This window comes from Mus caroli, unplaced genomic scaffold (genome assembly GCF_978045245.1).
Source record: "Mus caroli unplaced genomic scaffold, Mus_caroli_1 scaffold_14, whole genome shotgun sequence".
NCBI classification, from domain to species: Eukaryota; Metazoa; Chordata; class Mammalia; order Rodentia; family Muridae; genus Mus; species Mus caroli.
In genome coordinates, this window is record NW_028227269.1 from 28346046 (window position 1) to 28418134 (window position 72089).

General features: G+C 41.3%; 1 long non-coding RNA gene across 1 annotated transcript; it reads left to right on the plus strand.

The window, feature by feature from the left end:
• The first annotated feature begins 20087 nt into the window (after positions 1-20087).
• On the plus strand, positions 20088-47714 carry LOC115032769 (uncharacterized). The gene is made up of 3 exons (XR_003838391.2): positions 20088-20149; positions 30147-30288; positions 46217-47714. It is a non-coding gene; the product is annotated as an uncharacterized LOC115032769 (long non-coding RNA).
• The last annotated feature ends 24375 nt before the right edge of the window (positions 47715-72089 follow it).

The window sequence follows — 72089 nt, forward strand, 5'->3', positions numbered from 1 at the left end:
TCATAGTCTCAGGTGAAAAATCTGGTGTAATTCTGATAGGCTTGTCTTTATATGTTACTTGACCCTTTCCCTTACTGATTTTAATATTCTTTCTTTATTTAGTGCATTTGTTGTTCTGATTATTATGTGTCGGGAGGAATTTCTTTTCTGGTCCAGTCTATTTGGAGTTCTGTAGGCTTCTTGTATGTTCATGGGCTTCTCTTTCTTTAGATTTGGGAAGTTTTCTTCTATTATTTTGTTGAAGATATTTGCCCGCCCTTTGAGTTGAAAATCTTCATTCTCATCTACTCCTATTATCCATAGGTTTGCTCTTCTCATTGTGTCCTGGATTTCCTGGATGTTTTGAGTTAGGGTGTTTTTGCATTTTGAATTTTCTTTGATTGTTGTGCCGATGTTCTCTATGGAATCTTCTGCACCTGAGATTCTCTCTTCCACCTTTTGTATTCTGTTGCTGATGCTTGCATCTATGGTTCCAGATTTCTTTTCTAGGATTTCTATCTCCAGCATTGCCTCACTTTGAGTTTTCCTTATTGTGTCTACTTCCCTTTTTAGGTCTTGGATGGTTTTATTCAATTCCATCACCAGTTTGGTCATGTTTTCCTGTAATTCTTTAAGGGATTTTTGTGCTTCCTCTTTAAGATCTTCTACCAGTCTAGCAGTGTTCTCCTGTATTTCTTTGAGTGAGTTATTAAGGTCCTTCTTAATGTCCTCTACCATCATCATGAGATATTCTTTTAGATCCAGATCTAGCTTTTCGGGTGTGTTGGGGTGCCCTGGACTGGGCGAGATGGGAGTGCTGGGTTCTGTTGATGGTGAGTGGTCTTGGTTTCTGTTAGTAAGATTCTTATGTTTACCTTTCGCCGTCTGGTAATCTCTGGAGTTAGTTGATTTAGTTGTCTCTGGTTAGAGCTTGTTCCTCAGGTGATTCTGTTAGCCTCTATCAGCAGATCTGGGAGACTAACTCTCTCCTCTGAGTTCAGTGGTCAGAGCACTCTCTGCAGGCAAGCTCTCCTTTTACAGGGAAGGTGCACAAAAATCTGGTGTTAGGACCTCCCTCCTGGCCGAAGACGAAGGCCCAAAACAGGACCTGTCCCGTGGCTGAGTTGCTTTGGCCTGTCCCAGACGCTGTTAGCTTCTGTATTCTACACTCTCACCTGTGCAGAATATTCTCGGAGGAGTCCTGGAACCAAGATGTCTGCAACTGATGCTCAGACCAAACGCTCCTGGGCCGGGCGGACCCCTATTCTCTGGCCAGGAAAGTGGCCAGATGTCTGGGGCCTGTGCAGAATACTCTCGGCAGGGTCCCGGAACCAAGATGTCTGCTGCAGATGCTCAGGCAATTGACACTTGATTTTTGACAAAGACAATGGAGAAAAGAAAGCATCTTCAACAAATAGAGCTGGTCAAACTGGATGTCTGCATGTAGAAGAATATAAGTAGATCCATATCTATCACTCTGCACAAAATTCAAGTCCGCATAGGTCAAAGACATCAACATAAACCTGGATACACTAAATCTAATAGAACAGAAAGTGGTGAATAGCTTTAAATACATTGGTACAGGAGACAGCTTTCTGAACAGAACACCAATGGCTCAGGTTCTAGGACCAAAAAAATGTGACCTCATGAAAATGAAAATCTTCTGTAGGGCAAAGGACACTGTCAGTAGGACAAAATAGCACCCTGCTGATTGAGAAAGGGTCTTCACCAACCTTACATCTGACAGAAGGCTAATATGCAAAATTTATAAACAACACAAGAAGTTAGATTCCAACAACCCAAATAATCCAGTTGAAAAATAAGGTGCCATCTTTTGATACATATGCAGCTATAGTCAAGAGCTCCGGGGTACTGGTTAGTTCATAATGTTGCACCTACAGGGTTGCAGATCTCTTTAGCTCCTTGGATACTTTCTCTAGCTCCTCCATTTGGACATGCAAACTTTATATGCCCCAGTACAGGGGAACGCCAGGGCCAAAAAATGGGAATGGGTGGGTAGGCAAGTGAGGGGGAGAGTATGGGGGACTTTTGGGATAGCATTGGAAATGTAATTGAGGAAAATACGTAATAAAAAATATATTAAAAAAAAGAAAAAAAATAAGGTGCAGTGATAAACAGAGAATTCTCAACAGAGGAATACCAAATGGCTGAGAAGCACTTAAAGAAATGTTCAAAGTCCTTAGTCATCAGGAAAATGCAAATCAAAACAACTCTGAGATTCCACCTTACACCTACCAGAAAGGCTTAGATATAAAACTCAAGTAACAGTACATGCTGGCAAGGATGTGGATCAAAGGAAACACTCCTCCACTGCTGGTGGGAGTGCAAACTTGTACAATCACTTTGGAAATCAATTTAGCAGTTTCTCAGAAAACTGGGAATATGTCTACCTCAAGACCCAGCTAAACCACTCCTGTGCTCCACCATCACACAAAGACACTTGCTCAACTATGTTCATAGCAGCTTTATTCATAATAGCCAGGAACTAGAAACAACCTAGATGTCCCTCAGCTGAAGAATAGAGAAAATATATACATCTACACAATGGAATACTACTTGACCATTATAAGTGCATCATTAACTTTGCAGACAAATGGATGGAACTTGAGAATATCATCCTAAGTGAGGTAGTCCAGACCCAAAAGGACATGCATGGCATGTCCTCACTTAAAAGTGGATATTAGCCACTTTTAAAATACAGTATGCCCATCCTGCACTCCACATACCCAAAGAAGCTAAACAAGAAGGAAGGGCCAAACAAGGACACTTGAATCTCAGTTAGAAGAGGAATAAAATAGTCATAGGAGGCAGATGAAGGGAGGAAACTGGGTGGGGTGGGAGAGGGTATATGGAGTGGAATTATGGGGGGAGGGTTCAGAATCAGGTATGCAGAGGGACAGGAAAATGAATGGAAATCTGCAACTGAAAGGAGTGGGGAGGTGGGGGAGCATTTTGATAATGTGACAGAGACCTGTAACAGAGGAGGTGCCCAAGAATCAATGGGAACAACCTTAGCTGTAACTCACAGCATTGGGGATATGGAACATGAAGAGGCCACCTCCTGCAGCCAGACAAGAAGCCCAGTGCAGGGATACAGGCACTAACCCACACACAAAACTTTTGACCAAAAATTCATTCTGTCTACAAGAAATGCAGGGACTGATGATCAGAGGATGGAACAGAGACTGAGGGAATGTACAACCAATGACCAGCCCAACTTGAGACCCACCCCATGGGCAAGCACCAATCCCTGACACTATCAATGATACTCTGTTATGCTTGCAGACAGCAGTCTAGCATGGCTGTTCTTTGAGAGGTTCCAGCCAGCAGCTGACTCAGACACGTGCAGAGACTCACAGCCAAACATTGGATAGAGCTTGGGGACTCTTACAGAAGAGCTGGGAGAAGGATTGTGGACCCTAAAGGGGATGGCATCTCCACAGGATGACCAATAGTGTCAACTAACCTAGATGCTTGGGGCTTTCAGAAACTAAGCTATCAAACAAAGTGCATACACAGGCTGGACCTAGGCCTCCCCATGCCTATGTAAGAGATGTGCAGCTTGGTCTTCATGTGGGTCCCAAACGACTGGAGCAAGGAGAGGGCAGCTATCCCCAAAGCTGTTTCCTGTATGTGATATATGCTCTAGCTGGCCTGCCTTGTCTGGCCACAGTGGGAAAGGATGTGCCTAGCCCCACAGAGACTTATGTGCCAGCATGAGGGCATATCCAGTGGGTCCTCTACACTCTCAGAGAAGAAGAGAATAGATGGAAGGATTGTAGGAAGGGGTGACCAGGACAATGGGCTTTGATGATCAACAATTTGGTTGATGGCTTATAAAGTGAATAAAAAAAATTAAAGCCCATTTCGACTTTTTGGTCAAAGTTGTCCAAGGGACTCCCAGACATTGTAGGCTATTGCTGCAGTCCTTGATTGCTGCCCATGGGTGGATAGTGAGTCCCTATTGCAGAAGACACTGTGGACATTGGACACATGACTTTTGGACAAAGGACTTGATCTGGTACTGATGGAGATTTCTCCTCCTTGAGAACTAGCTGTCATGGAGCCAGAAAGCACCATGCAAGCTCCAATGGGAGAAAGCAACAATAGTCCAACCCAGCTAGGAAACTGTGAACTGAAACAACGATCAACATGACATTATAACCCTAAGAGTGGAGTAATGGCATGCATTCCTTGGCAGCAACCACAACTCTCAAATTAGTCTTAAGGTTCATTCAACAGAAGAGAAAGATGCCTAGTACTGGAAATTTAGTCAACTACCCAGGGCTAGTGAAGTCATGGATCTTGGAGAAGAACCTACAACTACCGTTTACTAAAACAGCATAATTCTTAACTACGTTTTAAATATTTATCCTTATACCCACAGATGAGTGGAGTTCACACCCCTCATCAAAGATAATTTCCTTTGCAACAGATGGGAACCATTACAGAAAACCACAACTGATTAAAATGCAGAGAACAAGATACTCTGATCCCCAGTTCCAATTGATAAATCTATAACACAGTTCCTGCACATAAGGCTCAAGGATTATTGAAAAAAAAAAGGTTGGAGTAAATATTGTAAGAAGCAGAGGAATAGGGAGTGTCCTGAGAGATGATGCCACCTAGAAATGTCCAGAGGCTACAGCCATGAAATCTCATTAGCATGGCTGCCTAAACAAGACAAAAACAAGGGTCATGCTAACACAAACCAGGGATGTTCAGTGGCCTCAACTGCTGATAATGAAATACAGGTGATGGGGCAATGCTAAGGGCATGAAAGTGTACTTCCCCAAAGAGCCTTTAGTATACTTACAGAACTTAACAAGAAAGGGAGGGAGAAAGGAAGGGAAGAAGGAAGGAAGGAAGGAAGGAAGGAAGGAAGGAAGGAAGGAAGGAAGGAAGGAAGGAAGAAGACAAACATCTTTAAAAACACTAACTTAACCCTAGGGTTCACACAGCAAACCCTACACATGGGGAGTGTGCTTAGGGACATGGGTTGACCACAGGGTCTGTCAAGCAGCTGCAGGGTATTTCCTCCTCAGTGTTGGAGGCTTGTCCACAGCAGTCTCCTTTATTCATTCATCCATTGCTATGCACTTATTTTCAGCCTGTGTGACACTCTGTGATTCTAAAGTCTTTCTTGACATTTTATATGTTGCCACATATGTAGGTTTTAATCGATCATTTCACTACTTCTTTTCTTGCTGTCTAATGTCTCTCTTGAACCTTGTCTTCTTTTCACCCAATCGCATTTTACATATGTGATTTTTAATTGCGTTATTTATACAAGACTTCTTGCTTTCCTTCTCCAGTGTTTCTCCCGAAGCTCATCTTCATAAAATAGCTTTATCTTGTTCCTCTGTCACTACCCAGATGCAATGAGGACCTTTGAGACTTCAAACAAGATCCAAACAAGATCATTCTCCTGCATACACAGACTTCTTTGGACTTACATTTTAACTTCAACAGTGACAGAGCAATAGAGTGCCTCTTTTACAGAATTTGTTGCCCTTCATCTGCTGTGTTTCTGTGTTTCACTTCTCCTCTGTTTCTGTCTCTGTGTCTGTCTCCCTCTCTTGCTTGACCTCATTCCTTCTCTGACTTCCATCAAACTCACCATTCATTCTCCAAGTGCTGCCTTATTATGTGGTTAGAATTCTTGGGAAGACCATGGGAAGGAAGATCAGAAGAGTAATACTTTAAATGTGCAGAATTAAACACAAAGCAATCACAAGAAAACAAGTCAAACACTTTAAACTGTAATTTATTGTAAGTGTGTGACTTTTCTTGAAACCTCCTGATGACAGTGCTATGGAAATGCTTGAGGCACGGTGGTTTGCAGCTCCCACTTGTAGTAAAAGAAAATGCTGGATTTTAGTTAGAGATAAACAACCACGTTTCCAAAAGGTGCTCTCCATGTTTTCTCCGTAAGTTTAGATTCTCCAGGTGCTCAACTGGACTTTAAAACTGTTAATTGGCTTGTTTTTACTTTGAAGATTCCCTACAATAGCACACACACATTTGCACTGTTTTCACACACACCCCATTCCTGACTCCATGCTTCCACGCTTCATGACCACTTCTTCTGTATGTATAATTTATCCTTCTGAGTCCAATTACTGGCAGTCTGTTACTTGCATTTAGTGATCTGTCATTTGCATTTATTTGGGGTTGATCAGTTAGAAAAAAAGAGGAACCAATCAAGCCCAAATCCATTAGATGAAAAATTAACAAAATAATAGTAATAACAAAGCAATGCAAAGAAACAATGAATCTAAGAACTTCTTTTAAAGCAACAGAAAGATTTACAAAAACTTAGTTGAATTAACTGGAAGAGGAGACCCATTTTAATAAAAATATATATAAACAGGGAAACAATACAAAATACAACAAGAAATTCAGGGAAAAAAACACATACAGACTCCTTTAAAAGTCTATATGCAATTAAACTTGAAAATCTAAAAGGAATTAACTTCTAGACACTCTCAGTCCCAATTCACCACATTAAACCAAGAAGAGATCAATGACTTCAACAGACTGATGACAGATAACAAAGTCCCCTGACTAAAAACCAACCCAGGTCCAGATGGATTCACAGCTAAATTCTGTAAGAAAGGAAAAGAACCACACCAATACTTCTCAAAATATCTCCCCAAATTAGACTGGAAAGATCACCAAAAATGCACACTGGAAAAACAACAGCACCTTCAACAAATACTGTGGGGGAAACTAGATGTCCATATGTTAAAGAGAGAAATTAGACCCCTTGCACAAAATTCAGCTTTCAGTGGATCAAAGTCCTCAGTGTGAAACATAAACTATGAAATGGCTTAAAAAAAAAGCTAGAGAGTTCTCTGTAAGATTTGAGGACAGGATTTGAGGACTTTCTGAATGGAACTTTTTTGGCCCAGGAATTAGTCCCAACAGCCAATCATTCTCAGGTCTCAGATGTGCTCATAGACAGGGACAGCCAGAGCTCTTGGTGACAACAAACCCATAGATGTGATAAAAGTAATTACAAGGTTGCTGTCTAATCTGCTACTGTCTTGTCTCAATAAGTAGAGTTAGAAGCTCTAACTCATAGTGGGTGGGTGTCAGTAGATAGAGGTTCTGATTTGTTTTTTCTTCTAGGAACATTTAATTCAGAGATGACAGTTGGAAAAAGAAATACTTTCATGGAACACAGCCAAGAAAGTGGGAGTTCTTTTGCTATATTACTTAATAGGGGGCACACATCTGTCTCATTCCCTTCCTACTCAATAGTGTACGGTGTGTCAGGCACTATATGCCTCAATCTGTCAATCCTAAGAATCACATTGTCAGTTCTCCAAGGTCTTTGCCATCCATGTTTCAGGTATCCTCTTTTCCTCCAGTTCCTGCCTGCCAGTGATCATCTTCCCAGAGCCAACAGGCCAGCGATGCTGTGTTGTCCAACATTCCCAGGCATATTCAGAGGCATCGGAGTTAAAGAAGTGCAGCTAAAGTATGGGTCACTGCAGATTTCAAACAATCATGTAGAGAAGAAATAAAGACCATAGAAAGCAAAGGTAGTGAAAATAATCATAGCATCAAATAAGCCAAGATATACCAACATTGATGATTTAAGTGCAGTTTATCAGTCATTTTACTAGAATAGAATTGATAGAACCAGTGAAAACCAGTCTTCGAGGGTGGGCAAAAGCAGCATAGGTGAATACTATTTGCCAAAAACACTCAGGCCTCAAGGCTGTAGGTTGAAATAGAAAATAACAAGGTCAGAATTTTAAGATGCACCTGAGTGAATCCTTATCTGTCTCCGTCAGTACTAGGCAAAGTAGACTTTCAGATGAGAGGATATCAAAGGGCCACTTCATAATGACAGCAGTGCTTTATCACAAACTGTAGTTTGCGATATCACAAGCATAGCTTACACCTCATAATAACATCCATGAGATTCATTAGCTGCATAGCTGGAGAAAAGCTAGGTGGTAAAAAACAAACTTACTGTCAATATGAAAAAGTCTAATATGTTCTTAATATGTAAAGTAACCACTTAAAATTGAAAGATTGAATTGTGTCTTAAAATCAACCTGTCTACTAACTACGTTGTACCCCACAACTGGAGAGGCATTTTTATTTGTGTTCATATTGAACACTTACATACATACTGTATGCTAGACCAAAACTGTCTTTCAAATGAGTTTGTAACATGAGTTTGTTCTATGACTACAACAGAACTAAGTTCAAAAGAAAATCTCAAATAGTAACTACTTAACTTCGTGTATTTGGATATTAAAGATCAATTACTATGTAACCCATGGACAATTGGACAATTACAGCACAAATAAGTTAGATGATTTGAACTCAATATGAACATTCATCGCCGTTATATGAAAATTCACCAGTTGCCATTAAATTGTGCCTTGAAGAAAATTTACAGTCTTCAAGTCCTAATTACAAAAAGAAAAGGTTAAAAAATTCATGAGGCAAACATCTGTCTCTGACAGTTAGAAAAGGAAGAATAAATTAAGCCAATAACCAGATGAAAGGATGGAATAGAGAAAAGAACACAAATTAGTTAAGTAGCAAATCAAACACAGTAAGGGGATCAAAGGGAAGGCACACAGCCTGTGGAGTGCACATAGCAAATGTGAGAAAAGCAGAGGGCCCTTGCCCTGCCAGGGAGGGGGCAGACATTAAGCCAATGAAGGGTGGCTACCTAATAGACATTTTCTTAGAGACCGACCCCCGCAGAATCTATTTTAGAGATTTGCAAGTTACCTGTTATTTTCATTTATTTTAAAATTTCATTTGTATGAGTGTGGTATATATACACACAAGTGTTTGTGTAGCTGTGTGTGTGTGTGTGTGTGTGTGTGAAGGAGATCCAAGTGCTTGTGTTTGTAGAGGCCAGAGTTCAACACCAGGTACACCAAGTATCTTTTTCAATCACTCCCCACCTTTTATTTATTTATTTATTTATTTATTTATTTATTTATTTATTTATTTGAGAAAAGACCCTGGGCTTACACAGTTCCTATAGCCTGGCTACCCTGTGAGCACCAGCAATCCACCAGTCTCTGACTTTCCACTGCTGAGATTACAAGGTGAGTGTTGCCACTCTAGGCTTTTTATGTGAGGTCTTCATCATCTTTAACACCCAGCATTTAGTAACGGGGTCATCCCCCTAAACATACAAGCTGCTACCGTTTAAGGAACGTAAAAGCTGCTGTGCCTGTACTCTGAGTCTTGGTTAAAACTCAGGTTACCTGATGGCTTTATTTTATTTTATTTCCTTTTTTTTTTTGAGACAACATCTCACTATTTTTTTTAAGCACAATCTGGCCTTGAACTCATAACAACCCTCCTGCCTCAGACTTCCAAGTGCTGATATTGCACATGTGTTCCAGCACGTCTGGCAGAGTTAACTGAGTTGGAAGAGTTATCTTTGAAACGATCCATAGAGGCTACTGTATCAGGGACAGTAATGTGTTTCATCACAGCACTGGGTAGCTGGAGTCAGAACTGAATATCGGCTATGAAACTGGACATCCTGAGCTCCTGGATATTTCCTTCTGTCTCAGGTGGCCTCTGGGATGCTGGGTGCATTGTCCTAAGTTACACCTTCATGGCTACACGATGCTCTTTGCTCTGCATTCTCACAGGATTCTCTACAAAAGGACACTAGGATGACCTCATCTTAATGAATTGCTCTTGTATGTGATTCAGACTATTCTCCTTGCTGTTGGGGGCTTGTCAGTAAGAAGAATGCACTCCATGGGCTTATGTATTTAAATGCTTAGTTATCAGAGAATGGCCCTATTTAAGGAGGGTTGGTAAGTATAGGTTTGCTTGAGGAAGTGTGTCACTTGGGGTGGGCGTGGAGGTTTCAAAAGCCTACACCTTACTCAGCCCCCACCCCCTCTCTCTCCCTGTGGATCAGGTACTCAGCTACTGCTCCAGCATCATGAGTGATACTATGTCTCTCCATGATAATGGACGAAGCCTCTGAAACTGTAAGCAACTCCCCAATTAAATGTTTTCTTTTCTAAGAGTTGGCTTGGTCATGGTCTCTTCACAGCAATAGAACAGTGACTAATACTGGGCTCTAGTCAAAATTCACTCTTGCTTAGTGGTTCTGGCGTAAGCGTCATTTACTTTTGTAAGAAGGGAAGGAGATGGTTTCTGGCAGTCTGAGATGGTAGAGTAGGCACTAGAACTTGCTGGACCTAGGAACAGCTTTATCGATTAGAACACACAATAGCTTCAATTTTCCAAGCCACTGGGATAGATTTTCCATTTCAGTGGCTACAATTTTCCAAATGGCTGAATTTACTCACAACTGACAATTTCAAGTCTTCTTGATAACTAGTGATTCCTAGTTTGAGAACGTATTTTATTTTGAAGGGATTATTAAGTGACAATTTTAGTCTCTTTTATTTAATTAAATGATGGAGTTCAAATTCTGTGTTTATCTACCTATCACTTCAAAGATCGTCATTCATATGAAACAGGCTTTTGTTGTCAGTATTTGTTTGAGAGCTCTCTATGTTCCCATCATCTAGAACCAATATAGGAGTGTGTGTGTGTATGTTTGTGTGTGTGTGTGTGTGTGTGTGTGTGTGAGAGAGAGAGAGAGAGAGAGAGAGAGAGAGAGAGAGAGAGAGAGAGAGAGAGAGAGAGGGAGGGAGGGAGGGAGGGAGGGAGAGGGAGAGAGGTCAGCACTGAGAATTTCCCTCCTACCTTTGGAAATAGGGTCTCTCATTGCACCTAGAGGTCACTGATATCACAGTCCAACATTAAGGGAAGTCAAGGAAGGGGATCAAATCAGGACTCTAGGGTCAAGAACTAAAGCAGAGACCATGAAGGAATGCTTCTTGCTGGCTTGCTCCCAAGGCTTTTTCAAGCTGCTTTATTATACAACCCAGGACCACTTCCTGCTCAGGGGTAGAACTGCACATAGTGGCCTGAGCTCTTCCACATCAGTCATTCATCAAGAAATTGCCCCCACAGACAAGTCCATAGGTCAATATGACACAGGCAATTCCTCAACTGAAGTTAACACTCTCAGATGACCCTAGTTTGGTGTCAACTTGACAGAACACGAATCCACACAGTATTATGAACATATGCCTCAGGCTGAGAGGTTAAGGGCTCCCTAATTCCAACTATTAGCATCCATTGCCATTTAAAATTCCCTCTTAGGAGAGGCCCTTGATCCTATGAAGGCTCTATGCCCCGGTATAGGGGAATGCCATGGTCAAGAAGTGGGAGTGGGTGGGTGATGAGCAGGGGGAGGGGGTGGGAATAGGGGATTTTTGGAGGGGAAACTAAGAAAGGGGATAACATTTGAAATGTAAATAAAGAAAATATCTAATAAAAAGAAAGAAAAAATTTTGAAAAGAAACAAAAAGAAAGAAGAAAGATATATTGTGTTTCATTGTTACCTCAATATTTTTGTAATGAATCTGAAAATGGATGTGAAAGATTTTGATACTTAATTTGATATTTAATATATTGAAGAAATAAATTAAAGCAAATTCTATAGGACAAAATAAAAATAAAATAAAACTCCCTCTAAAACCACCAGATTCTTTTCTCTTCTAAAGGATTCCTCAAAGCCAATAACTAGACCTGTGTTGGAGATATAGCCATACTGGATGTGGCCATTGAGAGAGCCAATCTCTTTCCCTGGGCTGTGTAATGTGATTATCACATGGTCTTGCATTCAAGATTGGACATCTACTACTGCCAGGGTCTCACACTCCTGAGACACACCTTGGTGTTTTCTTCCAGCCCCCCTGAGTGTATGCAGTGAACAATTTTTGATCAGTGTGCCCACAATTTACTGAGGACTGAGTCACAAGTCATGTTTGTACTGTGGGTATTCTTAGGTGCCAATTTCTGTAGGAATCTATAAATCTATAATGCTATCAACCCAAGCATATATCTTCATAGGTATATTAACTAGCATAGTCTGTGCACTTGGAAAATTCCCAGTGAGTATCTGTTAAATATGAATGAAGGGGACTTCTTCCTCTCCTACACTTTGCTAAGACAGTTTCTTAAATCCTGTTAAAATAAGAGAATGGAAGTAAGTATGCTCAAAAGTTTAGAAAAATCCAGAATTTAAATGATTTACAGTCTTGTCACATGTCTTTGAAGTGTTGGTTATATCAGGGAACTGTGAGACCAGAGACAAAGTCCTATACAGAGCGATGGAGTGATATGACCTTAGCAGGCAGAGGTCAGACCTTCACCAGAGGGAAGAACAGTACAGTAGAGTATAGGGGGCATGGGCCCTGCAAAGCTTGCCTAGATCATCCCTCTAAGTAAACACTTATACTTTCTCCAGAAAAATAACCTGGAGAAGAAGCTAAAATTTCCATTTTTTTTGTGTGAGGAAGACTAGTCAAGGCTGCCTGAGACAGTGATCATCTTTTCTCTGCACATAACCCACAGTGTGCTGTGCACTCACTCATTCCAGGTCTCCTCAGAAGCCACTCTTGGCTGTGTGCACTTTCACCACAAGGGTCTCAGGCATCTCTTCCCATCCATGGAGATTTTATTACCTTTTGCATTTCAATATCCATGGAATATGCTGGTTGAACCTGACCTGATTAGTGCCCTGAGAAGAGCACTGAGAAGAGTGGAGCAGACAGCCAGTTCTCTCCACCATGCAAGAACAGGGAGTCAGCAACCTACATCTCAGGAAGAGAGCCTGTTACCAGATCTTACCATAACAGACCTTGTTTCTGGCTTCAAGATTACAGAGCTGGGGAAAGAGAAGCTTTGTTGTTACGTTACCAGTCCATGGTGATGTGATGTGAAACACAGGGATACTGTTCGTTGTCTTTGGGTGACACTTTAATTTGTTATACTAAGTTTTGCAGGAATGTAATTGAATTCTTCTTAACTCATTTGTCTTTATAAAACTCCTCCTATTATTGATGATAATAGATTCGTTATCTATCTTCCCACTTTAGATAATCCAAGATATTTGGAAAACATTGGAAATTAAGATTTTTAAAATCTAGAGAAAGACTGGGGAGATACTTTGGTTGGTAAAGTGCACCATGAGGACATGAGTTTAGTCCCACATAAAATTTCTGAATTTGATGGTGCATACTTGTCATCACAGTCCTCTGGAGGATCTCCGGAGCCTTTCTGGCCAAGCAGTCTAAGCTTAATTAGTGAGATCCAGGTCAACAAGAAGTCTTATTTCAAAAGAGGTGGACAGCATCCTGAGAATACAACCGTACTCCCCAAACATGTGCATAACCGCACACATATGCTCACCTGTACAAACATGCATGCACATATATGTGCACAAACACTTGCATAAAACTAGAACAACATTTCACAAGGTTTCCCTGTATAAATAGCCTGCTGGTGTTAAACAGGCTCTCTTACCTTCTTCCTGCGTGTGAGCATGTTACTGCCATAGACATAACCCATATGTAACAGAAGTGGCAGAATATATTGCGATTTACTCTCTGCTATGCTTTCTCAGTAGCAATATATTAAAAATGTATCTATATAATTGTATTATTCCATAAATCTCTCTTTGGGGTGTAGCATGAGATATTTAACTCCCTAAATATCATTGGTACCCGTTGTAATCAACTTGGGTGAGCCATTAGTTGTTAGTATATTTGACCGAATGTTATTCCAGTTTCAGTAGTTACATACCTTTGGATTTCTATGATAAAACACCATGAACCAAGCTATTTATAGTAGAAAAACTTTATTTGGTTTATGGTTCAAGAAGGATAAGCATACACTATAGCACAGAATTGTGGTGACAGGTAGCAGGCAGCAGGCGTGGTGGCACAAACACCCAAAGGCTCACATCTTAAACTGCAGGCAAGAAACAGAGAAATCACATTGGGGATGGTGAGACTCTAAGAGGGTTGTTTAGCATTCGAATCATACCAGGGTTTCTGGGAGGTTGGCTGTATGTGACATCAATCCCTGAGTCTGTCACCCCAATATTTTCCTCTAATGCAATTAAGTTCAAGGACTTTATAGAGAGAAACAACTTGACCTCCACCCATAGGAGGGCACTCTGCTGCCTCAGACAAGCTATAGCATCCACCTCCTGGCCCTGAGGTTGTGTCTTATGCCAAAAGTCTTGGGACTTGTGGAGTTGTCTCAGTGATGGGAGCCAAAATCTTACAGAAGGTTTCTACAAATAGACACACACACATAGTATTTATACAACTCTCTCAGTCTCTAGTTGCATACTTACAACACTTATATAATTTTCTTTCTAACTATGTATAGACAGATACTAATCTCTATATAGATGTGTACAGATAGATGTTCATCACATCATTGTTTCTGTTTGTGATCTTTGACTAAAATGTTAAAACATTTCCAGTCATTTTTGGAATTAAAAAAAAAAAAAGCACAAAAGAGAGACTATTGGCTTGTGTGGGATTCCCAGTAGTGCGACTGCTGGTGCATGCTGAGTAGGTTTGGATGTTGGAAACCCAGGGTCATACTCTGAGTAGAGATGGCATCAACTTCTTCCCCAGCTCCTTTAGGTCTCAGCTCCTCTCATTGCCTCTGGATCTCTGGAGTATCCTTACTGTCTCAAAAATGTAGCGAAACACTGGGTTTTATCTTTAGTTTAATTTACTTATTTCAACCTTGAGGTTAAAATTATTCTCACTTATTAGTTGGACATTATTTTTCTCTATGTTAGGTTATGTCCTGTGTACAGCCTGCATTTCTAGTGTTTCGTGTATAACATGCATTTCTAGTGTCCTGTGTACAGCATGCATCTCTAGTGTCCTATGTACAGCATGCATTTCTAGTATACTGTGTATAGCATGCATTTCTAGTGTCCTGTGTATAACATGCATTTCTAATGTCCTATGTACAGCATGCATCTCTAGTGTCCTATGTACAGCATGCATTTCTAGTGTCCTATATAAAGCATGCATCTCTAGTGTCCTGTGTATAACATGCATCTCTAGTGTCCTGTGTATAACATGCATTTCTAGTGTACTGTGTATAATATGCATTTCTAGTGTACTGTGTAGAGCATGCATCTCTAGTGTCCTGTGTATAACATGCATTTCTAGTGTCTAGTGTATAACACGCATCTCTAGTGTCCTATGTATAACATGCATCTCTAGGGTCCTGTGTACAGCATGCATCTCTAGGGTCCTGTGTACAGCATGCATTTCTAATGTCTTGTGTACAGCATAGAGTTCTAATGTGCATGCTACTCATGTGATTCTCAGTTCATGTGTCTCAGTGAGAACGTTCTGCCACAACCTCAGAATGGCTTGCAAAAGCTCTCACTGGATTCCCTCTTAGCATGCTCTATCTAGAAAAGCATTCTCTCTTCTGTCCTCTTCTGAGTGGAAGTTGCTCTGATCTCCTTTTACCCTTTTCTGTCTATTTTAATAATTACTTATAGACATGAATTTCTACATTATGAAACCTGACGGAAGAACCTTGTATATTTCTTATCCATCAAACCAGATAAAGTGATCTGCATGGTAACGGCTCAGACGCATTTATTGAAGGGACAAAAAAAAAAAAACCCTTATTCTAAAATGTAAGAAGGAAACATATAGAACTAAAGATAAATGAAAAGGATATTAATTTTTGAAGAGATATCTCTAGAGATAGGACTACTTTAAAATTGAGTTGTTATTTCACTTTGAATAAATTTATCCTTGACAGAAGAGCATCTTATTTGTTACCACATTTTAAGTAATGTGTGAGCCAAAAATACAACTCCCAGGAGGTTTGTCTAAAAAATATCAAAGGCAGGCACAGGGTAAGTTTCAAATGTCTCTTTTGGTGTGACTTCTACACTTCTGGTGACAGCTAAAATAGTCAAGTTTTGGTTATATGGAAATATTTGGTTTTTGTTTGTTTCTTGCTATGTTTTTCTCTCATAGCAGTCAGTGGTGAGGATGCATGAACATCTGCTTGCCAGCTGTGCAGGCTCTGTACTGATGTTCCCCATTAATGTTACTCCAGTTGTTAAATCTTCCAGTCTGAGATCTCTGACACATGGCCAGATGAATTACCAAAATAACTAGGCTGGTACTCAGCATCAGGGGGAACCCAGCAGATACCCCATATCTAGGTCTTACTTCATGATAAATCTATGAACATTATTTTTCCAAGGGACTCCACGGGCTGCACGTCTCAACAAAGACTTACTCAATTGGTGGGTGTTTTGTTTTGTTTTGTTATGTTCCTTATTTTTCCTTATACTTTACTTTTTCTGAATCACTTTTAATTCTGACTTTGAATATTTCTATCTAAGCCTAGGCCTACACACAGACACATACACACACAAAGATACACAGACACACACACATACACAAAAGCTACTGTCCTTTATTTTGTTTATGGCATTGATAAGTACAGTTGAGTTCTGTTGCAACAATAAAAGTAATGAAATAGTGATGTAAAACTTAAGTTAGTATTAACTTAAGAAAGAAAAAAGAAATCATATATATATATATATATATATATATATATATATATAAAATCAGGCAAATGCTCTGCTACTGAGCCTTGGCCCTGAGCCTGAGAATACATTTTAATTAGCAAGGCACCATGAGATCGAGCGAGCTCCAGATTATAAACACACTAGAACTCCAGGAGATGCCAATGTCCAAGATAAGTAGATACTAACTGAAAAATAGCAGCACAGAGCATGTTCAGCTCTTCCCTCACTCCACAGCCTTTGGAAATAGTACTACCAGCAGCCTCTGGAGGGGGTTGCACTGGTCTGAACTGCATCAGTCAGCCATTGTACACTATGGTGGTGTGCTTGGAGAGGATTCCTTATAGAACATGGAGGAAACTTTCTTCCTACTCTGAGCTCTCCTCTAGGTGTCTCACAATGCCCAGCAGGTGAGGTGTCTAGATGACCAGCTTTCAGCTTGTGTCCCTGGTAGGACCCTGTCTAATCCTGTGACCCTGCCCTCTTTCCCCACATTCCAAATCCCTAAGGTCTCCTGTTGATGCTACTGTGCATTGGAACAGAGCTTGTGCTTTTTAAATTGAAGTTTTACTTTCTTCGTTCCCCATGATTCTTGTAGGCATATGGCAGCACAGAAATGAGAAAGCCAAGAGTCAGAGATTACATGCACCTTGATCCCAATAGCTTACCTCCTCAATGCATGGCCCTAGCTATTAATACACAATACCCATCTGTCTGATCAATGCTACTCTCATATCTCACTTGAGATGGTAGATTATGTTTGCCCTGTAGGGCCTGGCTTACTTCACCCCCCCCCCTCCAGGGATGACTTCCATCTTGAAGAACGTAGACTAGCAATTCATATGCAAAGGATCTGGGCCATCATCTTTATTTTCCTATCCTTAGTCAAGATTGCCCACAAGGTGGACTAACAAAGCATCAGACCCTATAGTTCTTAACATAGACTCAAATTAAAATGTGGAAGTCCTAACAGTGGGAGCTGGGGCTGTCTCTGACTTTTTTGCCTGCTTTTGGGACCCTTTCCCTCCTACTGGTTTCTTTATCCAGCCTTAATATGAGGGGAAGTGCCTAGTCTCATTGCAACTTGGTTTGCTGTATTTGGTTGATATGGTATCCCTGAGAAGCCTGCCCCTTTCTGGTGGGCCTAGAGGCAGGCCAGAAGATTATATATTCCAGGCCTTCTCATGGGCTTTTCACCATATCTAGAGGTTCCTATAAAGGGTTTTGGCAAAGAGAAGGATGGACACCTTATTTTGTTGTCCTCCCTCATGGTGAGGGTTCTCATGGGGACTTGGAGCCTCAGTGTGTACACTTCTGTGATGTCCTCTCTTACCAGACTGAGGTGAAAGGAGATATTAAGATAGCACAAATACAACATGATACAGTGAGCAACCATAGCTTGGTGTTAGAGTAGCAGGAACGTATTGAGCTGTAGAATGGGTGACCACACCAGGAGTGTATAGAGCTGTAGAATGGGTGTCCTCACCAGCTCACAGGTGAGAGATCTCATGTGGAGAACTTGAGTCCCTGCTAACATGCAACTTTTCATGCTGCCATTTCTGTTTTTGTGGCACTCCTGAGCAACCCTGAGCTGGAGAGAAGCACAGTTTAACTAAGGACTTTAACTTTCAACATGCGCTCATCTGTACAGAGGTCAACAAGCAGCCCAACAGCACTAGCCTTTGTGTCAGCTGAACAGAAACACTTGCACAGAAGATGCCAGTATCCCTGGAAACAGAATCTATGCCTCACATAAAAATATAACAATTGCTACATGAAGGTCTGTGCCTGTTTCCAGGACCTATTTATACAAAGGTAAGAATGTGAGAGGACTTGGCAGCATTAAGCTTTAGCCCATAGGCCTGGCAAGAAGCTTCCCAACTGGCCTGCAGCTCTTCATTCATGTGCCAGCTCCCTGCCTGAGGGCCTTCATTTCAACTGAGACAACTTGGCTTCCATCTGTCATTTGCCCTATGACTCTAACGTGTTCTTAAGTGTGAATTCAACCGTGTTAGAGGAGATTCCCAAGAATCCATTAGGAAACAAATTTCTGGAATCCACTAGGAAGCAGATCCCTGGAATCCAGTAGAAAATAGATTGCTAGATGTGAATTTTACAAGAAAGAAAATGGAAGATGTTACAACAAACAGAAAAAATAGCACAGAGCTCTAGCCTTGGCAAGCCCTCCGAACAGGCAGCTAGTCTTTCTCAGGAGCTCAGAGTTTCTTCTGTTCTAATTTAAACTCATAAGTGCAATGCCAACTATAATGCCAGGCTTCCAATGTTGTTAGGAAAGACATACAGAGGAAATAGATTTTCTTGGTGTCAAAGTCAGAAGCATCAACTAGGGTGCCTTCCACAGCTTTGCAAGCCAAGAGGAATTGCTGTTCACCTCCCCTCTGTGAGCTTCCACCTTAGATCCATTCAGCTGGGGAGGCAGCTGCAGGAGGTCTGGAGGCTGAGTATACTTTCTGCTGATAAAAGGAGCTTGATGTACAGTTTTACCAAGTAACATCCCAAGAACTGGTGTAGTGTATAATTTCCCTAGGTACAATCACTTGCTAGTGTCCCAAGAAGTGGTTGTAACCAGTTTGCACACTGTGTGGGGATTGTAGCTCTCACGTGGTTTCTGGAGGCACTTGGATTTGCCAAGCCTGATAGAACTGCCTCACATGATGTAAATATTCCTCCTAGGCAATTGGGTGTGGTAGCATCTCTTGCTTCCCATGGGTATCACTTGCATCCCGGATTGTCTTGGCCTGCCATTGCTAGAGCTCTGTGCTGTCTTCTCTGGTTTTTGTAACTTCTTCCATTTCCTTTCTTTTGAAATTCATGACTAGCCATTCTATTTTCTAATGGATTCCAGGGATCTACTTCCTAATGGATTCCAGATATTTGTTCCCTAATGGATTCTTGGGAATCTCCTCTAACACAGTTGAATTCACACTTAAGAACATGTCAGGATCATCTGAAATCTTTTTGCTCAGCAATCTTATCTCACCTACCTAGGCTCTTGTTTGGGAGGTAGGGAATCAGCTGATCAGAGCAACTGAATTCTGTAATCTCTGCTTGTATGAGCAAGAGTGAAAGGAGACCCAAGTGACATCCTCCATGGGTTTCTGGATATCCATTCACACTCAGCAACGTTTCTTCTCCAGTCACCATTGCTGAACCTTACATAAAAAATACTTTTATTTTGGAACTCCTGTCCAGACTTTCACAATACATACGCTTAGAAAAATCTGTCTTTTAAATAGTTACAAACTTTCTATCTTTTGTTGGTCTACATGTAAATCATTGAAGCCAGCTGTTAGTATAGCCATACATATTTTATAGAGTGACAGTCTACTTAGTTCAGGTAGAGAGTACAAAATTAATCTCCATACTGAACAGAGCAGAAACAGAATGCATAGTGAAGAAGTCACCTGTCCCTTGTGGTGCCTCCCACATCTAGTCTCATTTCTACAGGGGGACCAGCTCTTGTCAGGCTGGCTGGGAGCTTACTCTTGTTTCTGGCTCTTCTGGACTGGCCATCCCTAGGATGATGAGTCTATCTTTAGCTGACCTTGGGGTTTGACATTGGCTTGTGCTGAATATCTTTGGCAAGCTCTCTGCCTGCTGTGCTACTGAGAAGACCAGACAGAGCAGATGCAGGAAGACAGGGGTAATGTCTCCAGAGCAGAGGTAGGAAGACTTTACATCACTGATCATTCATGTTTCTATTTGAAGGCTGAGGGGTGAGACCGTGGAGGCTTGGTTGTATATGTTAGTGCTGTGATGAGCTCCATCAGAGGCCAGAAGGACAGAGGCACTTATGGTCCCAAGGATCATTAAGAGTTAACTCTGCTATCTTGCTGAGAGACCCTAACGCATTGCCATAGGTATTTAACATCAAAGGACAGAATTATATTTTCAGTGGCCTTTAGGACAAAGGCACAACATGGAAAAGTTATTAGAGTCACACCCTACCTCAAGGGTCAAAACGTGGCCTCCCCTCCCAGACTGGTTATATATTAGGCTGTTTTCTGTGTGTGTGTGTGTGTGTGTGTGTGTGTGTGTGCATGTGTGTGCGTGGGCGTGTGTACAGGATGATTACATACATAGACACACACATATGATGGAAGAAAGTCAGTGTAAAACCTATAAGTTGCATGAACTCTGCAGGGATTTTGGAGAGAGAGTTTAATTCAGTGGACTAGAAGACAGTGTCAACACACTTAATACAAACATATGCCGAGCAGACAACTCCATAAGCCAAAAATATGGGATTCAAACTCTAGAATGATAAATACATTTGTTTGGTTGGCAGCAAAACTACCATAAAACAGATTTATGACAATTTTTGGAAGAGGAGAGATAAAGGATGAATAGAATCATGCTTTTTTTTTTCTTGTTTTGTTTTTTTGTTGTTTTTTTTGTTTTTTTTAGAAAGTAGCATTATTGGGCTTCTTGGTTGGGCATTGGAGGTAGGAGCAGAAGACAAGTTTCAGACTGAAAGAGAAATCAGCACAGTTTGGCAAAGCCAAATTAACCCCACTGGACTGATTACCTAAATGCTTGCCCATCCTCCCCATCTAAGCCTTTCTGTGTTTGCCAGGTACCTCGGGTGGGGCCTTTTTTAAAAAAGGGCTCCTAGTCTGACCACTCTTCCTGTGCTCGCAGATGAAGGCTGACAATGTGTTAACTATCCATCTGCCTGTTGTCTTTGGGACACTGCATAAAGCTGTCACCGTGTTTTCAGTGGGATCACTGCAGAAACTAAAAAGCAGCCTTGCAACATCCTCTGGGGAACTTCAGAAAGCATCTCAGTCCAGTTACCCCTTAGATACCTTGTCAAAGCACATAAGCTGACCAAACTGCTTCATCGTGAGCGCAAATGGAAAAAGTACAGGTTCTGACACTTAAGATACATCAAAAAAAATTAAGCAGTTCTCACAGATCTTCAACACAGAACGCCTGGAAATGACAGCTTAGCCTGAGAGAAGTCAAACAGGATGATGACACAGCACAGGGAAGCAGAGAGTCTTCCCTAGAGTGGCATGTGTCACTCAGTGACCACTGTGTCCATTCCTAAACTGTCACCACCAACACTGTAGCTCCTCAAGGAAGAGCAGGATTAAAGTCATTCATGGAAAAGACTGGCTGCCAGGCAAGTGTGAGAACTGGGATTTCCAGCAGGAACAATGTTTCTGATGTGAGCAAAAGCAGTGTTGGTGGTAGATGTTGGAACAATGACCCTTCCAGAGGCAGACAGAGTCTCTTCTCAGGATTCATGTCACATCACCAAGGAAACCAAGTCACAAGGGTCAGTATGCCTCTTTATTCCTCAGAGTTTCCAGTATGCAGAAGATGGACCAGTGTCAGTGTCCTATATCTTACCTGGCAGTGTGCTTATGGTACAGGCATGGCATTGTGGCCACGGGGCTGGAATCCAGAGCTGCCTAATGCTGCCTAATACTAAGGTGGTATGGTCCCTGGAGCCCTGGAGCTGGAATTTCATATTGTGACAAATACTCAACAAGAAGCAACTCAAGAAAGGGTTTATTTGGCTATCTTAGAGTTGTACTGCTGTGAACAGGCACCATGACCAAGACAACTCTTATAAATAACAGCATTTGATTGGGGCTGGCTTACAGGTTCAGAGGTTCAGTCCATTATCATCAGGGCAGAAACATGGCAGCATCCAGGCAGGCATGATGCAGGAGGAGCTGAGAGTTCTACATCTTCATCTGAAGGCTGCTAGTAGAATATTGCTTCCAGGAAAAAAGAAGTAGGGTCTTAAAGCCCACACCCACATTGACACACCTAATCCAACAAGGCCACACCTACTCCTACAAGGCCATACCTCTGAGCACTGCCACTCCCTGGGCCAAGCATATACAAACCATCACATGGGCCTATAGTACAGCAGTATTCAGCCTATCATGGAGGGAGTGTCAAGGTCACGTTGGACCTGCAGTGAGAAATCAGAGACAACTAAACGTTGGTGTTCTGTTCTCTTTCTCCTTGTTTTTCATCCCATTTAGGATCACCAAACCATGGAGTAACACTACCCACCATTTGGGGTGCATCTTCCCACTTCAATTAACTTAACCTAGACAATCTATCCCAGACATCCCTAGAGGCTTGTTTTGTTTTAGTGGGTCTAGATCCTGTTGAACTGATACTATTTTATTGAACTGACATTTCAGGATATGACATATATAACACATCCAGAGTGAGGAAAGGGGAGAGAAATCACTAAAAATCAAACAACCGTGTGAAGGCAAAGCTGGACTTCTGATTCAGGCATGGATCTGGAAATAGTGTGGGCTCCACGCAGTGTGTTACCCGCACATGAAAGGGAGGACTGCATTGGCAATAGAAGCCAACCACTATACGTTCCCAGGGTATGGCCTCTCCTCCACAGAGCACAAAGTAGAAAACCTCAGCTTCCTTCATGTGATAGGCATCATAATGCTCAGAGCCTGGGCAATAAGTCCATAGCAAGGACACCTAGCTTTGACCATGAAACTACAACCTTGGCGAGTTTAAAGACCAGTGGGCACTCTCTGCTCTGACCTACATTGTTTTCCCACCTTGGCAAGTAAATGGTAACATCTGTCACCTGTGGTGTCCTTAGTGAAAGGTCATTAAGGGGCTTCTGTTCAAAGTTAACAAGACACACAGACTACAGCTCAATGAGCTTCTACACGGTTAGAGAAGCCATTCATGAAAAAGAGACTATGGAACTTTACACTGGCTTTACGTTTTCACTGTAGGCTAGATTTTTATGTCCTGGCCACTGCCAAAAATGATGGACATCTAGTGACAGCTAGATAGTTAGCTTAATGTCCTCTTTTGTAACTCATGTTCATTGTCTGCATTTAGTCCTTCCTCATTCCCTAATATTTAGCTTTTCATATTCTCTTTTCTACATATTATGCTGTAACCACATGTACATTTATTTAATGTATAAATATATCACTGACTAGATTCACCATATAAGGGAGAACATATTTTGGTTTTCGTTCTGAGATGCTGTGACTTGATTTAATATTATTCTAATTGGCAGCTTTATTTTCTTGGCAGCCCATTGTCTGAAGTGTAGCTGGTAAAGATTTATCCCATTGTGTCGTGTTTTCTCTGTTTACACTTAGGGTTAGGATCTGTGTTGTCCTTGTGCAATACAGAGAGTTCTTTCCTATCCCAATATCTAGAAGAGTATCCCCTATGTCTCCCTCTAGAAATTACAATGTTTCCAGTTTGAAATTAAGCTCTCTCATCCAGCATTAATTGATTTTGTATGAAGTTAAAGATAAGAGACTAATTTCTTTTTTTGGCAGGGAGGAATACAGATTTATCAGGATTGTGTTGAATAGGCCCTTTTCCAACATATGTTTTTTTTCCCCTCTTTTGTAAAAAATTAAGTGGACACAGTTTTGTCATTTTACTTCAGGATCCTCTATACTACTCTGTTGGTCTTCATGCCTGTTTTTACAGCAGCCCTGAGCTGTCTTATTGTTGCAGCTGTATGGTATAATGTACTCTGGGGTATTGTGATGCCTCCGGTGGTTCTGTACTCCTTAGGAGCGCTTTGGATCTCTGTGTTCTTTTGTGGGTTCATATGAATCCATGTATATTTTGTAAACCTGTAAAATATGACCTCAGAGTTTTGATAGTGGCTGCATTAAAACTGTAATTTAATTTTGTAGCATGGATATTTCCACAGTATTAAATTTTCCAGTCCAGGGGAACAGAGTGCCTTTTAATTGTCTAGTGTCTTCCATGATTTCCCCTTTTAGTCTTCAAGTGTCTATTGTAACTATTTTCCCCTTCTTTAGTTAGATATATTCCTACAAACTTAATTTTTAGAGTAATTTGATTAGAGTATTTTTTCTGGTTTCTTTTTCTGAGAGCACATTGTTGGGATAAGTTAAAGCTATTTTTTAATTAATCTTTTATTAGGTATTTTTCTCATTTACATTTCCAATGCTATCCAAAAAGTCCCCAATACAGTCCCCCCCCCACTCCCCTACCCACCCACTCCCACACCTTGGCCCTGGCATTCCCCTGTACTGGGGCATATAAAGTTTGCAAGTCCTATGGGCCTCTCTTTCCAGTGATGACATACTAGGCCATCTTTTGATACATATGCAGCTAGAGACAAGAGCTCCGGGGTACTGGTTAGTTCATAATGTTGTTCCACCTATAGGGTTGCAGTTCCCTTTAGCTCCTTGGGTACTTTCTCTAGCTCCTCCATTGGGGGCCCTGTGATCCATTCAATAGCTGACTGTGAACATCTACTTCTGTGTTTGCTAGTCCCCGGCATTGTCTCACAAGAGACAGCTATATCTGAGTCCTTTCAGCAAAATCTTGCTAGTGTATGCAATGGTGTCAGCGTTTGGAAGCTGATTATGGGATGGATCCCTGGATATGGCAGTCTTTAAATGGCTATTTTTTTATACCATCAATAGAACCTTTTAAGTAAAGAATTGTGTCATCTGCAAATAGAGATGGTTTGACTTCTTCCTTTCCTATTTTTGTTCTTTTTATGTCTTTATCTTGTCTAATTACTATAACTAAGACTTCAAGTATTATATTAAATAAGAGAGCAGGTAGTGGACACCCTTGACCCAGTTTTGAATTAATGCTGGCTATAGGTTTGTTGTATTATAGCCTTTATTATTTTGAGACACATTCCATCTAATCCTAAAGTCTCCAGAAATTTCATCATGAAGGCATGTTGGATGTTGTTCAATGCCTTTTTGTCACCAATTGAAACAAATATGTTATTTCTGCCCTTAAGTTTCTTTATGTGATCATATTGTATAATTGTAATGTGTTTCCAAATTTAATTTGAGCATATCTTGGGGAGAGTTTTTTATTCACTTGTCTTAGTTAGGGTTTTATTGCTGTGAAGTGACACCATGACCAAAGCAACTCCTATAAAAGAAAATATTTAATTAGAGCTGGCTTACAGTATCAGGAGTTCAGTCCATTATCATTATGGCAGAAAGCATGACAGTGTGCAAGCAGACCTAGTTCTGGAGAAAGAGCTGAGATTTCTACAAGTGGATCAGAGGCAGACAGAAGGAGACTGTCTCACATTGACCAGACTTGAGACCTCAAAGCCCCACCTCATAGTGACATACTTCTACTAACAAGGCCACATTTCCTCCAATAAGTCCACACCTTATAATAGTACAACGTCCCATGGGCCAAGCATATTCAAACCACTACACCATGTTCATCAAAGAAATTTATAGCTTCCTTTTGTAAAGCATTCTTTGTAGTGTACCTGGTTTTGGTATTAGGATAACACTAGCTTCACAAAATAAAGGTGTTAGTGTTCCATCACTTTAAGCTTGAGAGAATTCAGCAGAGAATACATTTGGTCCTGAGATTTTCTTTGAGGGAAGGCATTTAATAACACTTTCAATTTCATTGCTTGTAATAGGTCTGTCTATCTATCTATCTATCTATCTATCTATAGATAGATAGATAGATAGATAGATAGATAGATAGATAGATAGATAGAGATAGAGATAATATAGATATAGATGATATACATATGTTAGACATGTATACACATATATGAACATATATTCCTAAGTACAGCCTACTCAGTCTGTATAATGTTACTTTTAGGTATGTTTTAGGTATGTTTAGGCTGACCATTTGGTATTGGACAACCAATTAGTGTCTTCCCTGGGGAAGACAATTTCTCCTTCTCTTAGCATTCCTTAGTTACCTGTGGTTCTTTCTACAGATTTTCCCTGGGAAAAGAATGAAGTTCAGTCTCCTCTTATTGACTGTGCTGATTCAGTTACTATTGCTGAAGTCCTGGCTAATGACATTTTCCCAGGATGTGGCTGCAATCCTTCCTGGGGGACATGTTGCCAGCTGATTCACTTTCTTAATATATAAAGATAAATGTCATGCCTTGCTAATGGAGGAGATCATTCATATTTATGAATTTCTTGCCAGAGAGGAAGAACCTTTAAAAATCTTTCAAGAACTATACTGAACTCACAATATTTTACCGAGGCTATATTCATGGCCAAAAATTGACAATCAAAAGATTGCCTTGGATATTTTCCATGAAATACTGTGTGCTTCATATAATCAAAGGATTGCCTTGGATATATTCCATAAAGTATTGTGTGCTTCATACAACATGAGTCCAAGGGCCTGTTCACAAACATGTACCTTCCATAGTCAGAAATCCACCAAGTTCCTGTGAATGTTCTATGCCCCAGTATAGGGGAATGCCAGGGCCAGGAAGTGGGAGTGGGTGTGTTGGTGAACAGGGGAGGGGATAAGGGGTTTTCAGAGGGGAAACTAGGAAAGGGGATAACATTTGAAATGTAAATAAAGAAAAGATCTCATAAAAAAGAAATCTACCAAGTTATTCATATTTTTAATGAATAATTGATAGAATAAAGTAATCTTTTTGGAAAATTTCAGAGAAAATTAATTCCACAGTTGTTGAAATCTATGTGTTTCAGCACTGCGTCAGAGTTGTTTAAAATAATGTAACACAAACTTTGATATGAAGCCTTATAAGGATATGAATTCAGCCCTAAGCTCCTAGAATTCTGCTCACATTTTGCAGTCAGATATCATTCAAAAATATCTAACCTTTGGTGAAGACACTAATAGAAAAGCCATTAAAGATAGTCACTTGCAATTCCATTATCAAACTGCAAAAGAGATTTGTACTAAATCATATTTCTTCCAACATTAATCTCATTACAAGTTGGGTTGGAGGAAAAAGCCACTTAACTGTGCCCCTGAACCAGCTGGAACCCTTGACTATTTTCCTTTGCATGAATATACTATATACTGTTCTGGGGTATCATGACCTGTGTCTTATGATGGCAGAATATTTAGGGATTTTCTTGGGAGCAGAGCAATGTTAATTAAATAATCCCTTAGAAATGCATATAATCCCATTGGAATTTCCCTTTGGATGTAGGATACATCACAAATAAAGTATTATAGAATTCATGGGAAAAACCTAAAAATATCATGACCCTTATAATTTATAATTTTGCTCTATGCTAGACACTATTCATGTATCCTCCCATGTCTGCCACCTCAGTAACAGTCCTTCATGTCAGTGTCAGGTTGTACTTGTGAGAGAGAAGGAAATGAAAGTGAACAGCTCAGGAGCTTAAGTATTTGGGTGATTGGCTATGCGATAGATCATATATAAAATCTGGGGTGAGATGGGTCAGGATTACAGAGTTTCATTCTATTTGTGGATGAATGCAACTGTTTAGGGGTGGCGGGTATATCAAATGATAGATTCAGAAGACATGAATTCTACTGCTCACAAGACACAGCTAAAAGCCTGTAACCTTACATATCTTCCTGGATTAGAATATTAGGCTTGTGAACAAGAATTCCTGAAAAGAGGCTGTGTTTATAATGACTGATTATCTGATTAGAACTGCCGTGATATAGAGAGTTGGAATGTTACAGGTCCAGACTCAAATCACCATATCTTAGGCTAGCTTTGGCTCCTTGAATTCCTTGACTCTCTCTGTATTGGAACTAATATCCTGTGACGAATAGATAACATTATTATGGGATCTATTCATTTAGCATACTGCTAGCATCCACCAATCCCAAAGCTAAAAATGTCATTAGAGGGCAGCATCTGAGCCCTAAAGTTAAGCTTTCCCCCATCTCGCACTACCTTCATCTGTGATGTAACCAACAAAGTAATTTAAGTTTGCCTTGATTTATGGCTTTCTTCATTTTGTAAAACTGTAAAATTTCACAAGACTGCTTCCACATTAAAAATGGAATTTTGAGAAACCTAAAGTTGTGTTTCTGGTCCATAGTCACTCAAACCGTCCCAAGAGTAAACTATCCCTTATTTCCGGGAAACAGTGAGAGCTCTGGTGATTCTTTCCTTGTTTTGTGATGATAGGCACCTTGGGTTTTCCAATCCACAGGATGTTCACTTGCTGGTAGTCCTTGAGTGTTGGCAAGCTTCAACAAAACAAATGAGTCTGGGTCAGTGAATTCCCACCAACTCAACATCAACGACAAATGAAGACAGAGCTCAAGGAGGCTCCCTTTCCTTGCTTTCAGGTCTACTATGTGTTGGTAAGGGCTCTGTAGTATTGCCAACATGATTAAAAATCAGGTGAACTCTGCCAGAATAGAATCACACAATTCTGTCCCCAAAGGGAAGAAATGTTTGCTCATAGTACCGTTTATTTGTTAGCCACTAAATCAATTATGCAAATAAAATGGTGAAAATACTACTGTGTTTATCCTGTGGGTGAAATGCTTATGGAAGAGAAGTCATTGAATATTAAAATGCTTATCACTTTGTAAATGTATGTTATAAAGATAAAAAAAAAAAAACCCAAGGAAATCTATTCCTTTAAAGTGTGCTAATAGATGGATAACCAGTTAAAGTAAGTACAGTATTACTTTGTGCCAACTGCAGACAATTCTTTGGTCTAAGACTCTAGAGAACATGTGGCACTGACAGGGCCCAGACATGGTTCTGAAGGCAGTGACCTCAAAATAGAGGAGAAAATCCTCCAGAAGCATTTGGCAATGTGCACCATATTATCACTGGGTTTTAGTGCAATAGGGGCGGGGGAGAGTTTTAGGAGAAAAACTGGATGTGACCCAGGTAAAATCACAGGAAGAGCCTGTCACTTCACCTGCAAGGAGAAGCAGGATATGTTTCTAGGGTAGACATACCTGGTATATCCTTGTGTAAGGGAATTACATGGCAGATGTCAAGAACAAGCTGGGTGGGCATGACAAGATGTCAGTAGTCTGTTCTGGATGCAGATGGGCTTAGAAACTGTGTTTCATTGGGTTTCTCCTCTTTTCCTTCTTTATCTTTCCCACAATACAACAAGTACATACAGACACGATCCCTGTACTGGAAAACAGACAGAGGAGAATGTCTGGGAGAAGAAGGCAGACACTTTAGAAGACAGAGAGTAGGGGTTGCATTGCATCTGTAAGGGGCAGAGGATAGAGTCTACTTAGAAAATACTTGAAAACAGAACATAGGAATGGAGATTTGTAAGACATTCCAGGTATAATGGACTGCAGCTAGTGAACTATTACAGTGAGCTCTTACCATACTTTGACCCTATGAGACCTATGTGTCCTTGTCTATATCTGTCTTGGTAGTGGCTCTGCAAGAACTTCTGGCACAGAATTCAATCAAGCATTTGTGGTGGTCAGCTGGAGCCTCCTGCCTATTGGAAAGTGCTGCCCCATGACTGCCTGAAGAGTCTGCTCTCCTCTGGTAGCTGAGATTCTCTGGTTGTCTTGTCAGGCACAGGTGACCAGCTCAGGGACAGAAGGATCCAAGCATCCTCAAATCAAGTTCCTGGAAATTCTCAGTTGATAGTGATGATAGACAGCTCTGTTCCTCAGTCCAGAAGTAGAGTAGTGCATGAGACATAGCCTTGTAGATCCCAGCCGGTGAGTCTCTGCTATTCTACTTCCTGAGATGTCTCAAGTACTGCATGCTGCAACCTCTGTGTACTTCATTCCCGAGGAAGAAAATGTGGGCTCCAAGGTGAGATGCCCTTTGTTAGTGAACAAAATACTTCTGAAACTGAAGGAAGGAAAATATAAGCATAAGAGGCAAACTAGAACACCCACATGTCCCAAGGAACAGTGGGAAATGGCACTTTTCTCCTCACAGGAAAGCACGAGTGATCTGACCTCTCCTGTGAGCTGCCGTCAATACGGAAGACACAAGTACACTGAGCATCTTAAAGCTTAGAAAGAAGACAAAAGCAAGTTAGAATAAAAAAAAAATCTCATCTGAAGAAGCTCTGCTGCCGGTGAGTAGGGGTGATGGTTGGGCGTCCCCCCCACTCCCACCCAAGGCCAGAGAATGCTTTCTACAGTACACTGTAGAGAAAACTAACTTCAGTAAATACTACAAAGGCAATCAATAGGGAGAATGGCCAGTATGGATGACCGAATGAAATAGGAGCTAGATGAGACAACCTAGCAAAATTAAAGTTAATGACAGTCTAGTCAAGGGTCTCCTGAGACATGTATGTCATCTCAGTTCCTGGGAAGTCCCAGGCCTGCAGGTGGCTGAGAGTGGAGTTGAAGATCCTAAGGTTTGTCATCCACCTTTGAATCCTTTCCTCTCAGGTTGGTCTTGGCTTCATCCAGACCTTCAGCTGAGAGCAACTCCCATGACCCTAAACCCAACAGCATAAATGTTAATAAATAGAACATCTACCCAAAAATCTGCAGGCTTTGTAGATAAGCTAAGCTGTAAAAGTGAAATTAGCCATTAAATGAATAAAAGAAAAAGAAAAAAAAAATCAGTGAAACTGTGAATTGCTAATATATGCCAATACATTGCTAGAACTCCAAAGCACCCGGTGGCAAGGTCCAAGGAAGCTATAATAACAACTTTTTCCATAAGTAAAAATGAGTTGGAGCTATATATTAGAAGGGCCTACTTCTACGTGTGTGTGTGTGTGTGTTTTTGTGTGTGTGTGTGTTTGTGTGTGTGTGTGTTTGTGTGTGTGTGTGTGTTTGTGTGTGTGTGTGTGTGTGTCTGTGTGTGTGTGTGTTTACTGCTGAAACCCAGATGTATTAGTCAGGATTCTCTAGAGTCACAGAACTTATGGAACAGACCAGGAATTTATTGGAATGACTTACAGGCTACAGCCCAAGTAATCTAACAATTGCTAGCTGTGAATGGAAACTCCAAGAATCTAGTAGTTTCTCAGCCCCACAAGGTTGGTTTTTCGTATGCACTGGAATCCCTAAAAGTAAGCTTCAATGTGAAAGAGGAATTAATGTGCTAGCAAGGCAAGGGCAAGCACAGAGCAACAGCTTCCTTCTCCCACTTCCTTAAACAGGCTTCCAGCAGAAGGTGTGCCCCAGATACAAGGTGTGTCTTCTCACCTCAAGATCTAGATCAGAGGTGTGTCTTCCTACTTCAAAGATCCAGATTAGAAGTGGATTCACCCACGTAAACCAAGCAGATTATCTTTCACAGGTGTGCTCTCTATTTCTAGATAGCACTGCACTTCAGATGCAGTCAAGTTCACAACCAAGAATAGCCATCACACACCCCAGAACAAATAATATAATTTAGAGAAAAGAAAACGAATCTTAAGAACCAAGGGTGAAATGTCACATCTCTGACTAGAGATGGAAGTTAACTCCATGATTCTCATGAGCATCTCTGCAGCCTGGACCCAGTAAAGCAGCCATGCAGAAGCCAGATGGTAGCTGGCCATCTGCGATTCTGAATGAAGACTTACCAGTTCTTTGGACATCAGAGTGATAATCAAAATAATGGGCATGTAGACCACTCATGATATTTCCATGAACTCCCCCCCGGGGGGGGGGCGCTGACTCCCATAGAGGCATTCTGGGGCAAGTGCAGGAGTCACCCAGTTTGCTGCTCTCTTCAGCAGGGCTCTGGTCCCCGGGAATAGGTATCTCCAGTGTCTGAAGACACGATCTACACGTTACCCATATTTTCAGCCTTTTATTTCAGAAGGTTAAGATTTGTCACATTACCTCCCAGCTAGTGACATAAGCCAACATTTATTACTTTGCTAAACTGAAAATAACAATTTTTAATTTCTTGTGGATTTTAAAACTGCTTTTGCCATTTGTCTCTGTACACCTATGAATGCTTAGAGATGAAGTGCACAGAAAGCCTGAAGTTGATGCTACATAGTCTTTTGGAATAAGCATAGTAGATTTATGTCTTTGGCATGGGGAGGGATGATACCAGTAATTCTTTCCTAAGTTTCAAGTAAACTAAAATACAGCCTCTCTCCGTGTACATGTGGATGTATGGCTTTTCTACAGTTTATTTCACCTTTTTCCTCACTACATTGTCAACGAATATCATTGAAAGATATTACCTGATTCCAGCTTTACAATTTCATCTAGGTGTCTTAGTAGAAATGAAATTTCTTAAAATGGCTTGTGTGTTAAGTATTCTTGGTTGTTAACTTGACATGCCTGGGAAAGAGGGAACCCTAAATGAAGAGCTGCCTCTATCAGATTGGTTTTGGGGAATGCCTGTCAGTCTTTTTTTTTTTTTTTTTCACTGTAAATGAATGGAGGAAGACCTAGCCCATTGGTGCCATCTCTAAACAGGCAGTCCTAGGTTGTATACTTTGAATATACAAAGTAAGGAGTAAGCAGCAACCTCCTAAGACTTCTCTCCTTTGTCTGCTTTCAGGCTCCTTCCTTGGGTTCCTGCTTTGGTTTTGCATCATAGAAAATCTGTAACCTGTAAGCCAACTAAACACGTTACTTCCCAAGTTATTTTTGGTCAGTGTTTTATCATCTAAATGAAAAGCAAACCATGACAGCTTAGAATTTGTCACTGGGTAGATATCCCAAAAAGCTCTTTCATTTTCTTTATCCTCCTCAAACACGAGGTCCTGTGAAGCCTATAAAATGTCCTGTAACCAGAGAGGTAAGTGGAGCCATTGAAAGTCAGAGTCAGCATCACAGAGGAGTTACTGAGACATGAGTGTCCTCTACAGGAAGTCAGCTTCGCTGAGATATACAGGGGTCAGAGTGACAAGGGATGAGTGAGCTCTTCAAGTTCTTTTGTGGGATTTTCATCAGGTCTTGTCATAACAACAGAAGTCCAACAGGATTTTGCGCTCCTCACCTGTCTGCCTGGTGACATTTCGCAGGAGTTGATTTCTTGGATTATTAACATGCAAACTTATGTATCAAAGAACAATAAATCTTGACTATTAACCATCATATAACACACATTTTAGATTCTAAATGGAGCATCTTCATTTTGTGTAAGAATAGATGCTTTACAAAGATAAATACTCTCCCATTTAGATGTCCATATTTCTTAAAAATTATGAATCGCAAAATAATTTCTACTGTGAATCAAACAAATAATTATTGCATTATAAATGACAGCTATGTCTCTAAATATAGGTTCTTTAGAAAAAAGATACTACAATATCCCAGACATCAATTTTCATTTTAGATTTGAATAAGAAGCATTCATTATGATTCTTTTAAATTTTTATCTGAAGATGCTATTAGGGACAGCTTTCACAGAAAGGTATTTTTAGACAAATGCACACGGTTCAAATAAAAAATTAATATTAAAACAATTAAAGCTATTATATTAATTTAATTGCCTTTCAAAAACATTTTATTGTATCAAAGATTTTAAAGTGTGCTTTTGGAATTCATTAGAAATTTTGTGCTAAATCCTCAGAATCTTTTGAATGATTCCTTTCAAACACTGAAATTATTTCTACTGCTATTTTGTCGCACCCCACAGCCAGGTCATCAGCATTAAGAATAGGTCACTGATGACCGACTAGGGCATCCTCTGCTGCATATACAGCTAGAGCCATGAGTCCCTCCATGTGTTTTTTTTTTGATTGTTGGTTTAGTCCCAGGGAGCTCTGGGGTTACTGGTTGGTTCATATTGTTGTTCCTCCTATGGGCAATAGGAGGAGAGGTCCTTGGTCCTGTGAAGGTTCCATGCCCCAGTATAGGGGAATGCCAGGGCCAGGAAGTGGTATGGGTGGAGTGGGGAGCAGGTGGAGGGGGAAGGGGATAGGGAATTTTCAGAGGGAAAACTAGGAAAGGGGATAACATTTGAAATGTAAATAAAGAAATATTAAAAAAAAAAAAAAGAATAGGTCTTTACTCTCCTGGTTGGCATCTCATCAAAATCCATGGTCACTATAGCTTGGTCCTCTGGTGCTGACGATGAGCATGTCCCTTCAACCCTTCATTGTACTCAGGACACAGAACACCAGGAGGAGCTGGCATGACTCCAATGCCAGTGACCATCTCTTAGCTCACCCTGGATTTATTATTACACTGCTCTGTGCCTAAGAACTCAGCTCAGTGCGAAGCAGAGCATAAGGAAGATGTGGCCATCGAGCTGGATGGCTGAGCTCCACCCTGCTGACTATGTTACAAGCTTATCCCCCTCTTCAGCAGCCAGAAAGAGCAGCGCACCAAATTTCTGAATTCTTAGCTCTACTAGAGGTTGAGCTACCCGGGGAAGATGTCCTTTCTCATTGGCTGCTCTACCCAGGCCTTTGTCGGCTGCAAATGAGCCTGACAAATGGCTCTATAAGATTGGTTCATCTTTGTTTTTCTGTTGGTGGCATTCGTGTAGATTCTACTATTTATTTCTACAAATGATACTGCAAGGAGCAGTTGCATTTACACGCCACAGAGTGTGTGTATGCCCGGCTGTCTCTGGGGCTCACACCCCACAGAGCACGTGTATACACGGCTGTCTCTGGAGCTCACACTCCATAGAGCGTATGTATACTCAGCTGTCTCTGGGGTTCACACCCCACAGAGCGCCTGTATACCCGGCTGTCTCTGGGGCTCCCAGGCTCAGTGCTTGTTCATACTCTCCACCCACATGGATCCCCAGTGCGTTACTGCCCATTTGGCTGCTTTTGAACAGAAATGCTGACCTTTGCCATCACATTGCCCATGGGGCACGCCATACTGCTTGACATGTAACTGAGAACAAGTAGCACTCTGTTTTCAGGTTAGCCTTCCATTTCCAGGTTGTAAATTAACCTGTTCTCATGAAAGACCCCACTGTTCCGTTGACTTTAACCTTACAGCTCTCGGGTCTGTTAATGCTCTGTGTCAAATTGCAGAATTCCTCCAGGCTGTCGTGAATAATTCAGTGGAAGGATCCTTCTGGTTGAGGGATGTGACTTTAATGTGAGGCCTCTACATCTGTCTGTGGGGGGATTATCTTGAATACATTAATTGCGATTGGAAGACCCATCTTCATTTTGAGTGGCACCATTTCCGGAGTGGGGAACCCTAGAGTAAATAAATCAGAGAAAGGGAGCCGAGCTACATGCATCCATTCATCGCTCCCTGCTTCTTGACTGCGGATGTAATGTACTTCCCTCCTGCCGTTGATGACTTCCCTACCATGATGTGCCATGAGGCACAATACAAGTTGCATTAGTCAGAGTACTTGATCACATCAAGAGGAAAAGAAAGCAAAAGCCGCTGTTTTTAGGGCTATTTCCATTGTAGACATTGGTCATTGGCTCACCAGTATCAATCTATAGAAGATAAATAATGAGGAAATGAGAGAGGGTTCCTTTGCTACCTACTGACTTCTCATTAGCAGGACCAGGACATTCTGGATACCCAAGATCTGAGTTTACAGCAGGCTCTTGCTTGTTTCAAGCCATAAAGTTTCTGCATGCAAATCCTCTCAAATATTCTTCCCCTTTAGACAGCTGAGTTATTCTTTGAACAGCATAATTAGCATATAAAGGGTGAGTTTTCCATCTAAAGGCACCTGAGGCATTTCAGATTCAGAGTCTCTGGAAATGACCTTGCTTTTAAGGCGCCTTCAAATCAAGACTCTTTCACTCCTGCCATGAGCGCTTTGCTCTGCAGATGAAGGGGACGCATTGTTTCAAGCACAAAGCGGGGACTCACACCAGCCAGTCCTGAAAGGCTCAGGAGTGCTTTTATAAGATCCTGTAGCAAAGAGGAGGTGTTGGAACACAGGATGCTGAGTCTCAGCCCAGCACTGTTTCCTATGCTGTCTGCTCCTCCAAGCTAGTACCTGAAAGTAACCATCTGAAACTGCTGTCCAGAGTGCTTGGGACTACTGGCTGTACTTCCCTGGGTCTCTGGGGGAGGAAGTCATTAACATCTTCCAATTGTGAATTGTTTAGGAGCCAATAGTGGCTGGATTGTGGTGCTTTGCGTGCTGATGCTCCGGGTGGAGAAGTGGTTGGGCACTCTGTCTATGGAGATTCTTAAGGTTTAAGGTCTTTTCATTACTAAACATTGAAACCATGGACTCTGTGCTTGCAGTGGGCCTAGTGTTTATTTTCTTCTTTGTTTTTCCAGTCCAGGTATTTCCCTAGTTGTTCTGGGTAATGGGGTAGACCACCTTTAAGTGTCTTGTGTAAGTAGACAATAAACTGGCAAGGCTTTGAAATCTGGCAGGAATGGTCAAGATTTGGACTAACACTTCTCTTTTTGCTGTGTTTTGAGAGCCAATGAGGTTAACAGTGGTGGGGTCAGAGGATGTGGTAGTGGTCACGTGGCTTCTACGTGTTCTTCATGGGCTATGCCTGTGTTCTCCTTTGTTTGGACCCTGGCAGCTCTGTTTGAAGGAGGAATACCAAGTTATAGCAGGAAAGCGGCAGTCGAGGGTTTTGTAGTTGTGGTGAGGTTGTAGTCGTGAGGTCTGCTACTGTTGACCCATCACTCTGCTGGCTAAATGTCATGCACTCCACTGTTGGTCTGCTCAAGATTCAGACACTGGCTTGGCCAATACACAGTGAGGATTAATACTTTGAGAGAGGAGCTTGTTCTAGATGCCAGGTGCAGTATAGAATCTTTGCGATGAACAGAAAAGAGCAGGAATGTTGAGAGCAGTCTCTGTCCTATTCTAAGTTAATCTGTATTATATCAAATGATGATTTTCAGGCTTGGCTTTACACTGGAAGTCCCCATTTTACAAGCATCCTTTGCTTCATTTGGGGTGAGAAGGCAACTAAAGCCCTGGGTTGAGTCCAGGAACATCTATAAGACATCACCTATCTAGCACAGATTAATAGATGACTTATTCCTAGAAGGAGAGCTACCCTAAGTTTCTTGGGGTGAACTGAGACTATCATAGCACATAGTACATTAAATAACATCAGCGAAACCAGGTCCAATAACTTATCAGATATAGTAGAGCAAGGCAAAGTTGTAACTTTCCCATCTGGACTCCACGAAGTGATGAACTCTGAACACTCTGCGGGCCCCAATTAGCCACGTGTGTGCTTCAAGGACTGCTAAACAGAAGATTTCTTGACTGTCCCTGGAGTTTTGGCTGCCCACCGTTGACACAGTCCACTTGGCCACCTGTCAGTCCACTTTTCACTCATCATTATAGACCTGGATGGAAATTCTCAAGTTCCTTCTCTCAGACCCAAGTTTGACCTTTAACTGCACAGTTGTCACAGCTTTGACCTTAAAACCTGATTCCAACACATTTTTTCTAGCATAGGTTTGGTTCATTATTTTATCAATTCAGACTATTTCTCAACCAAGTTCTGAAAATTCCTGAATTTTCCTGTGTTCTTTTAAACTTGTATTCTCTCTCTCTCTCTCTCTCTCTCTCTCTCTCTCTCTCTCTCTCTCTCTTTCTCTCTCTCTCTGTCTCTCTCTCTGTCTCTCTCTCTGTCTCTCTCTCTCTCTCTCTGTCTCTCTCTCTCTCTGTCTCTCTCTCTCTCATACACACACACATACACAAACACACACATATACACATGCACACACATACACACACATACACACACATGCACATACACACACACAGACACACACACATACACACACATACACACAAACATACACACACACTGACACACACACACTGTAACTGATGAACTTTATAAACTTGGAATTATTCTGGGAATGGTGCTGATCCAGCTTGGGTGGCATAGTGTGGCTGGCCTTGCTAGGTTAGTCTCACAGAATACCTACATATCGGGGTACAGAAAATGCTGCAGAGCTTATTAACCATGGGGTTAGATTTAAGATACTGTATGACCTATAATCCTAATGTCCAGAATACTTAATAGTCAGCTGTCTATGAGGGTAATAATTGATACTTGTGTGTGGGGGTGAAGGGAAAGCAGGAGCCCTGGCTTCCCACTTGAGCAAGGGATAACTCAGGGCTCCTTGGCCACATCCTCACGTTCAGCAGTCTCTGGGTATAGAATTTGGTCTTGTGGTTATTTACTTTGACAGTTGACAAACTTTGTCAACTTCCTCTTAATGTTTCTCCTTGCTCCATGACAAATCTGCTGCCCTGGAAGCCACCCACCAAGCATGTGACATGCTGGCTTTCTCTGAATGCTCTTGATGGTTTTCTTCATATTTGGCTTCAAAAATGTTGGTAATGATGTACCATGATGATTTTGCTAGGTTTTATCATGGCTGGGGTTTGCTTAGCAATTTGAATCTACAGGTGTTTGTCCTCCACAAAACTTGGACTTCTCAGATACAGCTTCTTCAAGATCGTCAGCACGAGTTTCTCCTTAGGAAATGACAGTTGTATGGCAGTTGGAAGTGCAATTCAATGGGACTCTAGAGTTCTTTGTCGACATGTCTACCTTCTCCTTATTGTCCCTTTGTGTTTAGAGTTTGTACTGACTATATTCCTAATATCATCAGTTTATTCTCCTTTGATTATGAATGCCTTCCTTCTGGCTTTGAGTTGACACCCACCAAGGTTGTTGCGTCTGCAACTACAGTTATTTTTTCCAAGACATTTTGTTTTCTTACGCGATTCCCAGAGTTCCTAGTGGCTCAGTAAGAGTTCTAAGACTCTCACTGTGTGAACCTTGTCTTGTTTCTACTAAAATTCTCTGGTGGAGACTCAGCACACAGTTAGTGTTCTCAAGTTCAAAGCTAGCAAGTGAGTCACTGACCTACTCCCATTGTGCTGGTGCAGGTGCATGTGAACTCTTGCCTCTGCTGTTTGTCCTGCCCACTGTTGCAGCTCACTTCAGACATTATACTCCAACTAAAGAGGCCAAGGGTGACCCTGCTCCTGCCCAGGGGTCCAGAAAGCAGATCAACTCTGGAGCAGCAGGAGTTGCCTCCTCTTGATGCCAGCCAGCATGAAAGCAGAAGGAAGAGCTAGACATTCCTCCTCTGCTTGGGTGCTTTGCTGATCCCAGCCTGTGAGGATAATTCTGGTCGATGCTTGCTAGTACAGCTTCTGGTTCTCTTTTATGATCTTAATCATAAAAAATGCTGGATCTGGCATACATAAAAATGGAGAAATGTTTCCGTTGGCAAAGTGCTCTTCTTGCAATCACATGGATCTGAGTTCAACCCCTGAAACTTATTGGGGAAGAAGACGAAGATGGTGGTAGATAGAGTTTGATCAGTGGGGCTCTCTGCCTAGGCAGCTTCGCTTCTTCATAAACTCCAGATCCTGTCTCAAAACCAAAATTGACTGACATCTGAAGAACAACACCTGAGGTGTCTTCTGGATGCTACATATACATGTACTTGCATATACATGTGCCCCATGCGCACACACACACATACAGAGACACTCACATACACAGACTTACACATGCACTCACACCACTTACACACACATATATTCATACATACATACACTCACACACATACACTCACACACATACATTCACATACACTCACACATTCACATGCACATTCATACTCACTCATACACGTGCATACACACACACACACACACACACACACACACACGAGCACACATGCATGTTGAATTGTTTGTTGTTTAATTGTGTTTGTTTTACTGTCACTCTTAGACAACATTTTACAAGATTTATTTTTACTGTGTCTGTGTTTGTGTGAATATCACGTGTGTGAAGATATTTCGAGAGGCTGAAAACATTCAAGAGAATCCTGGATCCCTAGACCTGGAGTTATAGACAGTTGTGAGGGACCCGATGTGGGTTCTGGAAATCAAATTCGGGTCCTCTAAAAGAGCAACAAGTACTTTTATTCATGAAAATACCTTTCCAGCAAAAAAAAAAAAAAGCCTTTGGAAGGTTTTCTTTCTTTCTTTTGCTTGCATGCTTGTTCTCTGTGTCTCTGTATAAGTGTATGGACATGTGGAGTTAGGATTACAGACATTTGTAGGGAGAAATGCCTTGCTAGGTGGATACTGGGATCTGAAATCTGCTTCTCAAGGTTGAGGAGGAAACTGTCCTAACCACTGAGATATCCCTTCAGCTCTGGGTAGACACAATTTAATGCATAGATTATTTAAAAAAAAATCTAGTCAACTCTTTACATCTGTTGGAGGAAGCTGAGGCTAAGGAAGGGAGAAAGACACCCAAGCCACAAGCCAAATGAAGCACTCTGTCCCCATCCACTAGAGCACAAAGTCTTAAACATCTGTGGTCAGTTTAAGTCATCCAATAGCAGGTATCCTGGGGTGTGACAAATAGCCACATACCCACTAACCACCATGGGCTTCAAGGGTCCTGTGAGGACAGCTTAGAGCCTGAAAGGTAGCTTAGAGTCAGAGTCTCTGAGGGATAGCGGGCATACAAGTCCAATTTCTAGAAAGGAGCAGCTGCCCAAAACACAGGCAGAAAGGGAGGAAGGGAAAGGAGGGAAGGGAAGAGAGAGAAGGAGATAGCACTTGTTCAGAGGTGTGCTGGCATGAAACCCACATTCCTAAGCGCTGCCCTGAGCCTGGTGGGCAGGTAATGTTTTGTTGCCTCTTGGGGGATGAACATCTACTTGGGCTTTTGGTGGGTCAGAGGGAGGATTGCGGGGCTAAATTCCCCTGAACAATGATGATGCCTGTGTACATGTGGGGTTCCAGGGCTCTTCGACATGCACAAGGAAGCAGGTTTCCAGCTAAAGATAAACAGACTCTCCTGTGGGCTTAGTAGACTGCATTATCTGCCTGATGAAAATGGAAACATTAGCAGCCTCTTACAAAGGAGCCAAACGCCACCCCATTGTTCTCAGATTCTCCCATGGTAGAAGTAGAATTGTTAAATTTTCTAAGTCCTTATTTATTTATTTTTTATTGCCTTTCTCCTACACATAAAAAGGTTTCTAAATTCCTTTGGGTTCTTTTGAGAGAATGTAAATGTATTTCATCACTCAAACAAAATGAAACCAATAAAGAAGCAGCTACAGGGAGGGAAAGAATTGTGGCTGCTTATACTCAGAAAGGTTGATGCAAAAAAGCACTTTTCATCTCTGATGAATCCCTGGTGCTGGGAAGGAGCTGCAGGAGCAGGTGGACGCTGAGGTGTTGCCATTACCTGTCATTCAAGGCAAAAGTTAAAAAGACCTTTCCCTTGCCTTCCTGTTAAAGATGCTTCCATTTGGAAGGTCTGTGCTCAGCGTTCATTATACCTCCGTTATATTTCCTGATGGTGTCCTTAAATGGTCAAGTGGGGGCCACATGCCACGACTGTGCTTGTGTTAAGATAAGATACCGCATTGTAATGATTTACCAGTAAAATCTAGAATGATCTAAAGGTAGTAAACGGAATTGAACATAGGAAGAATCGGGTATTTTTAGGCCCATCACCCAAGCAGCTCACTTGTTTCCTTCAGAAAGGTCTGAGATAGGTGTGTTGAGTTGCAGTGTGAATCTAGAGCTCAGGCCTGGAGCCCAGAAGCGGGTAAGCTAGTGCATGTGTCATTTGGAAAGTTTAATAGCATAAAGTACATAGAGCTCTTGAAGTGTGGTGACGGCTGCAGGGTGTATAAATATGATCTCGGTGAGTGGGAAGACTAGGGGCAGGTAGTGGGAACGTAGGACAATGGGCCATCAGACATTACATACCACCAAACACCCTCTGAGCCAATGAAACTCACACAAGGCCACTTACACTTGGTCCTCATGTCTGTCCTGCCAATGTGGGAACTGTCCCTTTCACCTTAGCCTAGTGATAGCCACCTGAGGAAATGAGGTAGAGGCTGGGCTAGGCTGTAGACAGCAATTGGTCTCAGTGCTAAGTTATTGGACTTGGGTTGCACACTTACTGGATTCTGAGTCCTAAAGTATATGTTGTGTATACAGTAGTCAACAGCATTGACACCTGCTTGGCATAAGTAGGGTTGATGATCTTGTTATTTTACTCCTCATAATATACCCAGGTGATCCCATACCCTGTCATAAAGATATTTGCACTCCCTATTGATGCTTCATTCACTAGAGCAAAGACTTGGAATCAACCTAATTGTCCATCAACAGATCAGATGACTGAATAATCAAAATATGTGTGTCTGTGTGTGTACTATTCAATTCTGAAGGAAAATTAGATCACAATATTTGCAGAAAAAAATGAAGTCGGAATGTATATATGAATCAAAGTCACATAATTACAGAAGGAAAAAAAGACATGTTCTCCTTCATATTCCTAGGTGTGTGTGTGTGTGTGTGTGTGTGTGTGTGTGTGTGTGTGTGTGTAAACAAATGTACATCTAGGTGCAACATCACATGTGAAAAACAGAACAGGAAAGAATAAATATTACAGGATGAGGAAAGACTGAATACAACCAATGAGTATAAGTTATGAAAGGGATAATGATATTTTTCTAATTCTAATTTTGCATCCTAGCTAGATTTTTCTATTGCCATAATTAAGACTCTGACCAGCTTGAGGCAGAAAGGGTTTATTGCGGTTTACAGCTCACAGCCCATCATCCAGGGAAGTCAGGCTAGGACCTCAAGGCAGGAGCTAATGCAGAGGCCATGGAGGAGGGCTGCTTACTGGCCTGCTTTTCCTGGCTTTCTCAGTCTGGACTTTTTACAAAATACAACTCAGAACCACCTGCCAGGGTACCAGTTGCCACAATGGGCTAGGTACTCCAATATTGATCATTAACCCAAAAAATGTTTCGCAGGCTTGCCCATAAGCCAGTCTGGCCGGGCATTTTCTCAACTGAAGTTCCTCCTTCTCAGATGATTCAAGTTGACCAGAAACTAAGCAGAGCACTCTGTTAAGGATTTTTCAATTTTTTTTTTGGTAGCGGATAAGTACATAAAAATATATTCAGTGGTGAAAGCATAAAATTCAATATGAAGCTTAACAGCTCCTGTTTAAATGCTTACTCAAACTGTATAAAAGTTTATTGAATTGTATAAGGTATGCTTCTGGTTGACTAGGTATTCAAATTTCGAAAAATTTCTCATTTTTTTAAAAAATAAATTTTAGGATTAAATAAAAGAATTAGGAGAGTCAAGTATGATGAATAGGGTTAAGTTAAGTAAGATAAACAGGAGTTTAGCTTCCGGTGATTTACATCAGGTCTCTTTGGGGACACAGACTGAGGACATTCCAGAGATCCCAGAGATGTATAACCCAGCTCGGAAGACACAAAGAAGCTGTGTCCTGGACCAGATAGAATGTGATCCAAGCAACCCACGGCAGACTTCTCAGGCTGATGGAACTTCTACCGTCCTAAGCAACAGCACTTAGTTTAGACACTTGCTAGAGAGGACTAGAGAACCCTAGAATACAGACTTGTCACTTTGAGAAATTCATCATTGAAATGAATCATGTGTACCCAAGCCCCTTGGATTCCTGGAAATTTTTACCATGTCGCTAAACTGAAGCAAAATAGAAAGTGGAAAGCCATTAAGACTAAAGTCATTTGGGTCCCAGAGCACAGTGGTGTCAGGCCACACTGAAGTCTGGGTTTGAGCCGTAGCAACTATCATCTTTAGATACTCCTGAGACTCTAGAATACCAACTTTACAAGGAAAGAGATTTTATCTAAGTAATTCTCAAACATTTAAACTGTTTGAATATTTGCATAAATAATTACTTTCAGTAACCCCCAGTGGTAGTACTTTCAGTAATATGTTCACATTATTTTCCAGTGGTTGTTGCTAATGAAAGTGAACTGCATTTATGAATATAAATTATTAAGATTAGCCAACTGATACATGGCAACTAATTTTCAAGATACTCTCTGTAAACACATAAACTTGTATTAAATATTCATATAATCATTGTGATAATTAATCCATAAAGCAATTATAAGTGAAATTAAATTGTCTTATAAATAACCAAATAAAGTAGGACTTTAAAAGCTAGGAAGGTAACACATCAACTTTTACAACTTAACATAGCATAACTTTAATTCTGCTAATTCCAGCTGTGCACAGTAAAGCAAGGTCCCATTGTCTTCACAGGTGTGTGGCTAAGTCATGAGCCTGAGAGGGGATAATGCGCCTCTATGAGAAGGTTTCAGAAGAAGGCCAATGATGCCTCCTGGCCAGATGTTACTTGGTCCAGGTGAATAGACCTTTACCTGCCCAGTGAGGATGTGGGTATAATGCTACAGTAGAAATAGGGCAGGAGAAGCGTCAGGGTCCAGTTGTCTCTCTCCAGCCAGGATTGCTTTGACGGTTCAGATGGATTAAGTTTGCTGGTAGTGCTAGTCTTGATGAGAGGTTCTCAGAGTTCTGCCTACCTATGTAGGGAGACTCCAAATAGGAAGGTGGTGAGAACTGAGGAAATATTTACCTACACTGTGCAGCCCATGCTCAGCTTCCGGACGTGTTCCCATTCTCTCCACCTGATGCTCTGCTCTCCGGCCAGCCTCTGTGTGGATTCCTAGTCTCTCTCCTCCCTCCCTAATGAAGCTCATATTATCTTCCTCATAGCTGGCAGAGGCATTTTTTGGGTTTCTGGATCCTCTGCCTGGAAGCCCCTCTGTCTTTTGGTAAGTTCTGGTCAAACTTTTCCAGTGCAACTTCTCTAGGCAAACAGTTACTATTCACTGCTAAGCAGTACTGTTCCTTATTTCCTTTGGCAATGTATATTATTTCCTTAACTGTCCTTATTTCCATGGCTATAGCAATGTAGTGATGATGATACTCATTTTAGTAGAGGACAGGAAGATGTGAAAGAACTATTCTAGAGTGTATTTGAGATAATTTGCTAGAAAAAAATAGTTAAAAATCAATTCTAACTCTGTAAATTAGACTCCATGTGTCCTTCCTTCCCACCCCCAGACTCCCAACCCTGCTTCAACATTCTCCTTCTCCCTGGTCTCTGGCTCTGTCTTATCTATATATTTCAATCTGGTTTCTCTTTATCATTTTCTGCCTTTCATTTTGACACATGCGTTTAAAGCTGTGACCTGTACACACACACCATTCACATGGAAATAGTGAAATGACTACAGATAAGCACATTGGTATAGCTGCCACCTTTTGATGTATGGTGAGAAGAAACCAAATCTACTCTCTTAGGATTTTTCCAGTACACAATACAATGTTACTAATGTTACACATTAAAACTTTAGACTTACCCACCCTGAGAAAGCTCACACCCCTTGTCCCACTTCCTATTATCTAGCCTCAGAGCATATCATTTCCATCCTACCCTGACCATAGTCCTGGTTGTGGCCACTGTTCATTGAGTAATGACAAAGAATTTGAATTTATTCCTTTTCACTGAAAAGTATTTGACCAAGTAGAAACAAACCTGCAACAAGCAGTATGGTATAACTTCAGAGCGTCTGTGAAGTTTGATGAACAGGCTCATCAGATGAATGGAAGAGACAAAGAGCAGATCAATCTGCCTTGGGGATTTGTGGTTAGTACTGACCCACAGGCAGGAAAGGGTCAGAGGGAAGATTTAAGGAAGAAAAATCTACTGTAAACAGCAAAGCCTTACCATCTATCGACCATAACGGTGTCTGGAGGTAGGATCAAGACTGTCAAGCTGGGCCTTGCCTTGGAAGAAAAATCACTTCATCTGTAAAGAAAAGCAGTATAATGATATTTGTAGGAACAAGGATGCATGGCTGGAGAAAATAATGCTAAGTTGTAAGCCAGACATGTATGGAAAATGTTATAATGAAACTTGGTATGCTAACTAAAAGTTAAGAAAAAAAAATAACAGCTATAACCTTATACATTGTGTCTGATCTTTTAGCTTGCACAGTCTTGACAAAGAAATTACATATCCTTAGTCAACTACTCCTAAGCAAAATTAACATATGCAACCTTTTACCATGCTCCCAATTTTGTATAAAGTCTCCAAGAGGAGCTAAATTGTAATGCTCTTTAGAACACAAACTTCCTTTTCAGCTTGGCTTTTCCTGCTGCGACAAATTTCCTCCCGATTTCTTACTGTGTCTCCTCTCGGAGTGTTTTCTTCTATAATGGCAACCGAAACCTACAAATACGGGATAAAGGTCTCTTTCTGTTCTTTCCCTCTCCAGGACGTCTCAGCCTTCACTATGGGCAACAACAGGTTCAGAAGAACAGCAATGTAGAAATGGAGGCCTGCACACCTCCAGATTAGGACTGCAATCTAACCATGTTGCGGATAACATCCAACCTCACTTGGTATCCTCACAGGGAACTCTTCAGTAAGGAGAATGAGGCTCAGAGAGATGAGATGCCTCAGAACTGGGCAGCGACCCAAGCCTGACTTCTTGAATTCATGAGATGGCACAGGCATCATTGTTATCCCCAGACATTACAGAGTCAGAGTGTGTAAATGGTGGCACTGCTGTGTGCTGGGCCTGTGATGACCTCATTGGAATTCTTCTTTCAAACACCTCTTGCCTCAACTTTGGACTGTGATTCATGGTGGGAACTTAATTTCTAGATGTTTGTGTTTAATTAATAGGTTACCTGTGTAAAAACTACTATCATTGGTCACTGACAGTGCTAGCCCATAGCTATATATCCAGGTCCCTCTTGGCCTCTCGGACATGTATAGTTCTTTGAGGATACAGGGCTGTTCCTTGGATAGTAGCAAGCCTAAAGTGTGGAAGTTTCAAGTGCTATGCCTATGAAGCACGAGGAAGAGCTCTAGGATGATGGGAATAGGACCGACATGCAGGGTGGAATCCTGTCCCATGTACACAATGGGCTCTGATGAGATGCAGAGCCAAAATGGATCCACTGCATGTGCGCCAGGACATGGGTCACCTGGTGACACCACACTGCCTTGCTAAAAGGCCCTCCTGCCTTTGTCATGTGTTCTCAAAACCACCTCTGGTCTTTAGAAAAGGCCAACAATATGGGTGACCTGATCAGTACATGGTCAGGATATACACCCTTAACCAGTACAGACTCAAATCCTTGACAGATACCTGAAAGACACAGCTGACTGGTTCTGCCAGCTACTCTGGAATTCTGGACAAGCTGTTTTCTAGAACTGAAGTGATGAAAGCTTGGGCTATAACATAATTCTGCCTTTGATTTTCGAGTTAATGCGTTCTTATGTAAAGGCAGTCAGTTCTGTTTGGCTGCCTGAGATGCTGGAGTTTTCTGAGAATCCATGAGTGAGGCCTGCCTGGTGCTACACATACCCCAGTATCAACATTCATATGAGTGAAAACAATCTGACTCAGAGCTCTAGAATGTCCCCTAACCTGGGGAGGACTAGAAGGACCCAGAGGAAGAACCCCATGGACCCTCTAGTTACCCCATAGTCCTCATTATAATCAGTTCTAGTTACTTTAGCCCTGAGGAAGAGAAAAAAAAGTCCCTAGAATCATAGCTGAAAATGGCAACCATCAAAGCAATAGTAGGTTCATCTTCCTTGCCGAAGTTACTCTGGTATGTGCTCAATGGAAACTGCAATGCACTTTTCAATTTTAAAGTTGGGCATCACCCATCATGTGCACAAGCAGCCTGGACCACTTCATACTCACATACCCACAGCCTGGACCACTTCACACTCACATACCCACAGCCTGGACCACTTCACACTCACATACCCACTGCCTGGACCACTTCACACTCACATACCCACAGCCTGGACCACTTCACACTCACATACCCACTGCCTGGACCACTGCCTGGACCACTTCACACTCACATACCCACTGCCTGGACCACTTCACACTCACATACCCACTGCCTGGACCACTGCCTGGACCACTTCACACTCACATACCCACTGCCTGGACCACTTCACACTCACATACCCACAGCCTGGACCACTGCCTGGACCACTTCACACTCACATACCCACTGCCTGGACCACTGCCTGGACCACTTCACACTCACATACCCACTGCCTGGACCACTTCACACTCACATACCCACTTCCTGGACCACTTCACACTCACATACCCACAGCCTGGACCACTGCCTGGACCACTTCACACTCACATACCCACTGCCTGGACCACTTCACACTCACATACCCACAGCCTGGACCACTGCCTGGACCACTTCACACTCACATACCCACTGCCTCAAAATGCCAATTTTAGAATGGTAGTGGAAAAAAAACTGGCATTGTTCATTTACAAAGAAGTAAATCAGCAGACCATTTAATTGGCTATGAGGTGGCAGCCTTAAAAGCTGATCACAGCCTTGCTTACAATCATTTTCTCTTTGAGAAAACATTTTTGCTTAGTGTCTTCTGAGAACACCAGTGAGCAGCTGGTCATATTTCTGAGTTGGAGATGAAAGGATCCCCACATAATAAAGGAAGTAGATTTGTTTCTCTCCCTGGACTTGTACCATGGGCATAGTGAAGTGATCTTTCTTACCTTATTTTCTAGAGTAGGATTCTAGCCTGGAGTACAAATTACTTAATGAGACACCTCAAAATGTGATGTATTTTGTTGGTGGGTGGCTGTGCACAACAAGCCTTTCTATGGTTACATTCACCGACTTTGCTGTCAGTGTTCATCATAATCCTTCAAAGTAGAATGGATTCCAGGTTCTGGATGATAGTAGCTCAGGACCATGGTCAGCACTGGGCACAGCTGTTGCAGCTCATGGGCTGCACATGGCTTCTGACCAGTCCTGTGCTGAAATCTGAATGTGGACACACAAAAATGACTTACATGGATTGCAGTATTTGAGGCTGGTTTTGGGAGAAAGAGCCAAAGAGAACACAAAAGGAAGTGCCTGTCTTCGTGTGTTTGTTACTATACCCTCCAGTGGCTGAGGCCCTTAAAGCAAAGCCTGCCAGCTAAAGAGCAATGGAAATTTGCATTTTGAGCTTTTTTTTTTTTTTTTTTGGATAGGCAACTGGGATTTCTTTTAAAGATAAAAATGTCACATAAAAGCAATAGGGTGTTTTTATTTTATATCTCTATCAAAACCTGGAAAATGTGGTCTTCCTGGGGCCTCTGGATACAGAAAAGGGTTTTGAGTTGGTGGTTCCTGCCTTGCCCACAGGGAATGTGGCTCCCACCTTTACCTTACTGGCCTGTCCCAATCTAAAAGGATAATGTGGCTTCAGGGCATGGTTTCCAACCACTTGTATCCTACCCTCAGAGAAAGCATGGCTTCGTACCTTACCCAGCACTGAGAGGGTGTAGTATGTTGGCCAGTTTTATGTCAACTTAGAACAACTAGAGTTATTAGAGAGGAGGTAGCCTCAATTGAGAAAATGCCTCCATGATATATGGCTGTGGGCAAGCCAGTAGGAGATTTTCTTAATTAGTAATTGATGTGGGAGGACTCATTCCACTGTGGGTGAGGCTATCCCTCTGTTGGTGGTCCTGGGTTCTATAAGAAAGCAGACTGCACAAGTCAAAGGGTGCAAACCAGTAAGCAGCATCCTCCATGGCGTGTGATTCAGCTCTTGCCTCCTGCTTCCTGCTCTGTGTGAGTTCTTGTCCTGACTTCCTTCAAGGATGAGCAATGATGTAAAAGCATAAGCCAAGTAAACACTTTCCTCCCCAAACTGCTTTGATCATGGCGTTTCATCTTAACAATGCTAATCCTAACTAAGCCTCCTCTTTCCCCACCCACAGGGAAGGCACAGCTTCTCAATTATTTCCTTCCATGGTGAGGGTATGACTTTCCAGATGGGATATTGGAAATGGGGGTCTAGATATTACTCAGGTCTCTTGTTAACATCATCTGCCTTCCACACGTAGGTCTGAGTTGACTATTTCTGATTCATGGTTGACTTAGCTATTATAATTTACAGAGACAGACTTCATAATGGTTTATAAGTTGCCAAATATCCATCTGTCTTTGTGGGGGATTATTTATGAGGTGTAAAGGAGAGGGGGTAGAGAGAGGAGAGATTGTGAATAGACTGACCCAGACTATCATTATTATGGGGAACCTGTTCTGGTCAACACCATTCTCACAATGCTTTCTGAATCTCTCAACAAGCAGATTACACATATCACCATCTCAATTTCTTCACAAGGAAAGAAGCTACATCCTTCTGTAGCTGAAGGATGGCCTGCCTCCTAATGCTGAGTCTTGCTTGGGTTCAGATGGTAACTTTGACTTTAAAATCACAGTGGCAATCCTGTGTTCTGTCCACGATCACACAGGCTCTGGGGAGACTTTTCAGATTGACTGAATGCAATTTGTCTATCCCTGATTTAAGAACACAGGATGCCAAAAGCTCGTTGCATGTGAATTTTCTTCATCTTCACCTCAAAATAGAATTGAACTTGCTGCTGTTTGATTCAGAGCCAGGTGTCTAGGGGTCATTGCTCATATCTGCTGTAGGTGTTGATAATACACCTGATATCAGCATTTTTCTTTCATGGAAATGAAGCAAGGTGAAATTTTTCCCCCAAATTACACCAGCATCTGAGAAAATTGGTTTTGTGTAATTATGAATTGTAGACACTGCATGTTATGTTGGGAGTTTAATGAAAACCTCAGGAGAGATGCATTCGACCTTCACTTCACAGCAACTACTCTCTGCTCACTGAAACAGGAAACTGTCTTAGAGAATGCAGTATCAGGGAAGTAAACAGACCTCAGCATGTTTTCATGGGTACCTTCCAGGTCCTTGGGCTGGCTCAGGACCCCCTGAGATACCAGTCCTGGGTGATATGGAAAGCTGAACCCTGTTGTGCTCCAGTATTCTACCTGATACCTCAACTCCAGAGCATCCTCTGTATTGCACCCCTGAGTCCTTCACTAGAAAATAAAACAAAAAGCAGTTTCAAAAGTCAACCAGCATGTCAAGCAGTTAATACTCAACATTTCAAGTAGAAAAGTGTGTAGTGAGAAACTAAGGTTACACCCAGGCCAAGGGTCAGCCTGGGTGTTGTTGGAGCAAGGCTGCCTAGGAAGAGGAGTGCTATCCTGAGACTGTGGCATGACCAGCATCTAATGATGTGTTAGCACAGGTGATGAATGAGAACACAGAGCATGCAGATGTGACAAGACCAGTTGAGTATCAAAAGGAACAGAAGAGCCAGGAATGTATATACACGGAGGCTACCACAGAAGACAGCTGTGGCTGTTTCACACCCAAAGGCATTGTGTCACCTTCCTTCCTTCTAAAACATTCTGATAAAAGCAATTTTGTACAGTCATCTAAAAATATGCTAGTATTCAGAAGAAATGCCTTTGTCGGGCCTTGTTTATAGACATGATGGCTACACATTTTCAGACTATTTAAAGGAATGAATGGTTGTTTGACAATTTTTCCTGGGTTGAGCTAAAGAAATGTCTTATCATCCCAGATAGAGAGAGACCAGAGACCAGAGTAAGGTTTCAATCCAAGTCCAAGTTGGTGATCAGTGAGTTCTTTCAAAATTGCATGTAGACTCCTATGTATGGATACTTTTCAGGCATCTACAGCATATGGAAGGACCATCTCCAAGCACTTGTTTGCTTCTATATAATCCACAGAAAGGGTTAAGGCCTGTTGAGGATCTCGTAAGAATCTCATGAGACTCATGGGACTCACTTCCAGGATGGAGATATTGGCTCCTGTGGATTCCCACAGCTGCACAGATTTAATATGGAGATGATCTTGCCCAACATCAGGAAGCAGCTAAATTATAATGGTCTAATTAAAGAGATACCTGCTTATTCATCTCATTGTGATTATTCACTTCATGTCAAGGTGACAAGGTTTCACTTGCTGATCTCTGGTGAGTCCCTACACATTACCACACCACCCTGAACCTTGCCTGCTAGTCTCACATTAGCATTGCTTCTGAGAGGACTGCATAGGAAGAACCATTATCATTCTGTGGATCACCCTCCTTTGCATAACCCCCCAACATATCCCTGCCAGAGGTGGATGCTCCTATACCAGACTGATTGGCCCATCTTTTCTTCCTTTTAGTGCTCAAATTCCAGCTCTGGCAGGACACAGGTCACATTGTCACCTACACCAGCAGGTGAGGAGGATAATTGGCATAGAGGCCAAATTAGAGTAAACTTGTACCCTGAACCCAAAGGCAGTCTTCAGAAATGATGCTACCTCTAAAGTAAGGGTGTGGAGCACTGAATTTTTCAGCAGTGCTGCAGATGACCCCAGTTCCCTTCCAGAGACTTCTTTCTGGAGGGGGTAGTGTAGGAGGCTGGGCATACTTGTAGACAATGAGCTCATGCTGTGGACAGATCAGAGCACTGCATTTGGATGTATGCACTTGGTTCTTGATATCCCCTCCTCTGTACAAAATTTTAACCCATTGTCCACAGGAGAGAAAGGGAAACCTAGTACACACGTGAAGGAAGAAGAGGGAGATGGAAGAAGAAAAGGAGGAACTCTGGGAGCGTGCCATGTTGCAGTTGACCAGATACAGGCATTATCTACCTCTGCATTCTGCAGAGCTCACCAATTGCTTATCCATATCATGATGAAGACATTTGTTACCTTTTGCAAACAAGACAGTCTCCTTTGACCCCCATCCTTGGCACTGTGAGAAGATGGCTAAGCTGAAACCTCTCTCCACTTAATGCCTGGACACAGTATGAGAGGTTTTTGGGGGTTGCTTGAATTTCCTGCAAGCTTTGTGGGTGAATTGGACATGGTCAGCTGAGCATAGGATGCTGATTTTGGTGTGGGGAGCACTCACTGTACACAGAAGAGCGGAGTAGTTGTTACATTTTTCTTCTACAATGAAGCTCCGAGCTCAGGTCCTTCCACTCAGTGGGGATTTGGCAGTCTTTAAAGCTACTCATTTCTGACTCAGACATTTCTTTTCATGATACCCGTATTCAGTGCATTACCAGGAAAACATCTGCACTGCCTGGGCGGGGAGCTAGATTGAAATTACATTCTAGAAGAAAGAACATGATATGCTTTCTGTAGGAAGTGTTACTTGTGCGAACTGGAGGAGAGCAGTGTTAGGAACAAGTGAAAGTCTGCCATTGTCCTCATCCTCTTATCTGTGTATCAAGTGTTAGCAGGCGTCAGAGCACAGCTGAGGTTTCACTCTGATAGGACCTGCTGTGCTTCTCCATCGCAGTCTTTGCTGTCTCGGCTGACTCCCGCTGCTGGCTGCTCAGGCTGCATGCAGGTGAGACAGACTGCTCCCAGCAATGGTCTACAAAAACATTTATGTATTTCAGTTTCTCTGGAATATTGAATACTACAGGGATCCAGGAGAAATAGCATCCCAGGCAAAGGAGGGCTCGGTGAAGGCAGGGCACAATGGGCAAACAGAAGGGAAGATGAAGACGGTGGTGATCTTGGAAGCAGGCAAGTGTTTCCAGAGCTCTTTTAGCAAAACTATCATTACATTTTACACCTGCTTGAGGAAAGGGAAGAGCTGCACCCCTCACTCTTCTGTAAGCAACCTCACTCCATTGCTGAGGACGGAACACACGTGGCTCGGTCATCCCCACTAGTGTCCACTGCCTCACCTTAGCCCACTGTATGTTAGAACCCAACATCTGGGTTTTAGGGAATTATAGCAGAGAAATTCACAGCAGCCTATCAGAAGGGCCAGCTCCCATGAGGAGGCAGAATAAGGAAATCCCCTCATATCCTCCCATGTAGAAGAAAAGATGGGAAGAGTCTATTATTATTGGATAGAGTCTGAATATGTCACCCAAAACTTATACATTAAACCTTAATCATAATACAATGATGTCATTATTATTCAATTAAGATAACTGCAAAAGCTCATTTGTTTAAGGATTGATGCCCAGCAAGTGAAGAAAACCTGCTAGGAAAGTAGAACGTAGTTGGAGGAAATGGGGAAATGGGGCCATGAGTGGAAGATGGTATTTTGTACCTGATGCCTTCCTTCCTACTGCATTTCTGCTTTCTTGCCACCATGAGATAAGCACATCTATCCTGTCGTATGCCACCCACCCTGATATTTTTTCTTCCTTATCATAGGCCTAGACACCTTAACTTTAATCTGTGAGACAAACTAGTCTTCCTTCTTGAATTTTTCATATTTCGTTATAGGAAAAAAAGGATCATCAATACAGAAGGTGAGTCCTAATTAAAGCACAATGGCCTAGCCTGTCAGAAAAGCTTGAGGCTAGCCCTTAGCATATTTAGTCATTTTAAGTGATGTGACAGCAAAGCACTAAGACACCATCTTGAAAGCAGACAGCAGTCCCTACCTTATATCAGACTCGCTGCCACTTTGCCCTCAGTCTTCCGAACTCTGAGAAATGTGCTTCTGCTCTTTATTATGTGGCCTGTCTATAGTGTTTAGTATAGTAGCATAAAGGAACTATGACAGTGCCCATCCCACCTCTACCCTGCTCCTTTTGCCATCTCAAGTTTCCATAGAGAAATGCCCTGATGAGTAGATGCTGACTGATTCCTGCATCACAGATAAAAACCAATGGCACCATTGAAACTCTGTCTGTGGTAAGACTGTCCTTTGCAGGAATCCTTGGACGACCTCACAGATGGGCTCCAGACTGGAGTGGTGAGGAGACAACTGAAGGGTGGGCTGAAAACCCACATGAGCATGTACGGGAGGATACATGCCCATGTATATATGCTCAGTGAATAATTTCTGGAAAATTATTTTTCCTTTTTGACTTAGACACCTACAAAGGAAATGCGTTTTACACCAGGGAACCTATGACATTTCAACCCAAGGATAAAGTATAAGAGTAAAATCTCATCAAAATCATAGCCGGGGGGTGGGGGAGTGAGTCTAAGGAGGAGAGAAGCCTCGGCCACAGGATGAGTTCAATGGTTTGGCCAAGAAAAGGTAGTTAGTCTATCTGTAGCTCCACTGAGATTTTTAAAAACCCACAGTTCCATTATAACATGAACATTTGACTTGGAAACAAGCAACAGCTTCATTGCTGTACCGTGTGTGCTATTAATTTAAATTGCTTAAACGCATTTCTCATGCATTAGTAATAAAGCTAGACTAAATTACAATCCTTAATTTTTTGCTGATGTTTTTATTGCATGGTGATATATGGAAATTTGCAGATCACTGAGAGTTTTAATTCATCTCTTTCCCTTGTCAGCCTCTGGGGACAGGAAAAATAACAGTAAAATCAAATTCTCCTGGCACGTTAGAATGACAAGCCTTAGGGAAGAATCTACCTAGTTTATAACCTTAGAGCAAAACAAACAAGGGGGATTTATAATTTCCAATGGGCTCTATAACAATTTATATCTGTAAAATTGTTCATGTTATGAAACATCTTTAAGAATGGATATTTTTTAATTTTTGTCTGTTTGTTTTGTTTCATTTTGTTCATTTTTGAAGACAAATTTTCTCTGTGTAACAGTCCTGAAATTGTCTTTGTAGACCAGGCTAGCCTCAAACTCAGAAGAGATCTGCCTGCCTCTGCCTCCCAAGTGCTTGAACTAAAGGCCTGTGCCACCACTGCTTGGCTTCTAATGTTTGGAATTGGTTTCAGATTTGCAGAAAAGCTACACAGAGAGAGAGAGTGGTGAGTTCACACAGGCCTCACACCCAGTTACTAACATTGCTGATGGCGTTAATACCAGAACACACAAAGCTCCATTAGTGAATTAGCATTGAGATTGCTGTGAACTGAAGAACAAACGATTTCAGATTCCTTTAACTCTCCTTAATGTTCTTTAGTGATTCAACACCCCAACTAGAACATCAGAGGACAGGAGTCCTGTCTCTTCTCAGGCTTCCCTTGTTTTCTGTCAGTGCTGTTGTGGTTTGTATATGTGTTCATCCCCCAAGGTTTGGTGGGCTGACATTTCATCACTGGTTCGAGGTATGGAAAGGTTTGTAATGTGACCTGACTCTCGAGTTTAGAGGACATTGGGGACACTGGGTATGATTAGGATGATGAGGTCAGTGAGGGAGGCCCCATGATTGTGTCTTTGTGAAGATGGCGATCGCATATGCATGCACATGTTGCTAGTCCATATCAGGTCTTGCCCTCACCGTCTGTCTCATGGTCCTTCCATCAAAAACTCATCACCAGCTACCACCATTACCCTTAGGCCTTTGGAAACATGAGCACAAACAAACTGTTCTTTATATTGTATTTGTCTATTGTATTACGTTGCAATGGACACCAGATAAATATGGCCCTTTAAGTTTACAGGACACACTGCTGGTTTTATATTATGTCTCCAAATTGGATTTTTCTGAATTTTTTTCATGCCACAAGTGAGATCATACACTTTGAGGAGAAGGTGGAGGGAATAAGATCTTACTGAGAACAGAGCTTCTAGTAAGGCTTAGTGATGTCACTGAGCATGCCACATGCTCTTTCCAGAGTCACACTTGTAGGTTCTCCATGATGAAGTCATACCCCAGTTCACTCATCCGTGCTGTTCTGCAGAGGAAGCCTGAATATACAGTTAAGAGCAGATGTTACCTATACAGTGCCACCAGTGGGCAGAGCATCTACAGTTATTATGAAGAATCCTTCCATCAAAAGGCTCTCTTGTACATTGTCTTACATGGTGTGGTACAGACACACACACACACACACACCTTCCTCCCCTACTACCCCACACACTCCTCCATGCAGTAAGATGAAGCTGCTAAGGCTGAGAACAATCTGAGCATACGTTCACTCAACATTTACTTGTTACAGCTTTTAGTAACCAAGAAGGAAATGTAATACACATTTAAGCTTTCTCTTCAAAACACAATTCACATGCTTATGAAGAATGAGGAGTTCCATATTAGATGAAGTAGCTGGCTGGGCAATGAAGCTGAAAATACACTGGCCTGAGTTTGGCTTTGGAGGTCCCTAGGGTTCTGAGCATGGACAGGCCAGTGAGGAGGGTTGTGATTCTTGGGAGGGACACTCATACATGCTTTCTGGAAGTCTACTGGGCAGAGTACAAGAAATGAGTACTGACTGGGGGAAAGAGGAAAACGGGAAACAGCAATGACTAGCAGTCGCATTGTGAAATAAATTTTGTACCACATGGACGTACCTATGGCAGGTTCACTGTTCTCCTTCTCTGTGACTCGACTCATTGCAGGTCCCAAGAGCTACGTCCCAAAGGAGAGATCTGTGATCCACATCTCTGTAAGTCCTTCTGGGGCAGTCTTGTCACGATTTTAAAGAATGAGCACACTCTGAGTTTAACAAGGAAGCAACAGCATTTAAACAATGCCTCCTTTCAGTGGGAATTTCCCAATCTTTCTAGCCGTGAATGTCTAAAGCTTGTTGACATGCACAGTCTGTGGTGTGTGGTGCCCAGGAGACACCTCCACTATGGTACAAGATACGACCAACATGCTTTGAGGCATCTGATAGATGTGTGACTTGGAAGCAATAATGAGAGGCCGACAAACCCAATTCAAAAAATGGAAGGCAAGAAAGAGCCAAGGTAAATGTTCACACCAGGAGGGAAAATGGAGGTTCTGCAACCCTGAGGGGAGAAGGGCACAAGGGTGATGGGGCTTCCAGGACCACGTTGGACATCTTAGCTCCTCACTGAGCCTGTACTTGTTCTTGTGGGTAGTCCCAATGCAGCAAAGCTCGTTAAATGGTAGCTGTTTTTGTTACCACACTCTCAGATTGGCTTAGAATAAAAAAGTGATTCAACACAGAATTTTCTAGAAAACTTTAAAAAGACAAGACTTATCTCTTATCGAAATTTGTACTTGAACAGAATTCAAACAAAACTCATCACTGGCTTTATGCTATATCAGAAATAAAAGTGGGGTCCAGACTAGGGCACGGAGTATCAAAATGATAGTTCCTGTCATATACGACTTTCCAAAATTTGAGCAGATAGGATTGTGGCAAGGGTTCAGGATCTGATTCCTAATTCATTAATTCTAGTAATTTCGGCTGTTACACAATTTTTCTCTAATCGTATTTAATGGAAATAAAATCAAGTAGACTAATTGCCTAATGGAAATGTAAAATAGAAGCAACAAAGTTGTATAAAAAGCAATACTTTAACATAAGTTCAAGTAAAATAAATGTTTATACGTGTTAATGCCTTTGGATGTTATTAAGTAAAATATGACATGAAATAAATTAATTCAAAATAATCAAATTTAATTTACTTTTTCCATTAAAAATACTCCAGTTATTTTCCAATTAATTGTTTTTCTAAAAACATGTGATTTTAAAAATTCATTGCCTGTATGCATATTTTCTTTTTTGTCTTCCTTCATTCCTTTCTTTTTCTCTCTCTTTCTCTTCCTTCCTTTCTTCCTTTCTTTCTTTCTTTCTTTCTTTCTTTCTTTCTTTCTTTCTTTCTTTCTTTCTTTCTTTCTTTCTTTCTTTCTGTTTTTAATATTTTTTATTACATATTTTCCTCAATTACATTTCCAATGCTATCCCAAAAGTCCCCCATACCCCCCCCACTTCCCTACCCACCCATTCCCATTCTTTTGGCCCTGGCATTCCCCTGTATTGGGGCATATAAAGTTTGCAAGTCCAATGGGCCTCTCTTTCCAGTGATGGCCGACTAGGCCATCTTCTGATACATATGCAGCTAGAGACAAGAGCTCCGGGGTACTGGTTAGTTCATCATGTTGTTCCCCCTATAGGGTTGCATATCCCTTTAACTCCTTGGGTACTTTCTCTAGCTTCTCCATTGGGAGCCCTGTGATCCATCCAATAGCTGACTGTGAGCATCCACTTCTGTGTTTGCTAGGCCCCGGCATAGTCTCACAAGAGACAGCTATATCTGGGTCCTTTCAGCAAAATCTTGCTAGTGTATGCAATGGTGTCAGCGTTTGGAAGCTGATTATGGGATGGATCCCTGGATATGGCAGTCTCTAGATGATCCATCCTTTCATCACAGCTCCAAACTTTGTCCGTGTAACTCCTTCCATGGGTGTTTTGTTCCCAATTCTAAGAAGGGGCATAGTGTCCACACTTTGGTCTTCATTCTTCTTGAGTTTCATGCGTTTAGCAAATTGAATCTTGTATCTTGGGTATCCTAAGTTTTGGGCTAATATCCACTTATCAGTGAATACATATTGTGTGAGTTCCTTTGTGATTGTGTTTCCTCACTCAAGATGATGCCCTCCAGGTCCATCCATTTGGCTAGGAATTTCATAAATTCATTCTTTTTAATAGCTGAGTAGTACTCCATTGTGTAAATGTACCATAATTTCTGTATCCATTCCTCTGTTGAGGGACATCTGGGTTCTTTCCAGCTTCTGGCTATTATAAATAAGGCTGCTATGAACATAGTGGAGCATGTGTCCTTCTTACTGGTTGGGACATCTTCTGGATATATGCCCAGGAGAGGTATTGCGGGATCCTCCGGTAGTACTATGTCCAATTTTCTGAGGAACCGCCAGACTGATTTCCAGAGTGGTTGTACAAGCTTGCAATGCCACCAACAATGGAGGAGTGTTCCTCTTTCTCCACATCCTCGCCAGCATCTGCTGTCACCTGAATTTTTGATCTTAGCCATTCTGACTGGTGTGAGGTGGAATCTCAGGGTTGTTTTGATTTGCATTTCCCTGATGATTAAGGATGTTGAACATTTTTTCAGGTGCTTCTCTGCCATTCGGTATTCCTCAGGTGAGAATTCTTTGTTCAGTTCTGAGCCCCATTTTTTCATGGGGTTATTTGATTTTATGGAGTCCACCTTCTTGAGTTCTTTATATATATTGGATATTAGTCCCTTATCTGATTTAGGATAGGTAAAGATCCTTTCCAAATCTGTTGGTGGTTTTTTTGTCTTATTGATGGTGTCTTTTGCCTTGCAGAAGCTTTGCAGTTTCATGAGGTCCCACTTGTCAATTCTCGATCTTACATCACATGCCATTGCTGTTCTATTCAAGAATTTTTCCCCTGTGCCCACATCTTCAAGGCTTTTCCCCACTTTCTCCTCTATAAGTTTCAGTGTCTCTGGTTTTATGTGAAGTTCCTTGATCCACTTAGACTTGACCTTAGTACAAAGAGATAGGAATGGATCAATTTGCATTCTTCTACATGATAACAACCAGTTGTGCCAGCACCATTTGTTGAAAATGCTGTCTTTCTTCCACTGGATGTTTTTAGCTCCCTTGTCAAAGATCAAGTGACCGTAGGTGTGTGGGTTCATTTCTGGGTCTTCAATTCTATTCCATTGGTCTACTTGTCTGTCACTATACCAGTACCACGCAGTTTTTATTACAATTGCTCTGTAGTAAAGCTTTAGGTCAGGCATGGTGATTCCACCAGAGGTTCTTTTGTCCTTGAGAAGAGTTTTTGCTATCCTAGGTTTTTTGTTGCTCCAGATGAATTTGCAGATTGCACTTTCGAATTCGTTGAAGAATTGAGTTGGAATTTTGATGGGGATTGCATTGAATCTGTAGATTGCTTTTGGCAAGATAGCCATTTTTACAATGTTGATCCTGCCAATCCATGAGCATGGGAGATCTTTCCATCTTCTGAGATCTTCTATAATTTCTTTCTTCAGAGACTTGAAGTTTTTATTATACAGATCTTTCACTTCCTTAGTTAGAGACGCCAAGATATTTTATATTATTTGTGGCTATTGAGAAGGGTGTTGTTTCCCTAATTTCTTTCTCAGCCTGTTTATTCTTTGTGTAGAGAAAGGCCATTGATTTGTTTGAGTTAATTTTCTATCCAGCTACTTCACCGAAGCTGTTTATCAGGCTTAGGAGTTCTCTGGTGGAATTTTTAGGGTCACTTATATATACTATCATATCATCTGCAAAAAGTGATATTTTGACTTCATGTTTTCCAATTTGTATCCCTTTGATCTCCTTTTGTTGTCGAATTGCTCTGGCTAGGACTTCAAGTACAATGTTGAATAGGTATGGAGAAAGTGGACAGCCTTGTCTAGTCCCTGATTTTAGAGGGATTGCTTCAAATTCTCACCATTTACTTTGATGTTGGCTACTGGTTTGCTGTAGATTGCTTTTATCATGTTTAGGTATGGGCCTTGAATTCCTGATGTTTCCAAGACTTTTATCATGAATGGGTGTTGGATCTTGTCAAATGCATTTTCCACATCTAACGAGATGACCATGTGGTTTTTGTCTTTGAGTTTGTTTATATACTGGATTACGTTGATGGATTTCCGTATATTGAACCATCCCTGCATCCCTGGGATGAATCCTACTTGGTCAGGATGGATGATTGTTTTGATGTGTTCTTGGATTCGGTTAGCAAGAACTTTATTGAGGATTTTTGCATCAATATTCATAAGGGATATTGGTCTGAAGTTTTCTATCTTTGTTGGGTCTTTTTGTGGTTTAGGTATCAGAGTAATTGTGGCTTCATAGAATGAGTTGGGTAGAGTACCTTCTGTTTCTATTTTGTGGAATAGTTTGTGAAGAACTGGGATTAGATCTTCTTTGAAGGTCTGATAGAACTCTGCACTAAACCCATCTGGTCCTGGGCTTTTTTTGGTTGGGAAACTATTAATGACTGCTTCTATTTCTTTGGGGGATATAGGGCTGTTTAGATCATTAACCTGATCTTGATTCAACTTTGGTACCTGGTATCTGTCTAGAAACTTCTCCATTTCATCCAGGTTCTCCAGTTTTGTTGAGTATAGCTTTTTGTAGAAGGATCTGATGGTGTTTTGGATGTCTTCAGGATCTGTTGTTATGTCTCCTTTTTCATTTCTGATTTTGTTAATTAGAATGCTTTCCCTGTGCCCTCTAGTGAGTCTGGCTAAGGGTTTATCTATCTTGTTGATTTTCTCAAAGAACCAGCTCCTTGATTGGTTGATTCTTTGAATAGTTCTTCTTGTTTCCACTTGGTTGATTTCGCCCCTGGTTTGATTATTTCCTGCCATCTACTCCTCTTGGGTGAATTTGCTTCCTTTTGTTCTAGTGCTTTTAGGTGTGTTGTCAAGTTGCTAATGTGTGCTCTCTCTAGTTTCTTTTTGGAGGCACTCAGAGCTATGAGTTTTTCTCTTAGAAATGCTTTCATTGCGTCCCATAAGTTTGGGTATGTTGTGGCTTCATTTTCATTGAACTCTAAAAAGTCCTTAATTTTTTTCTTTATTCCTTCCTTGATCAAGGTATCATTGAGAAGAGTGTTGTTCAGTTTCTACGTGAATGTTGGCTTTCTATTATTTATTTTGTTATTGAAGATCAGCCTTAGTCCATGGTGATCTGATAGGATGCATGGGACAATTTCAATATTTTTGTATCTGTTGAGGCCTGTTTTGTGACCAATTATGTGGCCAATTTTGGAGAAGGTACCATGAGGTGCTGAGAAGAAGGTATATCCTTTTGTTTTAGGATAGAATGTTCTGTAGATATCTGCCAGATCCAGTTGATTCATAACTTCTGTTAGTTTCACTGTGTCCCTGTTTAGTTTCTGTTTCCATGATCTGTCCATTGGTGAAAGTGGTGTGTTGAAGTCTCCCACTATTATTGTATGAGGTGCAATGTGTGCTTTGAGATTTATTAAAGTTTCTTTAATGAATGTGGCTGCCTTTGTATTTGGAGAATAGATATTCAGAATTTGAGAGTTCCTTTTGGAGGATTTTACCTTTGATGAATATGAAGTGCCCCTCCCTGTCTTTTTTGATGAATTTGGGTTGGAAGTCAATTTTATCAGATATTAGAATGGCTACTCCAGTTTGTTTCTTCATACCATTTGCTTGGAAAATTGTTTTCCAGCCTTTCATTCGGAGGTAGTGTCTATATTTTTCTCTGAGATGAGTTTCCTGTAAGCAGCAAAATGTTGGGTCTTGTTTGTGTAGCCAGTTTGTTAGTCTATGTCTTTTTATTGGGTAGTTGAGTCCATTGATATTAAGAGATATTAAGGAAAAGTAATTGTTGCTTCCTGTTATTTTTGTTGTTAAAGTTGGCATTCTGATCTTGTGGCTGTCTTCTTTTAGGTTTGTTGAGGGATTACCTTCTTGCTTTTTCTAGGGTGTGGTTCCCGTCCTTGTATTGGTTTTTTTCTGTTATTATCCTTTGAAGGGCTGGATTCGTGGAGAGATAATGTGTGAATTTGGTTTTGTCGTGGAATACTTTGGTTTCTCCATCTATGTTAATTGAGAGTTTGGCTGGGTATAGTAGCCTGGGCTGGAATTTGTGTTCTTTTAGTGTCTGTATAACATCTGTCCAGGATCTTCTGGCTTTCATAGTCTCTGGTGAAAAATCTGGTGTAATTCTGATAGGCTTGCCTTTATATGTTACTTGGCCTTTTTCTCTCACTGCTTTTAGTATTATATCTTTATTTAGTGCATTTGTTGTTCTGATTATTATGTGTCGGGAGGTATTTCTTTTCTGGTCCAGTCTATTTGGAGTTCTGTAGGCTTCTTGTATGTTCATGGGCATCTCTTTCTTTAGATTTGGGAAGTTTTCTTCTATAATTTTGTTGAAGATGTTTGCTGGTCCTTTGAGTTGAAAATCTTCATTCTCATCCACTCCTATTATCCGTAGGTTTGGTCTTCTCATTGTGTCCTGGATTTCCTGGATGTTTTGAGTTAGGATCTTTTTGCATTTTCCATTTTCTTTGATTGTTGTGCCGATGTTCCCTATGGAATCTTCTGCACCTGAGATTCTCTCTTCCATCTCTTGTATTCTGTTGCTGATGCTTGCATCTATGGTTCCAGATTTCTTTCCTAGGGTTTCTATCTCCAGTGTTGCCTCATTTGGGGTTTTCTTTATTGTGTCTACTTCCTTTTTTAGGTCTAGTATGGTTTTGTTCATTTCCATCATCTGTTTGGATGTGTTTTCCTGTTTTTCTTTAAGGACTTCTACCTGTTTGATTGTGTTATCCTGTTTTTCTTTCAGGACTTGTAACTCTTTAGCAATGTTCTCCTGTATTTCTTTAAGTGAGTTATTAAAGTCCTTCTTGATGTCCTCTACCATCATCATGAGATATGCTTTTAAATCTAGGTCTAGCTTTTCAGGTGTTTGGGGTGTCCTGGACTGGGCGAAGTGGGAGTGCTGGGTTCTGATGATGGTGAGTGGTCTTGGTTTCTGTTAGTAAGATTCTTACGTTTACCTCTCGCCATCTGGTAATCTCTGGAGTCGTTATAGTTGTCTCTGTTTAGAGATTGTTCTTCTGGTGATTCTGATTCCCATCTATCAGTAGACCTGGGAGACAGGCTCTCTCCTCTGAGTTTCAGTGGTTAGAGCACTCTCTGCTGACCAGATCTCCTCTTACAGGGAAGGTGCACATATATCTGGTGTTTGGACCTCCTCCTGGCCGAAGAAGAAGGCCCAAAACAGGACCTTTCCCAGATGCTGTGTTGCTTTGGCAGGTCACAGAAGCTGTCAGCTTCTGTGGTGCACACTCTCACCTGTGCAGACTAAGTTCCTAAGTTCGGCGGAGTCCCGGATCCAAGATGGCGCTCCCTGCTCTTGAGGCAGAGGGCTCCCTTGCAGGGTGGGCCACTGTTCTCCGGCTGGGAGGGTGCTGGATGTCTGTGGCCCCAAAAGGGTGCTGCCTCAGCGGCTCTGTGGCTCCCGCCTGTCCCAGAAGCTGTCTGCCTCTGTGGTGCACACTCTCACCTGTGCAGACTAAGTTTCTAAGTTCAGCGGAGTCCAGGACCCAAGATGGTGTTCCCTGCTCTTGAGGCAGAGGGCTCCCGTCTCTCTCTCTCTTTCTTTCTTTCTTCCTTTCTTTCTTTCTTTCTTTCTTTCTTTCTTTCTTTCTTTCTTTCTTTCTTCCTTCCTTCCTTCCTTCCTCTCTCTCTCTCTCTCCCTTTCTTTCTTTCTTTCTTTCTTTCTTTCTTTCTTTCTTTCTTTCTTTCTTTCTTTCTTTCTTCCTTCCTTCCTTCCTTCCTTCCTTCCTTCCTTCCTTTCTTTCTTTCTTTCTTTCTTTCTTTCTTTCTTTCTCTCTTTCTTTCTTATGCCACAGGTATATATCAGAAGATAACTGGGATTCAGTTCTTTCCTGCTAACTTACGTGGGTTCCAGGAACTGCCCTGCCTTGGATGAAGGTGTCAGCATGCACTGTTTCCATGTTCCAGCAGAATCCTCTGATGAAGGAGCGAATCCTCTGATAGCTCTCTATTTCTTGTCGAACAGTGTTTTCATTGGCCAAAAACTAGGAAGCAAGAAAGCAGGATTCCTGGTGTACAGAAAACAGAGCAGACTGTTGACAGAGGTGTCATGTGAAGCAACCCAAATCACAATACAGCCATGTAGATTAAAGTGATTTCTAAATGTATGTTCCTGAGGTCACAGGGACCATTGTAGTTTGTAATAAACTGTAAGTATATAGATTTAATGCCTTTCTTTAATATTTCCAGAATAATTTCGTTTTCCTCAACATTTTCCTGTTTCAAAAAACTTGTTCACAGAACTTCTTGTAGCTTACTATCAGTCAAAACACACTGGCCAGCATGTTTGTACTCAATGTATTGTTGTTGTTGTTCCGTGAACATTTCTTGTTGTATTACCATGGTCTACCATGGTAATTCATGAATCAGGATGTGAATACAAATTTCATGAGGCAAAGGCCTCTGGGAACACTCGCTATCTGTGCTAAGCATGGGATACCAGCTCCCATAATGAAATTTACAGTACAACTCTAAACAAGAGAAAAGTTCCTTGACAACATCTAACACTTGGTGTATTACTTACCTTTGTGACCAGATAGTGGACAAAAAAAAGTAACTCCACTTAGAAGTGTATATTTGGGTTCATGATTCAGGGAATATGGTCCTTAGTGGTGGGAGAAGCAAGACCCGGGAGGGTCTCCTGGTTGAGGAAGCACGCACTGGCTCACCTTTGGATGGATCATAAACCAGAGAAAGAAATGTGGGCCTCAGCTTCCTTTCTCCTTCACTCATGTTCAGGGTCAATTTTCTCTCCACAGTTAGACCTGTCTGTTGATGGAAGCAGCCTCACTGAGACACCTAGGAGAATAACTAACTCCTGGGTGATTTCTGGATCTGGTGTAATGATTTGAATAAAAACAGCCTACATAGGCTCATAGGGAGTGACAATATTAGGAGGTGTGGCCTTTTTGGAGGAATTATAGCACTGGGAGTGGGTTCTGAGGTTTGAGAAACTCAAACCAGGCCCAATGTCTTACTCTCTCTTCCTGCTGCCTGCCAAATTAGATTTAGACCTTTCAGCTCCTCACTTGCATCATGTCTGCCTGCACAATGCCATGCTTCCTCTCATGGTGACAATGGGGACTAAACCTTAGAACTGTAATCCAGTCCCAAGTAAATGATTTCCTTTGTAAGAATTGCTGTTGTCACAGTGTCTCTTAAACAGCAATAAAACCCTAATTAAATCATCTAGTCAAATTAAAAGTGACCATCAACCCAATGAACATCAGCTGTAACATCTGAGATATATGAGTGTCACTGGCGGGATAAGCAGGTCCTCACATACACTTCTCCCAGGAAACTAGGAATTGTTTCCACCCAGACACAAACCAGTAATTGTATATGTTTTATTTCTGCCAGAAAGCAGTGTGACTTTTCCTATTGTCCCATAAATCATCAATAGGTCTTGGAAATTTGCTGTGCTCTCTGAGAGCGTTTTACTCTCAAACATTTTTTCATTAAAACACACACAACCTGGAAGGAGATATTGTGCACAGGTGTCTTAGAGTCAAAATGTACTTCTTGAAGGAAGCAATATATTCATTTGTTAGAGCTAAAGAGTCGGCAGTGCTGTAGAATTAATATGCCTTTGCAGTGAGAAATCACTCTGCCCATTTAGAGATTAATAAAGAAAAAAAATAACTCTTTAGTAACAGCATGTGACCAGTTCAGGCTAATGCACAGAAAAGAACTAGCCTCAAATACTAAAGTTTTCCAGCTTATAAGACCGTAAGATATATCCTTCACATATGATGTCATTTATAAATCTTCATGTCCCAGCCCCAGGTTACACTTCGACAATTTAAGCAGAAGCAGGAGACTACAAGTCTGGGCTCTAGGGAAGATGGGAGATTTATAAGGAAAAGACATAGCCAGAATTATTTTTGAAGCACACCAATGTATTTTGTTTGTTTGTTTGTTAGTTGGTTGGTTTTTTTTGTGTGTGTGTATGTGTGTGTGTGTGTGTGTGTGTGTTTGAATAGTTGTTACCTGTTACCGAGGCCCATTTTTCCCACCTGGTAGAATTATCCTTTTCCTGATAATAGCGCAGAGAACTTAGTGGCATAGCTTAATTTAATGACGTCTGTGACCCTGTGCTGTCCCTTGAGCTGTCCATGCTCTCTGATAGAGGGATGAGCCAAATGGCTTGCCTCCTTTCATTATGGGAATGGAGCCTTAGAAGAAGTCCATCTTGGTGAACAAACATTAATAGAAACAATTTCTCAGCAACCCTAAGCTTCAAGTATGGTACAATACTTTCCCTACAGTTTCTAACAAGACTGATTGCTATTCTATTTGTCTTCCTGTCACATAGGAGGCAACATCCCTTTAACTAAATTCTCCTTTGTGTAACTTAATATTTCCTAAGCAACATTATTCATAAGTCCTTTATAGCATTAATTTTAACTACTTTAAGTTTCTCCTGCATCAATAGGTCATACATTCTGGAAATCCACAATTTCCATGGAATTATTCTACTTCTTCCTGTATGAATATCAATAGTTAAAATCAGGTATTCAGGATGCAGTTAAAGGGATTTGATTTCTGCAATGCATACCTACAAGTACAAGCTAGATTTATAATGCTTCTTTTATTTCTATGACATTCAGTGATAACTTTATACTGTACAAAGAACAATGACACTAAAAGCAAGACAGGAGGCAGATGCTTAAAGACAGACCGATAGACAATATTCAAATTGAAACAGGCATAGATAAGTTTATTGTAAGCATGAATCACCAAAGCTGATGGAAAAACACAAAATAAAATCTAAAGATCCTGAATTGCCAACCCAAAAAGGATCAAATGGAGAAATGTGTATCAGTCATAATTAGGAACTTGGTTAAGGGTTTCCTAATAAGTCAAAGGCCCAGGGAAATTAATGCATCAGAATGAATGTAGCTTCAGGTTACAGAGTTCCCAGGCTATATAATCTTTACCTTTTGAAAAGTCACTTGAAATAGATTGCCATTAAAACCTACCTCAAGAGATTAAAAAACCCTCTATCATTCACAATGTGAATTCCCACAGCCCAGGAATAGCACACATCGTTTTTGGCTCCCTAATATCCCTCCCTTGCTTCCCTGCTTTGAAGCCTACAGTGATCTCAGGTTCCCTATTGTCTTGCCTCCCTGGGCATTGCATACATGGAAATTCTGCTCTACATAGCCCTAAGGTGCTCTATGCCAATGGATACATTTACAAACAGAATGAAAACAATGACATTTCACCAACATTAAAAACTGTAAAACAGGGGCTTTGCCAGAGCACCTGGGGGAGCCATCTTGGTTCCCATATTCCACCGAGACTAATCTACACAGGTGAGAGTGAGGACTACAGGAGCTAACAGCTTCTGGGACACGCCCTGTTTCGGGCCTTCATCTTCTGCCAGGAGCCAGGTCCGAACGCCAGATATCTATGCACCTTCCCTGCAAGAGGAGAGCTTGCCTGCAGAGAGTGTTCTAACCACTGAAACTCAGGAGAGAGCTAGTCTCACAGGTTTGCTAATAGAGGCTAACAGAATCACGAGAGGAACAAGCTCTAATCAGAGACAACTATAACAACTAACTCCAGAGATTACCAGATGGCGAAAGGCACACTTAAGAATCTTACTAACAGAAACCAAGACCACTCACCATCATCAGAACCCAGCACTCCCACCTCAGCCAGTCCTGGGCACCCCAACACACCCGAAAAGCTAGACCTGAATTTAAAAGCATATCTCATGATGATGGTAGAGGACATCAAGAAGGACTTTAATAACTCATTTAAAGAAATACAGGAGAACACTGCTAAAGAGTTAAAAGTCCTTAAAAAAAAACAGGAAAACACAACCAAACAGGTAGAAATTCTTAAAGAAAAACAGGAAAATGCAGCCAAACAGGTGATGGAAATGAACAAAGCAATACTAGACCTAAAAAGGGAAGTAGACACAATAAAGAAAACCCAAAATGAGGCAACACTGTAGATAGAAACACTAGGAAAGAAATCTGGAACCATAGATGTGAGCATCAGCAACAGAATACAAGAGATGGAAGAATCTCAGGTGCAGAAGATTCCATAGGGAACATGGACACAACAATCAAAGAAAATGAAAAATGCAAAAAGATCCTAACTCAAAACATCCAGGAAATCCAGGACACAATGAGAAGACCAAACCTACGGATAATAGGAGTGGATGAGAATGAAGATTTTCAACTTAAAGGGCCAGCAAATATCTTCAACAAAATTATAGAAGAAAACTTCCCAAACCTAAAAAAAGAGATGCCGATGAACATACAAGAAGCCTACAGAACTCCAACTAGACTGGACCAGAAAAGAAATACCTCCCGACACATAATAATCAGAACAACAAATGCACTAAATAAAGATAGAATATTAAAGGCAGTAAGGGAGAAAGGTCAAGTAACATATGAAGGCAAGCCTATCAGAATTACACCAGACTTTTCACCAGAGACTATGAAAGCCAGAAGATCCTGGACAGATGTTATACAGACCCTAAGAGAACACAAATGCCAGCCCAGGCTACTATACCCAGCCAAACTTTCAATTACCATAGATGGAGAAACCAAAGTATTCCACGACAAAACCAAATTCACACATTATCTTTCCACAAATCCAGCCCTTCAAAGGATAATAACAGTAAAAAACCAACACAAGGACAGAAACCACGCCCTAGAAAAAGCAAGAAAGTAATCTTTCAACAAACCTAAGAGAAGACAGCCATAAGAACAGAATGCCAACTCTAACAACAAAAATAATAGGAAGCAACAATTACGTTTCCTTAATATCTCTTAATATCAACGGATTCAACTCCCCAATAAAAAGACACAGACTAACAGACTGACTACACAAACAGGACCCAATATTTTGGTGCTTACAGGAAACCCATCTCAGGGGAAAAGACAGACACTAACTCAGAATGAAAGGCTGGAAAACAATTTTCCAGGCAAATGGTCTGAAGAAATAAGCTGGAGTAGCCATTCTAATATCTAATGAAATCGACTTCCAACCCAAAGTTATCAAAAAAGACAAGGAGGGACACTTCATACTCATCAAAGGTAAAATCTTCCAAGAGGAACTCTCAATTCTGAATATCTATGCTCCAAATACAAGGGCAGCCACATTCATTAAAGAAACTTTAGTAAAGCTCAAATCACACATTGCACCTCACACAATAATAGTGGGAGACTTCAACACACCACTTTCATCAATGGACAGATCGTGGAAACAGAAACTAAACAGGGACACAGTGAAACTAACAGAGGTTATGAAACAAAGGAATTTAATAGATATCTACAGAACATTTTATCCTAAAACAAAAGGATATACCTTCTTCTTAGCACCTCATGGTACCTTCTCCAAAATTGACCATATAATTGGTCACAAAACAGGCCTCAACAGATACAAAAATATTGAAATTGTCCCATGCATCCTATCAGATCACCACAGACTAAGGCTGATCTTCAATAACAACATAAATATTAGAGAGCCAACATTCACTTGGAAACTGAACAACACTCTTCTAAATAATACCTTGGTCAAGAAAGGAATAAAGAAATTAAGGACTTTTTAGAGTTTAATGAAATTGAAGCCACAACATACCCATACTTATGGGCCATAAAGAAAGAATTTCTAAGAGGAAAACTCATAGCTCTGAGTGCCTCCAAAAAGAAACTAGAGAGAAGCCGGGCGTGGTGGCGCACGCCTTTAAACCCAGCACTCGGGAGGCAGAGGCAGGCGGATTTCTGAGTTCGAGGCCAGCCTGGTCTACAAAGTGAGTGCCAGGACAGCCAGGGCTACACAGAGAAACCCTGTCTCGAAAAACCAAAAAAAAAAAAAAAAAAAAAAGAAACTAGAGAGAGCACACACTAGCACCTTGACAACACACCTAGAAGCTCTAGAGCAAAAGGACACAAATTCACCCAAGAGGAGAAGATGGCAGGAAATAATCAAACTCAGGGGCAAAATCAACCAAGTGGAAACAAGAAGAACTATTCAAAGAATCAACCAAACGAAGAGCTGATTCTTTGAGAAAATCAACAAGATAGATAAACCTTTAGCCAGACTCTCTAGAGGCCACAGGAACAGCATCCTAATTAACAAAATCAGAAATGAAAAGGGAGACATAACAACAGATCCTGAAGAAATCCAAAACACCATCAGATCCTTCTACAAAAGGCTATACTCAACAAAACTGGAAAACCAACAATCCAACACCCATTCATGACAAAAGTCGTGGAAAGATCAGGAATTCGAGACCCATACCTAAAAATGATAAAAGCAATCTACAGCAAACCAGTAGCCAACATCAAAGTAAATGGTGACAAGCTGGAAGCAATCCCACTAAAATCAGAGACTAGACAAGGCTGCCCCCTTTCTCCCTACCTATTCAACATTGTATTTGAAATCCTAGCCAGAGCAATTTGACAACAAAAAGAGATCAAGAGAATACACATTGGAAAGGAAGAAATCAAAATATCACTTTTTGCAGATGATATGATAGTATATATAAGTGACCCTAAAAATTCCACCAGTGAACTCCTAAATCTGATAAACCACTTCAGTGAAGTAGCTGGATATAAAATTAACTCAAACAAGTCAATGGCCTTTCTGTACACAAAGAATAAACAGGCTGAGAAAGAAATTAGGGAAACAACACCCTTCTCAATAGTCACAAATAATATAAAATAATTTGGCATGACTCTAACTAAGGAAGTGAAAGATCTGTATGATAAGAACTTCAAGTCTCTGAAGAAAGAAACTAAAGAAGATCTCAAAAGATGGAAAGATCTCCCATGCTCATGGATTGGCAGGATCAATATAATAAAAATGGCTATCTTGCCAAAAGCAATCTACAGATTCAATGCAATCCTCATCAAAATTCCAACTCAATTCTTCAACGAATTAGAAAGAGCAATCTGCAAACTCTGCATCTGGAATAACAAAGAATCTAGGATAGCAAAAACTCTTCTCAAAGATAAAAGAACCTCTGGTGG